The sequence below is a fragment of the Bos grunniens genome, chromosome 15 (genome assembly GCF_055505025.1).
Source record: "Bos grunniens cultivar Pamir isolate PY7600 chromosome 15, Bosgru_T2T1.0, whole genome shotgun sequence".
NCBI classification, from domain to species: domain Eukaryota; kingdom Metazoa; phylum Chordata; class Mammalia; order Artiodactyla; family Bovidae; genus Bos; species Bos grunniens.
The window spans coordinates 82,005,873-82,066,820 of NC_141179.1; the positions used below are offsets into that span (position 1 = coordinate 82,005,873).

At 46.8% G+C, this 60,948-nt stretch overlaps 1 long non-coding RNA gene and 4 pseudogenes across 1 annotated transcript; 1 reads left to right on the forward strand and 4 right to left on the reverse strand.

The window, feature by feature from the left end:
* Positions 1–3,387: 3,387 nt before the first annotated feature.
* Positions 3,388–6,305, reverse strand: LOC147358789 (olfactory receptor 8G17-like; annotated as a pseudogene).
* Positions 6,306–20,016: 13,711 nt separating this feature from the next.
* Positions 20,017–20,992, reverse strand: LOC147358790 (olfactory receptor 5AP2-like; annotated as a pseudogene).
* An 18,757-nt stretch (positions 20,993–39,749) lies between these two features.
* On the reverse strand, positions 39,750–41,336 carry LOC147358791 (olfactory receptor 5AP2-like; annotated as a pseudogene).
* Positions 41,337–47,671: 6,335 nt separating this feature from the next.
* LOC147358792 (olfactory receptor 5J3-like) lies at positions 47,672–50,282 on the reverse strand (annotated as a pseudogene).
* An 86-nt stretch (positions 50,283–50,368) lies between these two features.
* LOC147358793 (uncharacterized) lies at positions 50,369–58,752 on the forward strand. The gene is made up of 2 exons (XR_015141710.1): positions 50,369–50,642; positions 55,464–58,752. It is a non-coding gene; the product is annotated as an uncharacterized LOC147358793 (long non-coding RNA).
* The last annotated feature ends 2,196 nt before the right edge of the window (positions 58,753–60,948 follow it).

A 60,948-nucleotide genomic window follows, 5' to 3' on the forward strand; every position in this document is an offset into this window, starting at 1 on the left:
GCTGCCCCCACAGTGACCCTCGCTCCGCTCCCTGCCACGTTTTTGTTATATTCACTAGTCTGTAGTAGTTTTTAGATTCCACATATAAATGATGTCATGCATTATTTGTATTTCTCTGTTTGACTTTTATCACTTAGCATAATGTCCTCCAAGGCCATCTGTCTTGCTGCAAGTGGCAAAACTTGCTTTTCTGTTATGGCTGAGTGTGATTCCAGTGTGTGTGTGTGTGTCCGTTGTGACTCCAGTGTGTGTGTGCGTGCGTGTGTCCGTTGTGATTCCATTGTGTGTGTGTGTGTGTGTGTGTGTCCGTTGTGATTCCAGTGTGTGCGTGTGTGTGTGCGTGTCCGTTGTGATTCCAGTGTGTGTGTGTGTCCGTTGTGATTCCAGTGTGTGTGTGTGTGTGTGTGTGTCTGTTGTGATTCCATTGTGTGTGTGTGTGTGTGTGTCCGTACCACCTCATTTTTATCCACTGATAAATGGATAAACTTTTATATAAATAAGATGCATTTTTATATAATAAATTCTTATCTATTTTTATCCGTTGATGGGCATTTAGTTTGTTCCATACCTTGGCAATTGTAGATAATGCTGCTGTGAGCGTTGGGGTGTGTGCCTGTTTTCAAATTAGTGTTTTTGTTTCTTTTGGAGAGATATATTTACATATATGTGTATGTACACACCCAGGAATGATTGCTGGGTCATTATCCATTTTTGAACTCTATAGATGGAGAAACACTGAGTGCATCCTTCCGTTACTTCCTCATTTCATTCAGTCTTATGTTTTAGAGACATTTATTTTGATAATAACCTGTATTCTTTTCTTTTTGCTGCTGTTTAGTTTTTGGTGTCTGAACATGCGCTGTTTCATTCATCTGTTCCTACAGCTGCGTTCACATTTTTTTTGCTGTGAGAAATAGTGTTGCTTTAAGCATTCCTGGTATATATTTCAAAATGCGAATCTGCAAGAATTTCTCTTGATTGTATGCCTGCTCACTGAATTGCTGAATCATAGTGTGTGTACATATTATATTTTGAAATATATTGCATTTTGCAATAGATTTAGAATTCCAGGGAACTGCGACCTGCAACTTGAGGCGACTGTGAACTAGCAGGTCTCAGAGTTCATTTTGCTCTTGTGGTGGCACCACGATCTGAGCGTGTAGCTCAAAAAACGACAGAGGTAGCTCAGCACAGGCAAAGGCTGTTCAAACATTTCCACCCTAGGAAACGGTTCACCTCAGTTATGTAGAAGCATGAGTTAACCTGGAGAAGGGTGCGGCAACCCCCTCCAGTATTCTTGCCTGGAGAATCCCTGGGACAGAGAAGCCTGGCGGGCTACAGTCCAAAGAGTCAGACACTGAAGCGACTTCGCACGCACGCACATGAGTTGACCAGAGGCTTATTTCAGATTTAATCTGGTGGTGTTTTAGAACTCCGTACAGAAGATGGTGTAATCAACTGCCCAATGGCCAGTAACAGAGACAAAGCTATGTGTTTATGAAATCTCATTTACTTTTTCTGTGTCTGGACTAAGAAGGCTGTATTTCCCAGTCTCTTCTGCAGTTATGTTAAAGCTGTAAGAGGGTGAGGTGATGTGAGCCAACCTCAGGCCAGACAGTTAAGAGCTCTCTCCATGACGTTCTTGATTATTTCCCCTGACAGTCTTGGAGGGCTCTTCGAGTTTGAGATGATGGCATTGTCGGAGGAAAGGGGTCCAGATATTGACAGATGGATAAAGTCTGCCCTGGCGAGTCACCTGGTGTGTCTCCAGTTTAGCATGGGTAAAAGCCTTTGTGGTGTTAACTGGTGGACATTGTGGGGTTGTCACTGTAGCATAAAGCTACCTAATGCATGTTCTGGATATTAACCTAGTCAGGTCCCACCACCCGGTGGTGACCTGATGACCTCATACGTATTTTTACAGGTGAGTGAATTAGGTTAATTTTTATCAAGTCTCTTTACCATAATGTTCTAGTCCTGACCTTAATTGTAGGTGTGTACTAAAAACTTGGTTTATTAGTTAAAGGAATGTGATGCATAGGAATAATTTAGTAAATATTTACTTTCTAGAAAGAGACACAAAAAGTAAAATATTTTCATGCTTAGTTTACTGGAAAGGATTTTTAAATTATCCATTTTTAGAATAAAATATCAAAATTGAACATGCTTATTAAAAAGTTTTGTAAAATTTTTGAGAAAAATAGAAAAACGTCTTCTCACAGGCCACTATTCTAGTAAGACCATCATTTACCATCATTTGAATCACTGTGTGTACCTCGGGGTTTTTCCTACTCCTTTTTATCACATTGTTGCAATCACACTGTTCTGACCTCCTGTTTTCCATGTTATTATGTCTCTCCATCAACATGACATTTAGGGGTTTAGTTTTTTCCTTCTTTGAATATTTAGATTTCTCTCAAGTTTTTGTTTTCAAACATGATGCTGTGATAACCCTCTTTGTATAGTAAGATTGTCTGTATCTAGAATCACATCCTTAAGAGAGATCTGAAAAAAGTCTTTTGATGATCCCAAAAGCTCAGAGTGAGGCCAGCACGGTCCGGGTTCAGACTCTGTCTTGACGTCCCTGGTGGTACAGTGGGCCGGAGTCGGCCTGCTAATGGGGAGGACACAGGTTCGATTCCTGGTGTGGGAGGACTTCACAAGCCACGAAACAGCTGGGCTGGTGTGCCAAACTCCTGAGCCTGCTCTAGAGTCTTCGAGCTGCGGCTCCTGAGTGTCTGCTCCGCAGCAAGGGACGCGGCCACAGTGAGCAGCCTCTGCACTGCAGCAGAGTAGCCCCGCGCTCTGCAACCAGAGAGAGCCCTGCGCACAGCAACGAAGACCCAGGAGAACAAACAAAAAATTGCCAAGAGGGAAGCATTAAAAAAATGTTGCCTTAGTTTGAGAGCGTGCCTTCCAGTCCCGCGTCCAACCTCGAAGGATGTCAAGTTCACGTTCCTCATTTGTGTGAGTCTCTAAAACACATATACTCACCATATAGCATGTGCATTTATTGGTTTATTTTAAATATTTATTTTTATTTATTTGACCGTGCTAGGTCTTAGAGGATGAGGTGGTTGGATGGCATCACTGATTCCATGGACATGAGTTTGCGCAAACTCGGACAGATGGTGAAGGACAGGGAAGCCTGGCGTGCTGTAGTCCATGAGGTCGCAGAGTCGGGCACGACTGAGCGACTGAACAACAAGGTCTTAGTTGGCATGTGGGATCTAGTTCCCTGACCAGGGATCAAACCCAGGCCCCCTGCATTGAGAGCACGGACTCTTAGCCACAGGACTACCAGAGAAGCCCCTATATGCATATTCAAAGATGTCCAGGCTAAATATAATTCTTTATAATTCTAAATACAATACTTACTCTGTCACGAATTGCTTCAGGTTATTAACTTGTGTTTACTGAGTGAAATCTCCTTCAATTGTAAAGTGAGATCATCCTTAGGATGGCTGCTCCACTGTGCAATGGCAAAGACTGAATATGATAATGGATGCAAAGCTGCTTTAGCAACACTCTGTATAAAGTATGGTATTTGCTGTTTCTTTCTTACTTCCTCCCCCTCCTTCCAAACCAGGCTGCTCCTGGCTGGGACGGTTCACAGTCTGATTGGGAAGACGCTATGCCTTCGTCTTGCCAACAAACAACCTCGCAGGGTTTAGCAGGAGCTTCCTCTGCAGGGCCTCCTTCACCTCCTTGTTGCGGAGGCTCTAGATGACGGGGGTGAGCATGGGGGTTATGAAGGTGCAGCAGACAAACACGACCTGGCCACTGGTATCGTCGGTGGATCCATGAGGCTGGACGTAGGTGAAATCACGGTGCTGTGGAAGGTGGCAATGGCCAGGAAGTGGGAGGCACACATGGAGAGGGCCTTCTCCTTCCCAGCTGCCAAGCGCATCCTCCCAATGGCCACCAAGGCCAGGCCGTAGGAGGTGAGGACGAGGGCAGCAGGTAGATAGGTAGCCAGGGCAGAGAAGATATAGAGGACCACTCCTGCCATGGCTGTGTTGGCACAGGCCCGGCAGAGAAGGGGTTGGATGTCACAGAAGTAGTGCAGTACCTGGTTGGGCCCACAGAAAGGCAGGGCAAAGACATTCCCAGCCTCGATAGCAGAATTAGCGCCACTGAAAGTGAGGAAGCAGCCACCAGCTGGAGACAGGTGCCCCTGGTTATGACGGAGCCGTAGTGGAGAGGTCGGCAGGTGGCCGTGCAGCGGTCGCAGGCCATGGAAGCCAGCAGGAAGCTGTCAGCTGCGGCGTGTATCACAAAGAAGGTCATCTGGACCACGCAGCCCTTGAAGGGGATGGACCTGTCAGAGGCCAGAAAGTCGACCAGCAGCCTGGGTGTGACCACAGAGGAGTAGCAGATATCAAGGAAAGAGAGGACGCTGAGAAAGAAGTCCACGGGACTGCGGAGGCAGGACTCCATGAGGCTGAGCGCCACCATCCCCAGGTTTCCCACCACGGTCATGACATAGATGAGCAGCAAGCCTCCAGAGAGAAGCTTCTGGAGGTCTGGGTCATTGGAGAATCCCCGCAAGATGAGCCGGGTGACGGGGGTGTAGTTTCCAGCGGCAGGGCTAGTTCTCCAGGCGTCACCTGCAGAGGTGGCAACTGATCATCACTCAGACACTTACTACTTCCATAAGTTTGAGCAGCTCACTTAACCATTCTGAGACTCAGTTTCCCTAACTGTAGAACAGGTGATTTATTCTAACCTGTTTCACGAGGTTTCTTGTAAGGATTCAGTTGGATCCTGCTTGTAAATTATATAGCAGAACTAAATTTGTGTTGATAAGAATAATATTGCTGTTCCTTCTTCCTCCCCTCAATGTAATTACTGGCTCTACAAATAATTAATCTTCATTTTCTGTTTGCTTTCATGAGGAGAATTATAACTACCTTTGTGGGGAAAAGACTAGTTTTCTATCCCTAGACTACTTAAGGATAGTAGTAGTCTTCTTTTTTTTTTTAACAGATATTTTTGCTGAGTGTGTCCGCTTGTGCAAGGTACAGCGAGGAGGAACGCCAGGCGCGTGTAAGTTCTCTTCTGCAAGATGCGTGGGAGAGTCACGCTCTAGTGGACAGGACATGAGCTGTGAAGGCAGACAGACCCGCGTCTTCATTTCAGCTCGCCTCTCACTGGCTGTGTCTCCTTGGATAATCTGTCTTTGAGTCTTGTTTTTCTTACCTGTGAAATAGAGATCATGTATCTACTCAGGACTGCTCTGTGGCTTGGGTGAAAATGAATGAATGGAAAAGCTCTGACTGTCCGGAGCACAGTGAGTCATCAGGGAAGGTGAGGTGCCGTCCCCACTCTCTCGTGCCTGCTTCTACACAGGCAGGTCACAGGATGCAGCACTGAAAGGCAGGGTCCTGGCGGCGTGGCAGGATCCGGGCACACGGCTCAGCCTGGACGCTTCCGGCCCCGCATCCCTGCTTCTTCACCAGGGCCCTCGGCATTTTTCATATTCACTCTTCCCTTTCTACTTCTTGGTTGAAGGACTTAATTTTGCACAAATGAAGGGTCTCTGGTCCAGAATGAATATTAATGGTTTTCTTTTTCTCTCATAAGATGACAGCCAGATTCCTTTGATGCACACACACTCACACACACATACACCCACACACTCACACACACACTCACACACACGCACCCCCACACACACTCTCTCACACTCATACACAGACTCACATACACTCACACTCACACACATACACACACACACACACTCACACACACGCACCCACACATACACACTCTCACAGTCATACACAGACTCACATACACTCACATTCACACATACACTCACACAGACACACACACCCACACACTCACACACACTCTTACACACACTGACACACACACACACTCATACACAGACTCACATACACTCACACTCACACACACATATACTCACACAAACACACACACACACATACTCACACACACACTCTTACATTGACACACACACACACACACACTCTTACACACACTGACACACACACACACGGAGTCGTTCAGCTCTGGGTTTAGGCTGAGCGCCTCCATCCTGCTTCCCAGTAAGTGAGGGCTCTGGTCCTCCTCTCCTGCTCCCCCTTTCTTACCATCTTCCCTGGTGCAGACAGACTAGGTTCCCTCCTCACCTACTCCTCCCGCCCAACTCCCAGAGGAACACGTGAGTCCTTCAGAGGCCCATCTACGATAATCCTCACTGACAACGGCCTTGACTGACAGCCTTGCAGACGGACCCGAGGCTCCCAGCTAGCGAAGAGCCTCCAGATGTCTTCCATAACGCCTGTGAAGTCCTGCCTCAACCCTGCCAGGGGCCTCCCCTCACCCAGCAGAATTCCCTCATGTGTGCTGCTGCAAGCTGGAGGCTGAGTGTGACTCACACAGATGCATTTAGACTCGCTTATCCAGGCTTGGTCAACGTTTCCGAGACTTTCTTTCCCCCCTCCTGGGTTGTTTTGTTTCTCTATCACACTGTAACTTCTGAAAGCAGAGACTGTTCTAGGTTTTGTATCAAGAGAATAGCAAATATTTGAACAGTTACAGTTATGCAAGAATATTTGAACAATTGAGGTCGTTCAGCAGTATTTAAACAATTAATTTTCAGAATAGCATAAAGCATGACTTTGACCATTTAGGATCTTGAAATAATGTTGAAAGCAAACTGACTCCTGTGACTCAGGAATGAAGGAACCTGCGAGGACCCTTTCTAGTGACCAGCGAGGGCTTCAGAAAGAGAAGGGACGGGGCTGGACCTTGACAAATCAGGAAGGGGGAGCCTTGTGGAAGAGATGAGGGTGTGCAGCAGCCTGGAAGTGGGAATTAATCTCCTCTGTAAACGTTTACTGGGCAAAAAATGCATGGCAAGGACAGTTTGAGCCTGTTTCCTCAGTTTCCACGAGGTAGAGAGATAGCATGTGTCACTATACTTAGCACGGTTCCGGAAACAGGGTAACACATTAACTTTCATGCCACTCCAAGTTAGATTAGCAACAAGTAGTGGGTTGGACCCCTGAAGGCAGTGGGGTCTCAGGAAATGCTTACAGGCTGGCAGAGTAGGGGGTGGGGTGCGTCCAGATTTGGGGGAGAGGAAGGAGGAGAGAACAGACAACCTCAGCTCTCTGAACCAGCTCTGGTGGGGGAACTCAGTAGGACGTCCGATGGACAATCACCCACCTCAGCGGGCAGTGCCCCCACCTGGCACAGCTCCAGTGGGAACTCAGGATCCTCCCCACCAGGCACGCGGGGGATTCCAGGACTCACGTCCACTCCAGCCCGTGTCTTTGGGGTTCTCTCTAGAGCTGTTCCTGGACTCAGAGCTGATGGCAGGCACCCGGCTCAGGGGAACAGGGAGCGGCCCTCAGGACTGAAGCCGAGGCCGCCTCCGCTCCTGCCAGTTCATCAGCTGGCTCTGCCCCTCAGGACCCCAGGTGCTGTGGCGGCTCAGAGCTCAGGGAGGCCCTGAAACACACCGGGCCCACCTCCTGTCCTGGGACTGCGGGAGGGTCAGTCTCAGGGCAGAAGGGATGATGCCCTGCAGAATCTGGTCACTTGGTTTGGCCTTGAGGCAGAGGAAGTTAGGGTCTCCTTGAGGAGCTGGTGCTGGTGGTTCCACCTTGGCTGCAGGGAGACTCAGAAGGAGAGGTGGGAGCCGTCCAGCTTCCTCCCTGGACTCTGAATTCTGGGTGAAGAGACATTATCTTGCCCCCTGTGGGGGCTTTCTGGAATCTGGAGGCCAGTTTTCCCAGCTAGTCTACTAAAGAGCCCAGGGGACCTTGGCTGGACACTGAGGACCTGCCCTGGGCTCCAACCCTGGAGGAAGAGTCGGTGACGCTGAGCCCCACGGAGAGTGAGTCTAGGGCGGGTCAGGCCGTGCTGAGCCCCTTTCCTTGCTGTTCTGTGTCCCAGCCGTGGTGGAGCCCTGAGGGGGTGGGCACCCTGGGGCAGGCATCCTGGGGCCTGACCCTCTCTGGGAAGCTCTCCTGGCATCAGCCACCAGGGACTCATCCAAGGAGGCGCTGGGAGCCTTGTCAACAGAATGGGTGGTTTATTTATATTAGCAATTTAGAAAATTGTATTTTCAGAAACAAAGCTAGCATTTAAGCACAGGAAATGCCAATGGGTGTAAGGAGGAGCCAAGGGAATGGTTAACCAGGAGCAAAAATGCATTTGGATCATCTCCCAGCTGTGGCTTTCCCCCTCTTTTCCTCTCTCTGACTCTGCTTTGTGGGTGGTGGGGAGAGGGCCTCCTCTCTATTTGTCAGCTGACACTGCTCCCCTGAGCCTGTCCCTTGATGGCTCAGCTGAGGCTCCTGGAGTAGGGGTGGTGGAGGTTCTGGAATCATGAGTGTTTGAACTGAAGAGAAGTACAGAGCATCTGGCCCTGTGAACTCCTGGCTGAGATGCGATGGTCCCACTCTGCTCTGAGTCAGGCCTGGATTTCCCAGTGGGAAGACCAGGAGCAAAGTCTAGGCATCAACATGAAATAAAAAATATATATGGTCATTAAAATAAAGTAGCAGGACATGGAGATTTTCTTTAAAATAATCTGGATGGGTCCATGGTGAAAAATGTAAACAACATTTTGAAGATAATTGACAAGATCTTAATATGAACTGTGAATTGGATAACAGTACTGTATCACTCTAAAATGTCCCAATTTTGATAACTCTACTGTCTGTTCTTGGGAACTGCTCATTAAAGTGTTTAGTGACAAATGGTTTTGAATAAATTATATGTGAATATTTAAAGTGTTTTATATTAAATAAGTGGAGCAAATTAGAAACAGTAACTCCAAAGGACACAGTGTTCTTATATTATTCTTGCAAGTTTAAAAATTGTGTTAAAATACATTATAAATGTAAAATATTAAACTATATTGAAAGAGTGAAAAAAAATCTGGGTGGGAGAAGTTGTAATAGTAGTGAAGCTATAAATTGTTCATAGTTGAAGCTGGAGGATAAGGACGTAGGCACTTTGGGGTTATTTTTTTCTGCAACACAGGTATTACTTGCATTTCTGTGGGGCAAAAATCTGTAAGTTAATATCTATAGTAACTTCACTGAATCTGGAACTTTTAATAAATAGTAAACAGTGAATGAAAGTAGATTTATTTTCCTAAATTAATCTTCAGGAGGTCTTGTTAGGTAATGTCTTAGAATGACCCTGAAAAGACATGCTATTCACTTTTTCCCATTATTTACAAGTTTTGGACAGTTTTTATTAGCAAGTTTATATTTCTACATTTTAATACAGTTATGAATTAATAAATAATATTGATGATCAGTTCAGTTCAGTTCAGTCGCTCAGTCGTGTCCAACTCTTTGTGACCCCATGAATTGCAGCACGCCAGGCCTCCCTGTCCATCACCAACTCCTGGAGTTTACTCAAACTCATATCCATCAAGTTGGTGATGCCATCCAGCCATCTCATCCTCTGTCATCCCCTTCTCCTTCCGCCTTCAATCTTTCCTAGCATCAGGGTCTTTTCAGATGAGTCAGCTCTTCACATGAGGTGGCCAAAGTACTGGAGTTTCAGCTTCAACATTAGCCCTTCCAGTGAACACCCAGGACTGATCTCCTTTAGGATGGACTGGTTGGATCTCCTTGTAGCCCAAGGGACTCAAAAGAGTCTTCTCCAACACCACAGTTCAAAAGACTCAATTCTTCTATGATAGTAGCTACTATTTGTTGACCATTTATCTATGCCAAGCAGTCTCTTAAGGGTTTTACATGTATTAAGTGCGTTTTAGTTCCTCAATACTAATATTAGGTACTATTTTTATTCTCATTTAATAGTTGAAAAAAACTGAGGCACAAATCCCTAAGATCATACAGATAGAAAGTGGCAGAACTATGATCAATCCCAGACTGTCTGGTATCAGATTGTACATATTATTTGCTGTTTCATTCAGGTGCAAAATCAAATTAAGTGTTTGTATCATATTTGAGACTTCACAATTTTTTTTTTTTGGATTCTGAATTGTATTGCTTCTCTCTTTCCTTTCCTTCTAAACATAAAACATTTAAGTACAAAGTTCAGATTTCTAGGATTCCACTTTCTGAAACATTTTTCAGGAAAATATTTCCAAGAGAGGCAGGGATTACCTGAATAGGCAAATAACTTTCCTAGGTCACCCCAGAATATCTAAGTAAGAATGATCAAATCACCAAAGCATCCATTAGTTTTCTATTTTTCTTGTGGCCTTTGGCCCATGCAGTTGCAGGAAGAATTGGAAAAGGATCAATTCCTGGGAGTCTGTTCATTTAATGCCTTGGGGCAAAGGCACAGAAGGGTGGAGAGAGCACTGGATTTTGAGTATAACTATCTGGGTTTGGTTTCAGTTCTTTGTCATCTTTGTGGTCTTCCCTTATATATATACATGGTCTTTGTTTTTATGCTTATTCTGAAAAATATTTTAAAACTACTTGAACTATGCATTTAAAAATGTTCTCAATTGTAAAATATACTTGCAAAAGTGTATAAAATCAACCCCATTTGAAGAACATTGTTAAACACCCATGTATGCTCTATTTGGGGCTTCCCAGGTGGCTCCGCAGTAAAGAATCTGCCTGCTAATGCAGGAGATGCAGGAGACCTGGGTTTGATCCCTGGGTCAGGCAGATCCCCTGGAGGAGGGCATGGCAACCCACTCCAGTATTCTTGCCTGGAGAATCCCATGGGCAGAGGAGCCTGGCGGGCTGCAGTCCATAGTGGGCAAAGAGTCAGACACGACTGAAGTGCTTTAGCAGGCACGCACTTGCACTGTCTACCTTAAAAATACGTTGCCAGCATCTTTTATGTGGTTATGAGTCACCTGGGGATCATGGTAAAATGCAGAGGCTGACTCAGTAGGTTTGGGAGGATCCCGGGGTTCTGTGTTTCTAACCAGCTCCCTCATGGCAGAGATGGTGGTGGTCCGCAGATCACACGCTGGGCATCCTGCTCTGAGAACGCTCCTGTGAGCCTCTCCCTAATTTCACCCCCCCTTTTCTTCGCAACCAGAGAAATCCCAAATTTTGTGTAACCACTTCTTGCTTTATTTTAAATAGCTTTACCATCTGTGAATACATTTCTAAATATGACAGTTGTTTAGTTTTACTTTTCTTTTTAAATTTTAAGCCTGATGATTTTTAAATGCAAGTTTAAAGGGTTATGTTCCATTTCGAGTTGTTACAAAGGGTGGCTGTAGCTCTCGGCTTGTACAGCGCATCCTCGAGCCTGCCTTCCGCCCAGTGCTTGTCCCTCGCACTCCCCCACCCCTGCAGCGCTCCTGGCCCTCCCCAGCCCGGCTAAGTCACTTTAGTCGTGTTGGACTCTTTGTGACCTACGTGGACTGTAGCCTGCCAGGCTTCTCTGTCCATGGGGATTTCCAGGCAAGAGTACTGGAGTGGGATGCCATTTCCTCCGCCAGGGGATCTTCCCAACCCAGGGATCAAACCAGCGTCTGTTAGTTCTCCTGCATTGGCAGGCAGGTTCTTTACCGCCAGCGCCAGCTCTATGAGCCTGCTACTTTTCTGGAACAGTCACTATTTGCTGTATTTTTATTAATAATGCGTTTTAAATTTTATTTATTTATTTTATATTCTGGCTTCCCTGGGTCTTCCTTGCCGCACGGGGGCTTTCTCTAGCTGCGGCGCGTGGGGGCTCCTCCCTGGCTGTGGTGGGCGGGCTTCTCATTGCGGCGGCTTCTCCTGTTGCCAGGCGTGGCTGTGGGCACGCGGGCATCGGGAATCTGCGCGTGGGGTTCGGTAGTTGCGGCTTCCGGGCTCCGGAGCATAGGGTCAGTACTCGCGGTGCAGTTTTAGTTGCTCCGCGGCGGGTGGGATCTTCCTGGCCCAGGGACGGAACCCGTGTCTCCGACACTGGCCGGCAGTCTTCACCACTGAGCCACCAGGGAAGCCCTGCCGTATTTTTTTAAATCACGCAGTATTTGTGTTTGTCTGACTTATTTCACTTAGCATAATCCCCTCCGAGTCCGTCTATGTTGCTGCAAATGGCAAATATTCATTCCTTTTTTGGAACCAAGTAGTATTCCACTGTACACACACGCACCCACACACACACACACACCCGCATCTTCTTTATCCATTCATCTGTTGATGGGTACCTAGATTGCTTCCATGTCTTGGGAACTGTAAATAATGCTGCTGTGAACACTGGGGTGTGCATATCTTTTCAAATTAGTGTTTTTATTTCTTTTGGATACATATAGCCAGGAGTAATTGCTGGGTCATTTCCTGTTTTCTAACTCTATAAATGAAATAATACTGTATGCATTCCTCTGTTACTTTCTTATTTCACTTAACCTTATATGTTTTAGAGACACTCATTTTGATACGGAATGGTATGTAATGAATGGCATGTTATTTTGATATAAATGGACCTGCAGTTCATTTATTTTTGCTGCTGTTTAGCTTCTGTTATGAATAAGCTCCATTTTATTCATCCGTTCCTACTGTTGACAGACATTTGTGCTGCTTTGACTCTTTTGCCGAGAGAAGTGCTGCCATGACTGTTTCAGGTACCTGGTTCGTAATGCAAATGTGCAAGGATTTCTGTTTTATGGAAATTCTGCTCAGGCTGGATCCTAGAGTATGTATGTGTTCAACTTCTTAATTTGTTGCCACTTATTCTCAGAAGTAGAATAGCTCAGCTGGGAGGGTGTTAGACCGAAGACCTAAAGATCCCGGTTCGATCCCAGTTCCGGCAGTGGCTTCAGGTGTCCCACCAACGGTAGCTCCGTGGTGACCGCCTTCTCAGCTGCCCGTGCGCCTGTCTCCACCTCTGTAACGAGGGAACGCCCGGCTGCCAGAGTTCTCACTCACACATGGGCGGTGACCTGCTTCCGTGGACGCGGAAACACTGGCTGATTTTCCTTGGACAGCAAGGAGCTCGGACCAGTCCATCCTAAAGGAAATCAACCCTGAATATTCATTGGAAGGACTGATGCTGAAGCTCCAATACTTGGGCCTCCTGATGCGAAAAGCTAGCTCACTGGAAAAGACCCTGATGCTGGGAAAGACTGAGGGGAAGGGGGGAAGGGAGCGGCAGAGGATGAGATGGTTGGATGGCATCACCGAGTCCGTGGATGCGAGTCTGAGCAGGCTGAGGAGACCTGGCGTGCCGCGGTCCCTGGGGTCACAAAGAATCCACACAAGTTCGTGACCAAACAGCCACAACAATTCTCAGCAGTGGTCAGTCCAGTTTGCACAGAGCCACCCTGACACTGGGATTGTCTGCTGTTTAATGTCACTACTTCGGAGGGTACAGAGCTGTATCTTGGGACTTTGATTTTTCTCTCCCTCATTGCTAGGGAGGTTTTCGGATGTTCATCGGCCAGCCAGATCCTGCACGTCTTCTCACAGACTGTGAGACGTTGGGAGAGTTGCCTCACTTAGATCCTCTTTCCTTCAGCAGTAAGAGGAAGACAACAACATTCACCTCACAGCATATCTAGGGAAAGAGTTGCCGCTGTCAAAATGACATTGACCTAGCTTACTTTAGGTTTCACTTTGACCGGTGCTCTTCCTGGGTGTAGGAAGCTGGAATAATACAGAGATGATGGAAGCACCCAGAAAGGCTCCTGGGTGTAAGGAGAGGACTCTACCAGCTTGTGAAAAGTCCCAAATACCCAGAAGTTGCTTGTTTCAGTTATGGAAACTCTAACAGCTTTAGTTAACAACCCCTAAATTTCAGTGACTTAACAAAATAAGAGTTTATTTTTTGTTGCTGGTTACAAGGCAGCATTTCTCCACCGACTTAGGAAACCAGGTTCCTTCCCTGTGTCTCTGCGATGCCCTTTAGAAGTTCCCTGTTCCACCTGTCAGCAGAGGAAAGAGAGCCAAGAAGTCGTAACACCCACTGACTTCTTAAAAATCCATCCTTGGAAAAAAAAAAAAAAATCCATCCTTGGGATGGCATGTCTCCTCCAGTAGCATTCCTTTGGTGAGACCTGCTCACACGGCGGTGTCTGTATGCAAGGGGGCCTCAGAAAGGTAGCCCCGAGTTGCGACTGTCCACTTACCAGGAGGACACTATGGAAAGGAAGCCACAGTCATACACAGTGTTAACCCGTGATGGCAACTCTTCCCACCAAGGTTAACACAATGGTAGTGACATTTCTGTCCTATCAGCCCACCCTTAGGCAACACGATGCCCTTATTCACACTGAATCTCCTCTTAATGCTCGTTTTAAGGTACATCAGGGGTCCCCCACCTCAGGATCTAATGCCTGATGGTCTGAGGCAAAGCTAATATAATGATAATAGAAATGAGTGAAAGTCACTCAGTCGTGTCTGACTCTGCGACCCTACAGACTATACAGTCCATGGAATTCTCCAGGCCAGAACACTGGAGTGGGTAGCCTTTCCCTTCTTCAGGGGATCTTCCCAACCCAAGGATTGCAGCCAGGTCTCCCACATGCAGGCAGATTCTTTACCAGCTGAGCCACCAGGGAAGCCTGAGAATACTGGAGTGGGTAGCCTATCCCTTCTCCAGCGGATCTTCCTGACAGAGGAATCAAACCGGGGTCTCCTGCATTGCAGGCGGATTCTTTACCACTGAGCTATCAGGGAAACCCCAGTAGAAATAAAGCGCACAACAAATATAATGCACTTGAACCATCCTGCAACAATCCTTCCACCGCAGTTGGTGGAAAAATTATCTTCCACGAAGTCGATTCCTGGGGACAAAAAGATTAGGGACCGCTGATGTAGGTTTCACTTACATCTTGATGAAAGTGAAAGAGGAGAGTGAAAAAGTTGGCTTAAAGCTCAACATTCAGAAAACGAAGATCATGGCATCTGGTCCCATCACTTCATGGCAAATAGATGGGGAAACAGTGGCTGACTTTATTTTTTTGGGCTCCAAAATCACTGCAGATGGTGACTGCAGCCATGAAATTAAAAGATGCTTACTCCTTGGAAGGAAAGTTATGACCAACCTAGACAGCATATTAAAAAGTAGAGATATTACTTTGCCAACAAAGGTCTGTCTAGTCAAGGCTATGGTTTTTCCAGTAGTCATGTATGGATGTGAGAGTTGGACTATAAAGAAAGCTGAGCGCTGAAGAATTGATGCTTTTGAACTGTGTTGGTGGAGAAGACTCTTGAGAGGCCCTTGGACTGCAAGGAGATCCAACCAGTCCATCCTAAAGGAGATCAGTCCTGAGTGTTTATTGGAAGGACTGATGTTGAAGCTGAAACGCCAATACTTTGGCCACCTGATGCGGAGAGCTGACTCATTTGAAAAGACCCTGATGCTGAGAAAGATTGAGGGCGGGAGGAGAAGGGGATGACAGAGGATGAGATGGCTGGATGGCATCACCGGCTCAATGGACATGAGTCTGAGTGAACTCCGGGAGTTGGTGATGGACAGGGAGGCCTGGCGTGCTGCAGTCCATGGGGTTGCAGAGTCGGACATGAGTGAACTGAACTGATGTGGGTTACAGATGGTGGTGAAGGGGTCAAGGAAGAGGACAGAGTTCTGTCATATCTTGGTTTTGTCCTGCTTTGGCTCTGCTGGGAATGTGCTCCCAGGTACACTGTGAGCCCTGGGAGGAGCATTGCATACCATGTTTATTCTTGAGTTTAGAGCTCAATTGTGGCACTTGTATCGGTGCTTCTCAGAATTTAATGTGTACCCCAGTCACCTGGGGGTCTTGTTAAAATGCAGATTCTGATTTGGTAGGTCTGGGTGGGGTCCCAGATTCTCCATTTCTCAAACGCTCTCAGGGAGTGACCATGCCTCAGGTCCAAGGGGAAAAGCTGGTAGAGGCCCATCCACTCATTGATGGAGCATATTTTAACAAGTGGCTATAATCAATCAGGCATTGTCCTGGATGTTGAGGAGAGAACAGGGAACGGGACAGGATACTAATTTGCCGCTCTTCAGATTGAAAGTATAAATATGTGTCCAGCAGCGGTGTAGTGGAGTAGAGACATATCACATACACATTTATCTTGCACTTTTTGTTTCCTGACTTTCGTGTTTTCAAAACGCTTTCCTTTTTGTGATTTCTTATTCTCCCTTGAGGAATATAGGTGTTTGCATGTACCCACTCTTGGGTGGGGCCTCCCTGGTGGCTCAGATGGTAAAGCGTCTGCCTGCAATGAGGGGGACACGTCCCCTGGAGAAGGAAATGGCAACCCACTCCAGTACTCTTGCCTGGAAAATCCCATGGATGGAGCCTGGTAGGCTACAGTCCATGGGGTCGAAAAGAGTCGGACACGACTGAGCCATTTCACTTCACTCTTGGGTGATATATTACAGGGTTTAAACTTAGATAAGATTCCTCTTAGTAAATACTACCAGATTGTGCCTTATTTTTTTGAGAAAATGAGTTTTTTTTTTAAAAAAATATTTATTTGTTTTATTATTATTATTGGCTGTGGTGGGTCTTTGTCGCTACATGTGGGCTTTCTCTAGTTGCTCTGAGCGGGGGCTTTTCTTCCTTCAGTGCTCGGTCTACTCATTGAGCTGGCTTGTCTTATTACTGAAGCACAGGCTCTAGGCGAGTGGGCTTCAGTAGTTGAGGCTCACTGGCCCTAGAATGCGGGCTCAGCAGTTGTGGCCCACGGGCTGGGTTGCCCACAGCATGTAGGGCTTCCCAGGTGGTGCTAGTGGTAAAGAACCCACCCGCCAATGCAAGAGACTTAAGAGACGCAGGTTTGATTTCTGGATCGGGAAGAACCCCTGGAGGAGGGCATGGTAATCCACTCCAGTATTCTTGCCTGGAGAATCCCATGGACAGGGTGGCCTGGTGGGCCATAGGGTCACAGAGAGTTGGACACGACTGAGGAGATTTAGCACGCATGCACATGTGGGATCTTCCCAGACCAGGGATCGAACCGTCTTTGCATTTCAAGGCGGAGGCTTAACCACTGGACTACCAGGGAAGCCCCATCATTTAGTTTTAGAATTCAAGGGAAGTGCGACCTCCAACCTCAGGCAGCTGTCAACTAGCAATTTTACTGCTTGTAGGAAACCATGAACTTAGTCTGTGATTCAAAAAATACTCAACAGAAGTAGCTCAGCACAGGCAAAGGACGCTTAAACGTTCCCACCCAAAGAAACGGTCCACCTCAATTACGTAGAAGTGTGAGTTAACCAGCAGTTTATTTCAACGTTAATCTGGTGGTGTTTTAGAACTTCATACAGATGATGGTGTAATCAGCTGCCCAGTTGGCCAGTGACAGAGGCAAAGCTATGTATCTATTAAATATCACTTAGTTTTTCTATGTCTGGATTAAAAAGAAGGCTATATTCCCCAGTCTCCATTACAGTTATGTTGAAGTCATGTGATTGGGTTTCAGGTGAATGGCATGTGGGTTGAAGTGCTATGATCCAACCTCAGGCCAGGTAATTTAAAGCACTCTATACAACTTTAAAAAAATTTTTTATTTGAAGTCTAGTTGATGGACATATAGTTGATTTACAATACTGTATTAATTTCCGGTCCACAGTAAAGTGATTCTGTTATATATACACTTTCCTGCCGGGGTCCAGCCCCGGCTGATCCAGGGTATTCGAAGCGGGGACGGTGTCGGCGACCTATTTATTTAAATATTTTATCAAAGATATAAAGAGTAATAGGATGAGGATAGCTCAGTAGGAAAATTCAGTGGAGAAAAGAGGCTGAGTAGCTTGGTTTACGCGGGAGACCAATAAAACTTCAAGACAAGAAGCTTGCACCACTTACGTAGGCCGCAGGCGTCCTTCCGTTCTCCCGAAGGAGAGGAGACACTGAGGCCTCCCTGGTCGGATCTTAGAAGCCCAGGCATAATTAGTAAGCATGGTGGGTTCCGCGCTCCAGATGGAGATTCAGCCAGAGTGAGAGAGAGAGCGACATGGGGAGACCAGTATTTCGAGAAACTGATCCCAATTCTTTATTTTCCATGGTCTACTTTTATACACTGAGATGTTATGCAAAAGTCACGTGGGGTCAGCAGTCCTGACTTTTATCAAAGTCAGGTGCTTCATACAAATGTATACAGAGGTCTTAGGGGTGTTACATCATCTTTTGGCCAGGGGGGCCTGCTGACAATTTATGACCCTCTCCTTGTGACAGCGGTCAGTCAACCAGGACACTTATTTCTCCAGGGGTGATTATTCTTAAAACAGACACCACCCAAATAAAGTTACATTCCTGTAGGGTGAGGGTATAGTGGGTTTTAGTTAAGGAAAGAATTTACTTAGCCTAAGGTCTAACGTGATTAATATCAAAGGTTAATACTTATTTCTTCTGTATATTCATTAATGTGTGTAAGGGCAGGGGATGTGGAGTCTTAGCAACAAACATTGGCTCAACAAATGAAAAACCCTTCACCAATACAATTTCTAATCAGCCCATTATACTTATACTAATAGTTTTCTAACTTTTCTAAGGAACCTGTTTTTAGAAGGTTTAAAGCATCTCGTTCCTCTCACAGTTGGGATGCTGTGAGCAATCACATGTGGCCAGACAAGCCTGTCAGGCAGGCTAGAGAACCTTCAGAGGAGTTTGTAGGTTAAAACACTCTTGTCACGCCCAGGAGTTTTTATTAACTGGAGCTCTAAGTTAACTCCTTCTCTGAAAGAGGTGGTGGGGGACAGCCCCCCGTAGTCAGAGGTGTAGGTGAGAGCACAAAGTAGTAAAGTAGGCAGGCTCTGGTTATGGGGGGTAGATGCTCGAGGAGTTCCAGGGGGACTCCTGAGGCTCGATCCCGCCTTTGCGTATGTCGAGCCTCCTTCCTCATAACCTTTGCCACGGGCGGAGTACCTCACTCTGGCCCCCAACACTTTCCCAGGCTTTTTGTTACTCATTTTTATCACACTCTAGATGTTCTGACCTGCTGTTTTCCCTGGATTATGTAGTCTTCATAACATTTAGGGGTTCTATCATAATCCATGCAGGGAGTGATTCTTTAAATAGTATTCCTTCTTTAAGCATTTACATTTCTGCTCATTTTTTTGTTTTAAAAAAATGATACTGTGATAAACCTATTTGTATAGTAAGACTTTCAAATTTAGAATAACATCCCTAGGAAAGATATGAAAAAAGGCTTTTTAGTGATTCCGATTACCAGGGTGAATCCGACTCAGTGCAGATGAAGACTTTGTGTTAACTTAGGAGCAGGCCTTCTAGTCCAGCATTCAACCCTGAATTACGTCAGGTTCCGCTTTTTCATTTGTATGATTCTCTAAAACATATATATTCATATTACACATATAGTTAAAACTATTCAGGCCAGATAGACAGTTTTTTTGGGGGGAGTTGCCTTGAGCAGCTTGCAGGATCTTAATTCACTAGGGTTGGAAGGCATGCCCCCTGTGGTGGGAGCACCCAGGGCTAACTGCTGGACAGCCAGGGAATTCCTAAGATAGAATTTTTTCGGATCAGCCTCCTAAAGCACCGTATCTTAGACCATGCTGTAGCTGCCTAAATGTCTTTCTCTCTCTCTCACACACACACATACACACACATACACTCTGGAGAATTAAAAGATGTACAAATGTCTGTCTAGAAAAACATGTATTGGGAAAGTTCTGTTTTGATCCTGAGGTTTTATTTAACAGGACAGCTCATGAAAACATAGCAGCAGTGAGAAATAAGGACCCTTCTACCCAGGTCATCTTCTGTTTGGAACAGGAAGGAGGAACTGAGCCCCTGGAGCCTACCCCCATGCCACTAAGTCAGTGGGAAAACCAGAATAATTGTGTTGCCCCTGGTGTGATGTTTCCTGGGAGTTATGATGAGCTGCTAATAAACGGCGTGTGGCTGTGGGATAATTGAAATAGCTCTGATTTTTGTGTGGAAGCTCTGATTGTGAATACTCACTCTCTCACCAACTGTATGATTTTAAATAGTTTGTTTTTACAGGATGAATATCCTTCATTGGAAAATAAGACCATCACAGACTATGATACTGCTGTTTCTTTCTAACTTCCTCCCTCTCCTTCCAAACCAGGCTGCTCCTGGCTGGGATGGTTCACAGTCTGACTGGGAAGACGCTATGCCTTAGTCTTGCCAACAAACAACCTCGCAGGGTTTAGCAGGAGCTTCCTCTGCAGGGCCTCCTTCACCTCCTTGTTGCGGAGGCTCTAGATGACGGGGGTGAGCATGGGGGTTATGAAGGTGCAGCAGACAGACACGACCTGGCCACTGGTATCGTCGGTGGATCCATGAGGCTGGACGTAGGTGAAATCACGGTGCTGTGGAAGGTGGCAATGGCCAGGAAGTGGGAGGCACACGTGGAGAGGGCCTTCTCCTTCCCAGCTGCCGAGCGCATCCTCCCAATGGCCACCAAGGCCAGGCCGTAGGAGGTGAGGACGAGGGCAGCAGGTAGATAGGTAGCCAGGGCAGAGAAGATATAGAGGACCACTCCTGCCATGGCTGTGTTGGCACAGGCCCAGCGGAGAAGGGGTTGGATGTCACAGAAGTAGTGCAGTACCTGGTTGGGCCCGCAGAAAGGCAGGGCAAAGACATTCCCAGTCTCGACAGCAAGATTAGCGCCACTGAAAGCGAGGAAGCAGCCACCAGCTGGAGACAGGTGCCCCTGGTCATGACGGAGCCGTAGTGGAGAGGTCGGCAGGTGGCCGTGCAGCGGTCGCAGGCCATGGAAGCCAGCAGGAAGCTCTCAGCTGTGGCGTGTATCACAAAGAAGGTCATCTGGACCAAGCAGCCGTTGAAGGGGATGGACCTGTCAGAGGCCAGAAAGTCGACCAGCAGCCTGGGTGTGACCACAGAGGAGTAGCAGATATCAAGGAAAGAGAGGACGCTGAGAAAGAATCCACGGGACTGCGGAGGCAGGACTCCATGAGGCTGAGCGCCACCATCCCCAGGTTTCCCACCACGGTCATGACATAGATGAGCAGCAAGCCTCCAGAGAGAAGCTTCTGGAGGTCTGGGTCATTGGAGAATCCAGCAAGATGAGCTGGGTGTCGGGGGTGTAGTTTCCAGCGGCAGGGCTAGTTCTCCAGGCGTCATCTGCAGAGATGGCAACTGATCATCACTCAGACAGTACTACTGAGCGTGCCCACCTGTGCAAGGTACAATACAGGAGAACACCAAGCAGGTATAAGTCTTCTTCGAAAGGAAGTAATGGGGCCTTCGTTGGTGATCCAGCGGCTAAGACACTGCGCTTCCAGTGCAGGGGGCCTGGGTTCGAATCCTGGTCAGGGAACTAGATCCCACATGTGGCAACGAAGACCTGGCACAGTCAGACAAGTACATATTTAAAAAGTAAACAAGGAGCGTCCTGCCACAGTGGACGGGGCGTGGGCTGTAACGAGAAGCGTCCTGCCATAGTGGACGGGACGTGGGCTGCGAGGCCAGGCGGACCTGAGTCTCCATAGTGGACAGGACGTGGGCTGTGAGGCCAGGCGGACCTGAGTCTCCATAGTGGACGGGACTCGGGCTGCGAGGCCAGGCGGACCTGAGTCTCCATAGTGGACAGGACGTGGGCTTCGAGGCCAGGCGGACCTGAGTCTCCATAGTGGACGGGACGTGGGCTGCGAGGCCAGGCGGACCTGAGTCTCCATAGTGGACGGGACGTGGGCTGTGAGGCCAGGCGGACCTGAGTCTTAGTTCTGACAGTGGCAGTGTTTGTGTCAGCGGCTGAGACACGGGTTGTGTCTCCTTGGATAGGCTTAATCCATGGCCTTATTTGTGTCACTATGGAAGAGGGAAAATATATCTATTTAGGGTTGCTCTGTGCCCTAGGTGAAAAAAAACAAATTGTGAACACCTCTGCATATCTGGAACATAGTGCTGCTAAGTCACTTCAGTCGTGTCCGACTCTGTGCGACCCCATAGACGGCAGCCCACCAGGCTCCCCCGTCCCTGGGATTCTCCAGGCAAGAACACTGGAGTGGGTTGCCATTTCCTTATTCAATGCATGAAAGGGAAAAGGGAAAGTGAAGTCGATCAGTCGTGCTGACTCTTAGCAACCCCATGGACTGCAGCCCACCAGGCTCCTCCGTCCATGGGATTTTCCAGGCAAGAGGACTGGAGTGGGTGCCATTGCCTTCTCCAGGAACATAGTGAATCATCAGTAAATGTAAGGTCATCCCCATTCTCTTGTGCCTGTACCCCTAAATACAGGTCACAGTATGCAGCGCTGAAAGTCAGGGTCCCGCTGGTGTGGTGGAATCCTCTCATATGATTCAGCCTTGAAATGTAACCGGCAAAATCAGCTTCCTGCCCTGGACTTCTGTTTCCCCACCTAGGTGACTAGTGTAATTTTCATATTCGCTCCTCCTTTTGTAACTTTCTTGGTTTAGGGCTTAATTTTGCCCAAATGAAAATGTCCATGAGTCTCCGGTCCACAATGAATGTTGATGTTTATCTTTTTCTCTCATAGGATGACAGCCAGATTACACACACACACACACACACACACACTCACATACACACACTCACACACTTAGACACACACACTTTTACACTCACACACTCTTACACTCATACACACTCATACACACACTCGCACACACTCACTCACACACACAACTCACACTCACACAAACACACTCACACACCCACACATCACACACACTCACTCACACACTCTCACAGACACTCTCACGATACTCATACTCACACACACACCCTCACACACACACTCACACACACGCTCAGACACACATCCACTCACACACACACACCCACATACTCACACACACTTTCACACACACTCACACACACTTACACACATACACACAGAGTCATTCAGCTCTGGGTTTAGGCTGAGTGCCTCCATCCTGCTTCCCAGTAAGTGAGGGCTCTGGTCCTCCTCTCCCGCTCCCCCTTTCTCACCATCTTCCCTGGTCCAGACAGACTAGGTTCCCTCCTCACCTACTCCTCCCGCCCGACTCCCAGAGGAACACGTGAGTCCTTCAGAGGCCCATCTATGATAATCCTCACTGACGACGGCCTTGACTGACAGCCTTGCAGACGGACCCAAGGCTCCCAGATAGCGAAGAGCCTGCGGATGTCCTCCATGACGCCCGAGAAGTCCTGCCTCAGCCCTGCCAGGGGCCTCCCCTCACCCAGCGGAATTCCCTCGTGTGTGCTGCTGCAAGCTGGAGGCTGAATGTGACTCACACAGATGCATTTACACTCACTTATCCGGGCTTGGTCAACCTTTCTGAGTCTTCCTTCCCCACCCACCTCCAACTGCATTGTTTTGTTTCTTTATTACATTAGAACTTCTCAAGCAGAGGCTATTCTCGGTTTTGTATCCAGCAAAGAGCAAATTCTTGAATAGTCTCTGTTATGCAAAAAATATTCGAACAATTGCAGTTGTTCAAAAGTATTTAAACAACAATTGTCAAAATAGCATAAAGCAGGGCTTTGGTCATTTAGGACCTTGAAATATTGTTGAGACACAGACCCGCTCCTGGGACATGGGGTGAATTGCGTGGTGCCCACTCTGTGGTAGGAGCCGTTGCAGTGAACAGTGAGGGCTTCAGAGAGGGAGAGGAGCTGGGGCCTGAACAGCGACTACGGGGCAGCTTGACGGTGCAGAGGAGGGTGTGTGACAGCCTGGAGTGGGAATTAGCCTCCTCGGTAAACAGAACATTTCCACCGGGCAAAAAGTGCAGAGGAAGAGTCAGGAGACTCGGCAGAGCAACTCAACCTCCTTGAGCCTCAGCTTGCTCAGTTCTCCTCAGATTCTGTGCGATAGGGACGGAACGAGTGTTAATGCACTTAGCACGCTTCTGGAGACAGGGTCGACCTGCAAGTTATGTTAGCTTTCACGCCCAGGTTAGATTAGGAACACGTAGTGGGCAGGACCCCTGAAGGCAGTGGGGTCTCAGGAAATGCTTACAGGCTGGCAGAGTAGGGGGTGGGGTGCGTCCAGATTTGGGGGAGAGGAAGGAGGAGAGAACAGGCGACCTCAGCTCTCTGAACCAGCTCTGGTGGGGGAACTCAGCAGGACTTCCGATGGACAATCACCCACCTCAGCGGGCAGTGCTCCCACCTGGCACAGCTCCAGTGGGAACTCAGGATCCTCCCCACCAGGCACGCGGGGGATTCCAGGACTCACGTCCACTCCAGCCCGTGTCTTTGGGCTTCTCTCTAGAGCTGTTTCTGGACTCAGAGCTGATGGCAGGCACCCGGCTCAGGGGAACAGGGAGCGGCCCTCAGGACTGAAGCCGAGGCCACCTCTGCTCCTGCCAGTTCATCAGCTGGCTCTGCCCCTCATGACCCCAGGTGCTGTGGCGGCTCAGAGCTCCGGGAGGCCCTGAAACACACCGGGCCCACATCCTCTCCTGGGACTGCGGGAGGGTCAGTCTCAGGGCAGAAGGGATGATGCCCTGCAGAATCTGGTTACTTAGTTTGGTCTTGAGGAAAAGGAAGTTAGGGTCTCCTTGAGGAGCTGGCGCTGGTGGTTCCACCTTGGCTGTAGGGAGACTCAGAAGGAGAGGTGGGAGCCATCCAGCCTCCTCCCTGGACTCTGAATTATGGGTGAAGGGATGTTGTCTTGCCCCCTGTGGGGGCTTTCTGGAATCTGGAGGCCAGTTTTCCCAACTAGTCTACTAAAGAGCCCAGGGGACCTTGGCTGGACACTGAGGACCTGCCCTGGGCTCCAACCCTGGAGGACGAGTTGGTGATGCTGAGCCCCACGGAGAGTGAGTCTAGGGCGGGTCAGGCCGGGCTAAGCCCCTTTCCTTGCTGTTCTGTGTCCCAGCCGTGCTGGAGCCCTGAGGGGGTGGGCACCCTGGGGCAGGCATCCTGGGGCCTGACCCTCTCTGGGAAGCTCTCCTGGCATCAGCCACCAGGGACTCATCCAAGGAGGTGCTGGGAATCTTGTCAACAGAATGGGTGGTTTATTTATATTAGCAATTAAAAAAATTTTATTTTCAGAAGTGAAGCTAGCATTTAAGCACAGGAAATGCCAATGGGTGTAAGGAGGAGCCAAGGGAATGGTTAACCAGGAGCAAAAATGCATTTGGATCATCTCCCAGCTGTGGCTTTCCCCCTCTTTTCCTCTCTCTGACTCTGCTTTGTGGGTGGTGGGGAGAGGGCCTCCTCTCTATTTGTCAGCTGACACTGCTCCCCTGAGCCTGTCCCTTGATGGCTCAGCTGAGGCTCCTGGAGTAGGGGTGGTGGAGGTTCTGGAATCATGAGTGTTTGAGCTGAAGAGAAGTACAGGGTACATGACCCAGCGGCTCTCAGCTGAGGTGCGATGGTTCCACTCTGCTCTGAGTCAGGCCTGGATTACCCAATGGGAAGACCAGGCGCTAGGGCAACGACATCGAGAAATGGTCACATATGGTCATTAAAGAGGAGGAGATGGCTGGATGGCATCACTGACTCAGTGGACATGAGTTTGGGTAAACTCTGGGAGGTGGTGAAGGACAGGGAGGCCTGGCGTGCTGTAGTCCACGGCGTTTCAAAGAGTCAGACACAACTGAGTGACTGAAAAACAACAAGTGTTCATTAAAATAAAGTCCAGGAAAAGATACACTTAGAGATTCTGGAAATTTCTTTAAGATTATCAGGTGGACGCATAGGGAAAAATAAAGAATATATTTTGGAGAGAATTGACAAGTCTAACGGAGAAGGCAATGGCACCCCACTCCAGTGCTCTTGCCTGGAGAATCCCATGGACGGAGGAGCCTGGTGGGCTGCAGTCCATGGGGTTGCTAAGAGTCAGACACGACTGAGCGACTTCACTTTGACTTTTCACTTCCATGCATTGGAGAAGGAAATGGCAACCCACTCCAGTGTTCTTGCCTGGAGAATCCCAGGGACGGGGGAGCCCGGTGGGCTGTCGTCTTTGGGGTCGTACAGAGTCGGACACGACTGAAGTGACTTAGCAGCAGCAGACAAGTCTAAATATGAACCTTGGATTAGATGACAAAACTATATGACGGCAAGGTGTCCCAGTTTTGGTAACTCTATGGGGTTTTCCTAGGAACTGCTCACTAAAGTGTCTAGTGATAATGGTTCTGAATGTTACATACATGAATAGTTTATGTGGAGTAGGAAATGGCAACCAACTCCAGTACTCTTACCTGGAAAATCCCACGACAGAGGAGCCTGGCAAGCTACAGTCCAGAGGATTGCAAAGAGTTGGACAAGACTGAGCAAACACATGCATGCATTAATATTTTATGTGTTTATTATGTACATATGTTTATATGCTGCTGCTGCTGCTGCTAAGTCGCTTCAGTTGTGTCCGACTCTGTGCGACCCCATAGACGGCAGCCCACCAGGCTCCCCCGTCCCTGGGACTCTCCAGGCAAGAACACTGGAGTGGGTTGCCATTTCCTTCTCCAATGCACGAAAGTGAAAAGTGAAAGTGAGGTCGCTCAGTCGTGTCCGACTCTTAGTGACCCCATGGACTGCAGCCCACCAGGCTCCTCCGTCCATGGGATTTTCCAGTCAAGAGTACTGGAGTGAGGTGCCATCGCCTTGTGTATATAAATGGGGCAAAAATAAAGAATTGGTGAGGCTAAAGGGTGTATGTGGTGTGGTTTAGTCTCTAAGTCATGTCCGACTCTTGTGCACCACCAGTCTTCTCTGTCCATGGGATTTCCCAGGCAAAAATACTAGAGTGGGTTACCATTTCTTTCTCCAGGGGATCTTCCCTGACCAGAAATCAAACCTGGGTCTCCTGCATTGCAGGCAGATTCATTACCGACTGCGCTAGGAGGGAAGCCTGTATTATTTTTGCAACTTAAAAAGTTATGTTAAAATACATTACAATTATCAAATAAGTTATATTAAAAGTTAAAATCTGAGTGGGAGAAGAGCTGATGGTAAAAATGCTAAAATTGTTAACTGTTCAAGTTGGATAAGAAGTAAATCTGAATTAATTTATCATACTATCTGCCTTGTATATGTTTGAACCTTTGAATCCTAATTTTATTTTTCAAATTGAAATCCACCTGACATATCATATTTCTTGTGCCAATTTAAGGTGTTTAACATGCTAATTTGATAGTTTTATGTATAGTTGCCCTTGTAATGATAAGTAGCACCTCTAATTGTCATATAAGTATTGTTTCTTTTTGGTGGTTGGATTAATGAAGATCTAGTCTCTTAGGCTTCCCTGGTGGCTCAGACGGTAAAGAATTTGCCTGGCAATGCAGGAGACCGGGGTTCCATCCCTGGGTCAGCCCACTCCAGTGTTCTTGCCTGGAGAATCCTGTGGACAGGGGAGCCTGGGGAGCTACAGCCCACAGTGTTGCAAGCAGCTGGACATGACTGAGCGATTAAGACAAACACACCCAGAGTCTCTTAGAAGGTTCGACGACCATAAGAAGTATTGTCTGTGTTCACTGTTTCTGCACTAGGTCTCTGGGATTTACCGTTTGGTGCAAGTTTGTGCCTCTAACAGCATCAGACCTGGCTCACTTCCCAGTGCCTGGCAACCACCATTTTCCTCTGTTTGTAGAGTTCAGATGTTTTTTAGATTCTTCATGTAAGTGGTGTCATGTGGTATTTGTGTGCCTCTGTCTGACTTCTCTCCCTTAGCTTCCTGCTCTCAGAGTCCATTCTCTGTTGCTGCAAATGGCACGATGGCCTTTCTCACGGCTGGAGAACATCCCGTTGAATATTCACACCACACGTTCTGTATCCATTCATCCGGTGATGGACATTCGGGTTGTCTCCATATATGGCTATTCTGAGAGATGTTTCCATAAACATGGGAGTGCATATTAATACTAATTTTAAAGAGCTCTGAAGCACCACAGAAAAAAACTTTCTTGCAATTCTTTTCACGCCATTTACAGTTCAAAATTCATAAGTAGGGTGAAGTAAAGAAAATAATTTTTCAGTATTTATCTTACAGACAACAAAACTGATATTCAAAGAAAGGAAGTTTCCTACCCAAGGTCACGCAGCTAATTAGTTTTGGACTCAGAGCTTTAACTCATGTCTCCTGGGCCCCCAGTGTACAATCTTTAGACAAAGCCTCCATCCTCTTAAATGCTGTGGGATCAATAATTTGGGATTAATGAGTGCATAGTACTTTCTATCTTGCCCTAAAAGTTGCTTAGGTACTTTACCGCTTCACTTTTGGGGAAACTTAAAAACACCCAGAGATGAATATGATATCGTATGTCCACTATTTTGGCTTAGTAACTGTAGATGTTTGTACTATCTATGCTTCAGATCTTTTCATAAAAATTTTATGTATTTTGTAATTTTCTTTCTTTCTTTACTGTTGGCGGTGTCGGGTCTTCCTTGCTGCTGGGGCCTTCCCCTCGATACAGCGAGCAGGCACGAGTCCCCCCTGCAGCACGCGGGCTTCTTACTGCAGCGGCTTCTCTTCTGGGGAGCACTGGCCATAGGCATACGGACTTCAGCAGGTGCAGCTCCCGGCTCCAGCGAGCGAGCTCAGGCGTTGTGGGGACAGGCTCAATTGCTCCACGGCCCACGGGAACCTCCTGGACCAGGGATCAGACCTGTGTCTCCTGCGTTGGCAGGTGGATTCTTTACCACTGAGCCACCAAGGAAGCCCCTTCAGATTTTTTTTTTTAATTTTTAACTGGATGATAATTGCTTTATAATGTGTTGGCTTCTGCCACATATCACAGGTCTCTCTTTTATTTTTAAATCAGAGAAATAATACATTAAAGGTCACTGAAATCCCCATGTGATCTATCCTAGTTCCAAGCCTCTCTTTCTTTAGAGACAACCGTTATCATAGACTTGGCTTGTATCCTTTAGTCTATGAAAACCCAGTTTTCAAAACTGAAAACTGTGACTTCTACAAATGTAAGAGAAACACATCAAAGAGGTTACGCAATTTATCAAGGAAGAAAAGAGTAAGCTATTAAGGCTAATTCAAGGAGCATTTGAAAGATCACTATAGGCAGTAAACTTGATAAAATTAACAAAAGAAACTCCATCAACTTAATGAAAGAAAGTTTAGAATGCAGGGAAGATTGTTGGGTTAGATATCCAACGGTTCCTGTGCTATACGGCAGTAAAATGTAAACTCTGGGGTGATAGTTTCTATAAGACAGATACCGTTTGCATTTCTACCGGACAAAACTCTGAGTAATACACAACTTCACTAAGTCTGGAACTTTAATCAATAGTGAACAATCAAACCAGGTTCATTTTCCTAAATAAATCCTTGGCTGCCCAAGGAGTTAGAGAAAGCCTTAGAATGACCCTGAAAAGACATGCTGCTCACCTTTTTCCAGTATTTCCAAGTTTTGGATAATTTTTCTGAGCAAATCTGTATTGCTCTATTATAGTGCAGCTATGAATCCATAGATAATAATAGTAGGTAGTAATTATTGAACATTTATGTGTGCCAAGCAGTGTCTTAAGTGTTTCATTAATACATGTATTAAGTCTGTTTAGCGCCTCAATGCCAATATTAGGTTCTATTACTATTCTTATTTTACAGATGAAAAATCTGAGGCACAAATCCCTAAGATCATTCAGCTAGAAAGAGGCAGAACTGTGATCAATCCCAAGCTGCCTGGTGTCATACCCTACATATTATTGTGCAAGTCGCTTTTGAGTTCCTTGTCTGCTAGATGGCAAAAGACTCTCTGTCAATTCTGAGCAGTCATAGTTTAACAGTACCCGCCCCCCACCCTGCCTCAACATCCACGCATGCAAATCTACACCATTTAAAGAATATTGCTAAAGCAAACACGTATTTATGCACTATCTATCTTAAAATAGAAACTTACAAGTATCTTTAATGTGCTTGTGAATCATCTGATCATCATGTTAAAATACAAATTCTGATTCGGTAGATTTGGGGAACAGCCTGAGACTCTGTGCTTCTAACTAGCTCCCAGGGGACACAGACACTGGTGTTCCACAGATTACGCACGGAGAGTTGCGACCTAAGAATATTCCTGTGTTCCTCTCTCTAATTTCACCCATGTTTTCACCCCAACAAGAGGTAAGCACTATCCCAAATTTTGTGTAATCACTCCTTGCTTTATTTTAAATAGCTTTACCATCAGTGCATACAGTTCTAAATATTATAATGGTTTAACAGTCATTACAGAATATTGGCTGTGTTCCTTATGTTGTTCAATGCATCCTTGAGTATTTTACACTCAAACGTTTGTACCATCCACTCTCCTACCCCCATGGTAACCCTCTCCGCCCTGTCCCAGTGGTAACCACCAGCTTGTTCTCTGTCTGTATCTGTGAGTCTGCTACTTTTTTGTTATATTCAGTAGTTTGTTGTATTTTTTAGAATCCACATAAAAGTGATATCATACAGTATTTGTCTTTCTCTGTCTGACTTATTTCACTTAGCATCAGTTCAGTTCAGTCGCTCAGTCGTGTCCGACTCTTTGCGACTCTTTGGTGATGCCATTCAACCATCTCATCCTCTATCGTCCCCTTCTCTTCCTGCCCTCAATCTTTCCCAACATCAGGGTCTTTTCAAATGAGTCAGCTCTTCATATCAGGTGGCCAGAGTATTGGAGTTTCAGCTTCAACATCAGTCCCTCCAATAAACACCCAGGACTGATCTCCTTTAGGATGGACTGGTTGGATCTCCTTGCAGTCCAAGGGACTCTCGAGAGTCTTCTCCAACACCACAGTTCAAAAGCATCAATTCTTCCGCACTCAGCTTTCTTCACAGTCCAACTCTCACATATATCCATGACCACTGGAAAAAACATAGCTTTGACTACATGGACCTTTGTTGACAAAGTAATCTCTCTGCTTTTTAATATGCTGTCTAGGTTGGTTATTGCTTTTCTTTGAAGGAGCAAGCATCTTTTAATTTCATGGCTTTAATCACTGTCTGCAGTGATTTTGGAGCCCAGAAAAATAAAGTCAGCCACTGTTTCCACTGTTTCTCCATCTATTTGCCGTGAAGTGATGGGACCAAATGCCGTGATCTTTGTTTTCTGAATGTTGAGCTTTAAGCCAACTTTTTCACTCTCCTCTTTCACTTTCATCAAGAGGCTCTTTAGTTCTTCTTCACTTTCTGCCATAAGGGTGGTGTCATCTGCATATCATATCTGAGGTTATTGATATTTCTCCTGGCAATCTTGATTCCAGCTTGTGCTTCATCCAGCCCAGCGTTTCTCATGATGTACTCTGCATATAAATTAAATAAGCAGGGTGACAATATACAGCCTTGACGTACTCCTTTTCCTATCTGGAACCAGTCTGTTCTATTTGGAACCATGTCCAGTTTTAACTGTTGCTTCCTGATCTCAATATAGGTGTCTCAAAAGGCAGGTCAGGTGGTCTGGTAATCCTATCACTTAGCATAATACTCTCCAAATCCATACATGTAGCTGCAAGTGGCAAAATTTCCTTCTTTTTCCCTATATAGACTATATATATTTATAAGCCCTATATATGTAATAAGCCATATCTATATATAAGCATTATATGCAAGGCTATAGCCCTGTAGCCACCAGGGAAGCCCTATACATAGGCTCAGTGATAAAGAATCCTCCTGCCAAGGCATGACATGAAGGTTCAATCCCTGGATTGGGAAGATCCCCTGGAGAGGGAAATGTCAACCCAATCCAATATTCTTGCCTGGGAAATCCAAAGGACAGAGGAGCCTGGAGGGCCACAGTCCATGGAGTCACAAAAGAGTTGAAACAGAACTTAGTGACTGAACAAAAGAGCAACATATATATACATACGCACACATACCATGCACACACGCCACCTTCTTCTTTATCCACTCATCTGTTGGTGGGCACTGCGGTTGCTCCCATGCCTCGGCAGCTGTAAATAACACTGCTGTGAACAATGAACACAGGTATCTTTTCAAAACAGTGTTTTTGTTTCTTTTAGCTTTGTACCTGGGAGTGGAATTGCTAGACCCTTACCTGTCCTTAAGCTTTACAATGATGCAATAATAATATGAGCAGTCTTCCGCTACTTCCTCATTTCCTTCAACTTTATGTTTTAGAGACATGTTTATCTTGAAGTACAGACCTGCAGCTCCTTTGTTTTTGCTGCTGTTGGGTTTCTGTTCTGCTCATCCGTTCCCACAGATGACAGATGTTTGTCTTGCTTGCACATTTTGTGCTCTGAGAAGCGGTACTGCTTTCAGCATTTCTGGTATATGTTTTATAATGAAAATGTACAAGAATTTCTCCTGATTATATGCCTACTCATAGAACTGCTGAATCATAGTGGATGAACATGTTCAACTTTTTAGTTCAGTTCAGTCGCTCAGTTGTCTCTGACTCTGCAACCCCATGAACCGCAGCACGCCAGACCTCCCCGTCCGTCACCAATGCCCGGAGTTTACACAAACTCATGTCCATCAAGTCGGTGATGCCATCCAGCCATGTCATCCTCTGTCGCCCCCTTCTCCTCCTGCCCTCAATCTTTCCCAGCATCAGGGTCTTTTCCAAAGAGTCAGCTCTTCGCATCAGGTGGCCCAAGGATTGGAGTTTCAGCTTCAGCATTACTCCTTCCAATGAACACTCAGGACTGACTTCCTTTAAGATAGATTGGTTGGATCTCCTTGCAGTCCAAGGCACTCTCAGGAGTCTTCTCCAACATCATAGTTCAAAAGCATCAATAATTTGGCGCTCAGCTTTCTTTATAGCCCAACTCTCACATCCTACATGACTGCTATGGAAAAACCATAGCCTTGACGAGATGGGTCTTTATTGGCAAAGTAATGTCTCTGCTTTTTAATATGCTGTCTAGGTTTGTCATAACTTTTCTTTCAAGGAGTAAGCGTCTTTTAATTTCATGGCTGCAATCGCCGTCTGCAGTGATTTTGGAGCCCAGAAAATAGTCTCTCACTGTTTCCATTGTTTCCCCATCTATTTGCCAGGAAGTGACAGGACCAGATGCCATGATCTTAGTTTTCTGAATGTTGAGTTTTAAGCCAACTTCTTCACTCTCCTCTTTCACTTTCATCACAAGGCTCTTTAATTCTTTACTTTCTGCCATAAGGGTGGTGTCATCTGCATATCTGAGGTTATTGATATTTCTCCCAGAAATCTTGATTCCAGCTTGTGCTTCACCTAGCCCAGCATTTCTCATGATGTACTTTGCATATGAATTAAATAAGCAGGGTGACAATATACAGCCTTGACATACTCCTTTTCTGATTTGGAACCAGTCTGTTGTTCCATGTCCAGTTCTAACTGTTGCTTCCTGACCTGCATACAAGTTTCTCAGGAGGCAGGTCATGTGGTCTGGTATTCCCATCTCTTTTAAAATTTTCAACAGTTTGTTGTGATCCACACAATCAAAGGTTTTGTCATAGTCAATAAAGCAGAAGTAGATGTTTTTCTGGAACTTTCTTGCTTTTTTGATGATTCAACGAATGTTGACAATTTGATCTCTGGTTCCTCTGCCTCTTCTAAATCCAGCTTGAACATCTGGAAGTTCACAGTTCATGTACTGTTGAAGCCTGGCTTGGAGAATTTTGAGCATTACTTAACTAGCATGTGAGATGAGTGCAATTGTGTTCTAGTCTGAACATTCTTTGGCATTGCCTTTCTTTGGGAATGGAATGAAAATTGACCTTTTCCAGTCCTGTGGCCACTGCTGAGTTTTCCAGATTTGCTGACATATTGAGTGCAGCACTTTCACAGCATCATCTTTCAGGATTTGAAATAGCTCAACTGTAATTCCATCACTTCTACTAGCTCTGTTTGTAGTGCTGCTTCCTAAGGCTCACTTGACTTCACATTCCAGGATGTCTGGCTCTAGGTGAGTGATCACACCATTGTGATTATCTGGGTCATGAAGATCTTTTCTGTATAATTCTTCTGTGTATTCTTTCTACCTCTTAACATCTTCTGCTTCTATTAGGTCCATATCATTTCTGTCCTTTATTGTGCCCATCTTTGCATGAAATGTTCCCTTGGTATCTCCAATTTTCTTGAAGAGATCTCTAGTCTTTCCCATTCTATTGTTTTTCTCTATTTCGTTGCACTGATCACTGAGGAAGGCTTTCTTATCTCTCTTTGCTATTCTTTGGAACTCTGCATTCAAATGGGTTTATCTTTCCTTTTCTTCTTTGCCTTTTGCTTCTCTTCTTTTCACAACTATTTTTAAGGCCTCCTCAGGCAGCCATTTTGCTTTTTTTGCATTTCTTTTTCTTGGGGATGGTCTTGATCCCTGCCTCCTGGACAATGTCATGAATCTGTGTCCATAGTTCATCAAGCACTCTGTCCATCAGATCTAATCCCTTGAATCTATTTCTCACTTCCTCTGTATAATCATAAGGGATTTGATTTAGGTCATACCTGGTCTAGTGGTTTCCCCTATTTTCTTTAATTTAAGTCTGAATTTGGCAATAAGGAGTTCATGATCTGAGCCACAGTCAGGTCCCGGTCTTGTTTCTGCTGACTCTTAGAGTTTCTCCATCTTTGACTGCAAAGAATATAATCAATCTGATCTCAGTATTGACCATCTGGTGATGTCCATGTGTAGAGTCGTCTCTTGTGTTGTTGGAAGAGGGTGTTTGCTATGACCAGTGCGTTCTCTTGGCAGACTCTATTAGCCTTTGCCCTGCTTCATTCTGTATTCCAAGGCCAAATTTGCATCTTACTCCAGGTGTTTCTTAACTTCTTACTTTTGCATTCTAGTCCCCTATAATGAAAAGGACATCTTTTTTCACTGTTAGTTCCAGAAGGTCTTGTAGGTCTCCACAGAACCATTCAACTTCAACTTCTTCAACATTACTGGTTGGGGCATAGACTTGGATTACTGTGATATTGAATGGTTTGCCTTGGAAACGAACAGAGATCATTCTGTCATTTTTGAGACTGCATCCAAGTACTGCATTTCAGACTCTTTGGTTGACCATGATGGTTACTCCATTTCTTCTAAGGGATTCTTGCCCACAGTAGTAGATATAATGGTCATCTGAGTTAAATTCACCCATTCCAGTCCATTTTAGTTTGGTGATTTCCAAAATGTCGATATTCACTCTTGCCATCTCTTGTTTGACCATTTCCAATTTGCCTTGATTCATGGACCTAACATTCCAGGTTCCTATGTATTATTGCTCTTCACAGCATTGGACTTTACTTCCATCACCAGTCAAATCCACAACTGGATGTTGTTTTTGCTTTGTCTTTGTCTCTTCATTCTTTCTGGAGTTATTTCTCCACTGATCTCCAGTAGCATATTGGGCACCTACTGACCTGAGGAGTTCATCTTTCAGTTTCCTATCTTTTTGCCTTTTCACACTGTTCATTGGGTTCTCAAGGCAAGAATGCTGAAGTGGTTTGCCATTCCCTTCTCCAGTAGACCACATTTTGTCAGAACTCTCCACCACGACCTGTCCGTCTTGGGTGGCCCTACACGGCATGGCTCATAGTTTCATTGCACTCAAGCTTTTGTTTATGCCCTCCAAGAGGCTATTTCCCAGTCCTGTGTAAGTTCTGGCGGCTCTGCGGTGGGGTTAATGGTGACCTGCCCCAAGAGGGCTCCTGGCACACCCAGGTGTGCTGCCCCCAGAGCCCCCGCCTGTGCAGCAGGCCACTGCTGACCTGGACCTCCGCAGGAGACGCTCAAACACAGTTCTGGCTTGGTGTCTGGTGGGTATGGGGTTTGATTCCAAACGCGATTTCGCCTCTCCTACTGTCTTGCTGGGGCTTCTCCTTTGCCCTTGGATGTGGGGTGTCTTTTTCTGGTGGGATCCAACCTTCTCCTGTGGACGGCTGTTCAGCAGAGAGCTGTAATCTTGGAGTTCTCGCAGGAGACGGTGAGCACACGTCCTTCTACTCCGCCATCTTGGAGTCTCCCATGCAGGTCAGGAAGACTGGGACAATTTTTTAATTCGATGCCAAATTGTTCCCCAACGTAGTCAGTCCAATTTACAGAAAACCATCACAGATTCGGATCTGGTAGTTCTGGGGTGGGGTCACAGATTCTCCATTTCTCAAAAGCTTGCAGGTGATGATGAGGCCACTGGTCCAAGGAAAACGAGCATGTAGAGGCCCGTCCACTCATTGATGGGGAAAACCTGTCAAGTGTCTACAACGTGCCAGGCAGTGTACTAGACTTGAAGACACAATGGTGAATGGGACAGGACACCGCTTTGCCACTCCTCAGGTTGAAAGTATAAATATTTGTTCAACATTTGTATTGTTGAAGTGGATAGCAACGGATCGTCTATTATTTTAAAATTGTACCCTAGAGTCATATTACATGCCCACTTAACTTGTACTTTCTGTTTTCTGACTTTCATGTTTTCAAAATGCTTTTCTTTTTTGTGATTTCTCATTCTCTCTTGAGGAATGCAGGTGTTTGTACGAACCCAATCCTGGGTGATACATTACACGGTTTAAACTTGGATAAAGTTCTTCTTAGTAAATATTGCTGAATTGTGCCTTAATTTTGTTTTTTTATTTATATATTTTCCTTTATCACCGAGTCGTCATTTATTTTTTCTAATGCATTTTCTCTTTTTTTGTTAAATTGGAGTATAATTGCTTTACAGCCTGGTATTATTTTCTGCTGAACAGCGAAGTATAGCTCTTGGTATACATATACTCCCTCTTTCCTGAGCCCCCCACCTCCACCATCCCTCCCCTCCAGGTCATCACAGAGCTTGAGCTGAGCTCTGTCTGATACACAGCACCTTCCCACCAGCTATCTGTTTTACATATGGTAATGTGTGCTTCAGAGTAGAATGCACAGGGCTATTAACTAAGGCTTGGACTTCTTTATGTTTAAAAGCCTCAGAACAAAAGAGTAGTCATTAAAGCCTTCATTGGTATTCATCTGTATTCTTGGCCTTTGGTGTGTATTTATTATGTAATTTTAAGGAAATTTGCCCCACAGATAATATTTTATTTTTAGTTAAATTTAAATTTTGCATATATATTGTCACATTTAAGCCTTGTCTAAGAAGCATGTGCTTCCCAGGTGGCTCAGTGGTAGAGAATCTGCCTGCCAATGCAGGAAACGCAAGTTCGATCCCTGGGTGGGGAAGATCCCCTGGAGGAGGAAATGGCAACCCACTCCAGTATTCTTGCCTGGAAAATCCCATGGACAGAGGAGCCTGGCGGGTTGCAGTCCATGGGGTCACAAAAGAGTCAGATGCGACTTAGTGACTAAGCAACAGCAGTGTATACATGTCCTGTGCTATAGTTTTAGAGTTCAAGAGGACTGTGACCTCCAAATTCAGGCAACAGTCAGCTAGCTGGTCTCAGAGTTAGTTTTACTGCTTGTCAGTTGCACTATCATGAACTTAGTGTGATTCAAAAAAGATTCAGCAGAGGTAGTTCAGCACAGTCAAAGGATGTTCAAACATTTCCACCCTAAGAAACAGGCTTCCCTGGTGGCTCAGCTGGTAAAGAATCTGCCTGGAATGCAGGAGACTCTGGTTTGATTCCTGGGTCAGGAAGATCCCCTGGAGAAGGGAGAGGCTACCCACTCTAGTATCCTTGGGCTTCCCTGGTGGCTCAGAGGTAATGAATCCTCCTGCAACGTGGGAAACCTGGGCTCGATCCCTGGGTTGGGAAGGTCCCCCTGGAGGAGGGCATGGCAACCCACTCCAGTATTCTTCCCTGGAGAATCTCCATGGACAGAGGAGCCTGGTGGGCTACAGTCCATGGGGTCGCAAAGAGTTGGACACGACTGAGCAACTAAGCACACACCGTAAGTCCACCTCAACTGTGTAGACGCACGAGTTAGCCGGCAGTTTATTTCAGATTTAATCTGGTGATGTTTTAGAACTCTGTATGGATGATGGTGTAATCAACTGCATGGTTGGCCAGTGAGAGGCAAAGCTAGGTGCTCATAAAATCTCATTTAGTTTTCCTATGTCTGGACTAGGAAGGTTGTATTTCCCAGTCTCTTTTGCAGTTATCTTAAGGCCATAAGTGGTTGAATTGATGTGAGCCAACCTCGGGCCAGGTTACTGAAAGCACTCTTCATGACCTTCTTGATCGTTTCCCTCAGTATTAAAATCTTGGCAGACACTTTGAGATTGAGATGATGGCGCTGTCGAATGAAAGAGGCTCGAATACTGATGGGTGGACAAAGGTTGCCCTGGAGAGTCCCTGGTCTGTCTCCAGTCTAGTGCAGGAAGAAGCCTTTGTGGTGTTGAGTTGCCTTGTGGGGCTTCTTTGTTACTGTAGCGTAAACTATCTGACTACTACATGCTCTGACTTTTCATCTAGGTAGGGCCTACCACACTTGTTGTGCCTAATTGCCTCCTGTATATTTTTACAGCTGAGTGAATTAAAGTAAGTTTTAACAAGTCTTTTCACCCTAATGTTCTAGTCCTGACCTTAGTTGGTGTCCTGTACTGAAAATGTGCTTTATTAGTTAAAGGAATGTAGAACATAGGAGGAATTTAGTAAATACTTATTTTCTGGAGGGAGACAAAAGTAAGAAATCTTCATACTTAGCTTGCCTGAAAGGAATTTTTAATGAGTCATTTTTAGAATAAAATGTCAAAATTGAACACGTTCATTAAGTAAGTTTTGTAAAATTTTTTTTTTTTGTAAAATTTTTGAGAAAGATAGAAAAAGGTTTTCCCGTTGTGCTATGACTCTAATACACTCACCATTTACACTTCTGTGCGCTCCTCCCAGGGTTTTTCTACTCATTTTTATCTCATAGTCACCATTACACAGATGTTCTGACCTGCTGCTTTCCGTGTATTCTGTCATCTTCACAAGCGTAACACTGGCTACATCGTAATCCATCGGGGGTGGGGAAATCTCTTAATTGGTTTTCTCCTTTGGACATTTGTTGCTGTTGTTGCTAACAAGTCCGACTCTTTGTGTTTGTGACCCCGAGGACTGCAGCATGCCAGGCTCCCTGTCCTTCACTATCTCCTGGAGTTTGCTCAAACCCATGTCCATTGAGTCGGTGATACCATCCAACCATCTCATCCTCTGTCGTCCCCTTCTCCTCCTGCCCTCAATCTTTCCCAGCATCAGGGTCTTTTCCAATGAATCGGCTCTTTGCATCAGGTGGCCAAAGGACTGAAGTATTTGAACATTCAGGTTTCTTCTAGTTTCTCGCTTTGAAAAGTGATGCTGTGATAAATCTATTTGCATAGTAAGATTTGGGCTTCCCAGATGGCACCCCCTGCCAAGGCAGGAGACTTAAGAGACGCTGCTTCAGTTCCTGGGTTGGGAAGATCCCCTGGAGGAAGGCATGGCAACCCACTCCAGTATTATTGCCTGGAGAATCCCAAGGACAGAGGAGCCTGGTGGGCTGTGGTCTATAGGGTTGCAAAGAGTCAGACACAACTGAAGCATCTTAGCATGCACGCATAGTAAGATTTCCTGTATTTAGAATTACATCCTTAAGATAAACCTGAAAAAAGGTTACTGATGATCCCCAAATCTAGAGTGAGGCCCACACAGGCCAGATGACGTCTTGGCCTTAGTTTAAGAGATTAGCTTCAAGTCAACTGTTCAGCCTTGAATTGAGTCAGGTTCGGCTTCTTCATTTGTGTGTTCTCTGGAACACATGCACTCACCATATTACAGGTATACTTAAAGATATTTAGGTCAAATATATGTATGTGTATATATATTTGTATGTATATGGCAGGAGTCGTCCTCTATATCTTCTCTGCCCTGGCTGCCTATCTACCTGCTGCCCTCGTCCTCACCTCCTACGGCCTGATCTTGCTGGCCATTGGGAGGATGCGCTCAGCAGCTGGGAAGGAGTATATGTGTATATATATACATATATATATGTATACATATATATACTTGAGTCCCTCTCCTAAAGCACAGCATCTTATATAATACTATGATTGCATTGATCTCCCTCTCTCTCTCTCACTCACACACACAGACCCCTGAGAATTCTGAGACATAGACTTTCCGCTAGAAAACAGATGTATGAGGAAAGTGAGGAGAGTTCTCTCCTCATACTGAGGTTTTATTTAATGGGACAGCTTATAAATGCAGCAGCAGTAAGATGCAAAGACACTTCTGACCTGGTTCTCTTTCCTTTAGGAGCAGGAGGAAAGCATGAGTCACTGGAGCCTACCCCACGTCACTAAACCTGGGGAAAACCAGAAGATTGTGCTGCCCCTGGTCTGAGGTTCCCTGGGAGTCATGATGAGCCACCAATAAGAGACTTGACTTGTGACCGTGGTGTAATTGAAATATCTGGTTTTGATGCGGACATCCTGACGCCGAAGTCTCCCTCTCTCATCAGCTGTGTGGCTTCAGGAAGCTAATTCACTTTTACTGAGTCACATACCCTTCATTTGTAAAGTGAGGTCATCTCCACACGGCTCCCTCACAAATGGTGGCAAAGATTCAATATGTGAATGGGTACTGAGTTACTTTAAAGCTGAAGTGCTCTGCACCAAGTATGGTATCTGTGTTTCTCTCTTACTTCTACCACCTCCTTCAAAGTCAGGCTTCTCTTGGTCAGATCAATTCTTCGTGTGATTTGGAAGATGCTATGCCTTCCTCATTCCAGCAGCCTTGCAGGGCTCAGCAGGGAAAGATATTGACCTGGAGCTTCCTCTGCAGGGCCTTCTTCACCTCCTTGTTGCGGAGGCTCTAGATGACGGGGGTGAGCATGGGGGTTATGATGGTGCAGCAGACAGACACGACCTGGCCACTGGTGTCATCGGTGGATCCATGAGGCTGGACGTAGGTGAAATCACGGTGCTGTGGAAGGTGGCAATGGCCAGGAAGTGGGAGGCACACGTGGAGAGGGCCTTCTCCTTCCCAGCTGCTGAGCGCATCCTCCCAATGGCCAGCAAGATCAGGCCGTAGGAGGTGAGGACGAGGGCAGCAGGTAGATAGGTAGCCAGGGCAGAGAAGATATAGAGGACCACTCCTGCCGTGGCTGTGTTGGCACAGGCCCGGCAGAGAAGGGGTTGGATGTCACAGAAGTAGTGCAGTACCTGGTTGGGCCCACAGAAAGGCAGGGCAAAGACATCCCCAGTCTCGATAGCAGAATTAGTGCCACCGAAAGCGAGGAAGCAGCCACCAGCTGGAGACAGGTGCCCCGGTCATGACGGAGCCGTAGTGGAGAGGTGGGCAGGTGGCCGTGCAGCGGTCGCAGGCCATGGAAGCCAGCAGGAAGCTCTCAGCTGTGGCGTGCATCACAAAGAAGGTCATCTGGACCACACAGCCCTTGAAGGGGATGGACCTGTCAGAGGCCAGAAAGTCGACCAGCAGCCTGGGTGTGACCACAGAGGAGTAGCAGATATCAAGGAAAGAGGACGCTGAGAAAGAATCCACGGGACTGTGGAGGCGGGAGTCCATGAGGATGAGCGCCACCATCCCCAGGTTGCCCACCACGGTCATGACATAGATGAGCAGGAAGCCTCCAGAGAGAAGCTTCTGGAGGTCTGGGTCACTAGAGAATCCCCACAAGATGAGCCGGGTGACAGGGGTGTAGTTTCCAGCGGCAGGGCTAGTTCTCCAGGCGTCATCTGCAGAGGTGGCAACCAACCATCACTTAGACAGTATTACTGAGCGTGCCCATCCGTGCAAGGTACAGTGAGGACGAATACCAAGTGGGTATAATCTGCTTCAAGAAGAAATGGAGGGACTTCCCTGGTGGCCCAGTGGCTAAGACTTCACGTTTCCAAGGCCGGGGGTCTGGTTTTGCATCCTGGTCAGGGAACTAGATCCCACAGGCTGCAAGGAACATAGAGTACAGTCAGACAAGTAGATAAATATTATAAAAAGGAAGAGCAGGAAGTATCATGCATAGTGGACAGGAGCTGGGCTGTGAAGCCAGACAGACCCGAGTCTTGATTCTGACAATGGCACTGACCAGCTGTGTCTGCTTGGATAAGCTGCATCCATGAGCCTGATTTTTCTCCCCTATGAAATAGAGAAGGTACATCTATTCAGGATTTCTCTGTGGCCTTGATAAAAAAAAAATGAATTGTGAAGTCCTCTGAATATCTGGAGTGAAGTAAACAATGAATCTGAGGTCACGTCGCAGTTCTCCGGTGATGCGTCTACACGTACAGGTCGCAATACGGAGCACTGAGAGTCAGGGTCCCGGGGGCAGAATCCTGTCCCAGGGCTCAACCTTGATGCTTCCTTCCCTGTATCCCAGTTTCTTTACCAGTTGAAAAATACCAGGTATTTTTCATATTCTCTCTCCCTTTTCTAACTCTCTTGGTTGAAGGCCGTACTTTTGCCCAAATGAAAATGTCCATGAGTCTCTGGTCCAGTGAATATTATTGGTTTTCCTTTTCTCTCCTGGGATGACAGCTGGATTCCCTGGACCCTCAAACACAGGCACACGGTCGCATCTAGTATTAGGTTTCAGCTGAGTTCCTTGATCCTGCTTTCCAATAAATGAAACTTCTTGGTCCTCATCCCCAGCTCCTCACCTCTTATCATCATCCCCCGGCCCAGACAGGCTAGGTTCCCTCCTAACTTACTACGCCCATCCCCAGCTCCGAGATGAGCACTTGATTCCTTCAGAGGCTCTTCTATAATAACTCTCAGTCACGATGACCTTGACTAACAGCCTTGCAGACGAGTTCTGAGGTTCTCCAGATTTCCTCTGTGAGCGTGAGGCATCATCTCTCAGCCCTGTGAGCCAGCCTCCCTCGCCCTGGTCGTTCCTGTTCTGTGTGCTGTTGCAAGCTGGAGGTTGAACTTGACTCACACGGATGTACTTAGACTCTATTAACAGGGCTTGGTCAACGTTTCCAAGTCTTCCTCCTGCCCCTTACTGTTTTGTTTTTTTTTTTGCCCTCTATCACATTGTGGCTTCTGAGAGCAGAGGCTGCTCTAAGTTTTGTATTTATCAAGTGAATAGCAAATATTTGAACAATTACTGTTACCCATATTTGAACAATTGATGTTGTTCAATAGTATTCAAACAACTACTCTTCGAAAGAGCATCAAACGTGGCTTGGGTCATTTAGGATCTTGAAATATTGTTGAGAGACAAACTGACTCTCATGACACAGAAGTGAGTTTGCCTGGTGACCGCTCCGCAGTAGGAATCCTTGTAAGTGGCCCGCAAGGTATTCAGGAAGGGGAGGGACAGGGCTGGACACTGAACAGCGCTGAACCTGGGGTCGATGGAGGAGATGAGGCTGTGCGACAGCCTGGAAGTGGGAGTTACCCTCCTCGGTAAACATTTACTGGGCAAAGTGCATTGCCAAGAGGGACTCTGAGCTGCAGTTTTCTAAGTTTCTATTTGGACGGGAAGACAATATGTGTCAGTATATTTAGCACACTTCTGGAAACAGGGTAGACACATTAACTTTCTTTTTTTTTTTTTTGACACATTAACTTTCATCCCACCCTAAGTTAGATTATGAACATGTAGTGAGTTGGGGGCTGGAAGGGATGGTCTCAGACCCCTGAAGGCAGTGGGGTCTCAGGAAATGCTTACAGGCTGGCAGAGTAGGGGGTGGGGTGCGTCCAGATTTGGGGGAGAGGAAGGAGGAGAGAACAGGCGACCTCAGCTCTCTGAACCAGCTCTGGTGGGGGAACTCAGTAGGACTTCCGATGGACAATCACCCACCTCAGCGGGTGGTGCCCCCACCTGGCACAGCTCCAGTGGGAACTCAGGATCCTCCCCACCAGGCACGCGGGGGATTCCAGGACTCACGTCCACTCCAGCCCGTGTCTTTGGGGTTCTCTCTAGAGCTGTTCCTGGACTCAGAGCTGATGGCAGGCACCCGGCTCAGGGGAACAGGGAGCGGCCCTCAGGACTGAAGCCGAGGCCGCCTCCACTCCTGCCAGTTCATCAGCTGGCTCTGCCCCTCAGGACCCCAGGTGCTGTGGCGGCTCAGAGCTCAGGGAGGCCCTGAAACACACCGGGCCCACCTCCTGTCCTGGGACTGTGGGAGGGTCAGTCTAGGGCAGAAGGGATGATGCCCTGCAGAATCTGGTCACTTGGTTTGGTCTTGAGGCAGAGGAAGTTAGGGTCTCCTTGAGGAGCTGGTGCTGGTGGTTCCACCTTGGCTGCAGGGAGACTCAGAAGGAGAGGTGGGAGCCATCCAGCCTCCTCCCTGGACTCTGAATTCTGGGTGAAGGGATTGTTGTCTTGCCCCTGTGGGGGCTTTCTGGAATCTGGAGGCCAGTTTTCCCAGCTATTGTACTGAAGGGCCCAGGGGGCCTTGGCTGGACACTGAGGACCTGCCCTGGGCTCCAACCCTGGAGGACGAGTTGGTGACCCTGAACCCCACGGAGAGTGAGTCTAGGGCGGGTCAGGCCTTGCTGAGCCCCTTTCCTTGCTGTTCTGTGTCCCAGCCGTGGTGGAGCCCTGAGGGGGTGGGCACCCTGGGGCAGGCATCCTGGGGCCTGACCCTCTCTGGGAAGTTCTCCTGGCATCAGCCACCAGGAACTCATCTAAGGAGGCGCTGGGAGCCTTGTCAACAGAATGGGTGGTTTATTTATATTAGCAATTTAGAAAATTGTATTTTCAGAAGTGAAGCTAGCATTTAAGCACAGGAAATGCCAATGGGTGTAAGGAGGAGCCAAGGGAATGGTTAACCAGGAGCAAAAATGCATTCGGATCATCTCCCAGCTGTGGTTTTCCCCCTCTTTTCCTCTCTCTGACTCTGCTTTGTGGGTGGTGGGGAGAGGGCCTCCTCTCTATTTGTCAGCTGACACTGCTCCCCTGAGCCTGTCCCTTGATGGCTCAGCTGAGGCTCCTGGAGTAGGGGTGGTGGAGGTTCTGGAATCATGAGTGTTTGAACTGAAGAGAAGTACAGAGCATCTGGCCCTGTGAACTCCTGGCTGAGATGTGATGGTGCAGCGGAGCTCTGAGTCAGGCCTGGATTTCCCAGTGGGAAGACCAGGAGCAAAGTCTAGGCATCAACGTGAAAAAGAGGACACGTGCGGTCATAAGATGAAGTAGCAGGAAATGATAAAACATAGGGATTTTCTTTAAAATTATCTGAGTGTATGCATAGGGAAAAATATAGAGGACATTTTGGACAGAATTGACAAATCAAAATCTGAACTGTGGATTAGATAGCAGTACTGTATCACTGCACAGTGTCCCAGTTTTGATAACTGTATGGGCTATTCCCAGGAACTTCTCACTGAAGTATTGAGTGATAACGGTTTTGAGTGAATTATATTCGTTAATATTTTATGTGGAGTAGGAAATGGCAACTGACTCCAGGATTCTTGCCTGGAAAATTCCATGGACAGTGGAGCCTGGCAGGTTACAGTCCATGGGGTTGCAGAGTCGGACATGACTGAGCACACACATGCACACATTAATATTTTATATAGGTATTATGTACATGTATGTATATATGTACAAATATGTATATGTGATGGTGCAAAATATAAACAGTTGGTGAGTCTAAAGGGTACATAGATTTCCTGTATGATTCTTGCAACTTTAAAAATTATGTTAAAATACATTATAATTATAACAGATTATATTAAAAGTTCAGAGAAGGCAATGGCACCCCACTCCAGTACTCTTGCCCGGAAAATCCCATGGGCGGAGGAACCTGGTAGGCTGCAGTCCATGGGGTTGCTAAGAGTCAGACATGACCGAGAGAGACTTCACTTTCACTTTTCACTTTCATGCATTGGAGAAGGCAATGGCACCCCACTCCAGTGTTCTTGCCTGGAGAATCCCAGGGACGGGGGAGCCTGTTGGGCTGCCGTCTATGGGGTCGCACAGAGTCGGACATGACTGAAGCGACTTAGCAGCAGCAGCAGCATATTAAAAGTTAAAATGTGAGTGGGAAGAGTGCTGATGGTGGAGATACTATAAATTGTTAATTGTTGAAGCTGGATGAGAGGTAAATCTCAGTTAATTTATCATACTGTCTGATTTGCACATGTTTGAACCTTGGAATCCTAATTTTGTTTTTCAAATTGAAATATATTTGACCTATCGCATTGTGTCAATTTAAGGTGTTGTTACTGTTGAGTCTCTAAGTCGTGTCTGACTCCTTGCGACCCCATGGACTGCCGCACACTGGGCTTCTCTGTCCTTCATTATCTCCCCAAATTTTCTCAAATTCATGACCATTGAGTCAGTGCCATGTCATCCCCTTTTGCCTTCTTATCCTCCTGCCCTCAATCTTTCCCAGCATCACGTGGCCGAAGTATTGGAGCATTAGAACATTTAGATTTCTTCTAATTTTTTGTTTTCAAAGATGATGCTGTGATAAGCCTATTTATATAGTAAGATTTTCTAAAGTTAGAGTAACATCCTTGAGATAGATGTGAAAAAAATCCTTTGCATGATCCAAACATCTCAGAATGAAGCCAACTCTCTCCAGGTTAAGAATTTGCATTAGTTTAAGAGCATGCCATCCAGTCCAGCATTCAACCTTAAATTAGGTCAAGTTCAGCGTCTTCATTTCTGTGATTCTCTAAAACACATATACTCATCATAATACATGCACATTTAAAGATGCTTAGGCCAAATATAACTTTTTGGAGTCAGTATCCTAAGGCACAGTCTCTTATATAATGCTGTAACTGCTTAGATCTCCTCCCTCACATTCACACATACATACTTCTGGCTAGGAAGCAGGGGTGTGAGGAGAGTTCTCTCTTGACCCTGAGGTTTATTTAATGGGACAGCTTATCAAATGCAGCAGCAGGAAAATGCAAAGGACACTTCTGACCTGGTCTTCTTTCCTTTAGGAGCAGAAGGAAAGCATGAGTCACTGGAGCCTACCCCACGTCACTAAACCTGGGGAAAACCAGAAGATTGTGCTGCCCCTGGTCTGAGGTTCCCTGGGAGTCATGATGAGCCACCAATAAGAGACTTGACTTGTGATCGTGGTGTAATTGAAATATCTGGTTTTGATGCGGACATCCTGACGCTGAAGTCTCCCTCTCTCATCAGCTGTGTGGCTTCAGGAAGCTAATTCACTTTTACTGAGTCACATACCCTTCATTTGTAAAATGAGGTCATCTCCACACGGCTCCCTCACAAATGGTGGCAAAGATTCAATATGGGAATGGGTACTGAGTTACTCTAAAGCTGCAGTGCTCTGCACCAAGTACGGTATTTGTGTTTCTCTCTTACTTCTACCACCTCCTCCAAAACCAGGCTGTTCTTGGTCAGATCAATTCTTCATGTGATTTGGAAGATGCTATGCTTTCCTGGTCCCATCACTTCATGGCAAATAGATGGGGAAACAGTGGAAACAGAGACAGAGTTATTTTTGGGGGGCTCCAAAATCACTGCAGATGGTGACTGCAGCCATGAAATTAAAAGACGCTTGCTCCTTGGAAGAAAAGCTATGACCAACCTAGACAGCTTATTAAAAAGCAGAGACATTACTTTGTCAACAAAGGTCCATGTAGTCAAAGCTATGGTTTTTCTAGTAGTCATGTATGGATGTGAGAGTTGGACTATAAAGAAAGCTAAGCACCAAATTATTGATGCTTTTGAACTGTGGTGTTGGGGAAGACTCTTGAGAGTCCCTTGGGCTGCAAGGAGATCCAACCAGTCCATCCTGAAGGAAATCAGTCTTGAATATTCATTGGAAGGACTGATGCTGAAGCTGAAACTCCAATCCTTTGGCCACATGAGGCGAAGAACTGACTCATTAGAAAAGACCCTGATGCTGGGAAAGACTGAAGGCGGGAGGAGAAGGGGACGCAGGATGAGATAGTTGGATAGCATCACCAACTCAATGGGCATGAGTTTAAGCAAGCTCCGGGAGTTGGTGATGGACAGGGAGGCCTGGCGTGCTGCAGTCCATGAGGTTGCAAATAGTTGAACATGACCGAGCGACTGAACTGACTGATGACTGAACTGACTGATGCCTTCTTCATTCCAATAGCCTTGCAGGGCTCAGCAGGGAAAGATATTGACCTGGAGCTTCCTCTGCAGGGCCTCCTTCACCTCCTTGTTGCGGAGGCTCTAGATGACGGGGGTGAGCATGGGGGTTATGAAGGTGCAGCAGACAGACACGACCTGGTCACTGGTGTCATCAGTGGATCCATGAGGCTGGACGTAGGTGAAATCACGGTGCTGTGGAAGGTGGCAATGGCCAGGAAGTGGGAGGCACACATGGAGAGGGCCTTCTCCTTCCCAGCTGCCAAGCGCATCCTCCCAATGGCCACCAAGACCAGGCTGTAGGAGGTGAGGATGAGGGCAGTAGGTAGATAGGTAGCCAGGGCAGAGAAGATATAGAGGACCACTCCTGCCATGGCTGTGTCGGCACAGGCCTGGTGGAGAAGGGGTTGGATGTCACAGAAGTAGTGCAGTACCTGGTTGGGCCCACAGAAAGGCAGGGCAAAGACATCCCCAGTCTCGATAGCAGAATTAGCACCACTGAAAGTGAGGAAGCAGCCACCAGCTGGAGACAGGTGCCCCTGGTCATGACGGAGCCGTAGTGGAGAGGTCAGCAGGTGGCCGTGCAGCGGTCGCAGGCCATGGAAGCCAGCAGGAAGCTCTCAGCTGTGGCGTGCATCACAAAGAAGGTCATCTGGACCACGCAGCCCTTGAAGGGGATGGACCTGTCAGAGGCCAGAAAGTCAACCAGCAGCCTGGGTGTGACCACAGAGGAGTAGCAGATATCAAGGAAAGAGAGGACGCTGAGAAAGAATCCACGGGACTGCAGAGGCGGGAGTCCATGAGGCTGAGCGCCACCATCCCCAGGTTTCCCACCACGCTCATGACATAGATGAGCAGCAAGCCTCCAGAGAGAAGCTTCTGGAGGTCTGGGTCATTGGAGAATCCCCGCAAGATGAGCTGGGTGACGGGGGTGTAGTTTCCAGTGGCAGGGCTAGTTCTCCAGGCGTCACCTGCAGAGATGGCAACTGAGCACCGTTCAGACAGTATTACTGAGCGTGCCCACCCGTGCACGTGCAAGGTGTGTTGAGGGGGAACGTCAAGTGAGTGTCTTCGTTTAGAAGAAGAAATGGGGGGCTTCCCTGGTGGTCCAGTGGCTAAGGCTTCATGTTTCCAAGGCAGGGGTTCCGGTTTGGGATCCTGGTCTGGGAACTAGATCCCACAGGCTGCCCCTAAGTGTGTGCTGCTGCAACTAAAGATCAGATACTCCTCACCGAAGACCTGGCACAGCCAGACAAATGAACAAATATTAAGAAAAAGAAATAATGGAAAATATCACATCACAGTGGATAGGACACGGGCGCTGCGGCCAGACAGACCTGTCTTAGTTCTGACTGTGCCGCTGACTCGTACTGTCTCTTTGGATAAGCTGTATTCGTGAGCCTTGTTTTTCTCATCTTTAAAGTAGGGAAAAGATGTCTACTTCTCAGGTGGCTTTTTGGTGGAAATGAAAATAAAATCTAAAACCTTTGAATGTGTGGGACACAGTAGGTTATCAATAAACATGAGGTCACTCCCCCCCTCTGTTGTGCGTATATCCACAAATAATGCTCATGAGTCTATTTGACGATGATTTCATTCTATTCTTTTTAAAAAAGTTATTTGGTGTTTATTTGGCTGCGCTGGGTCGTCGCGGTGCTCGGGTTTTGCTGGCTGTGATGAGTTGGGCGCTCCTCTCTCCTTGCGGGGTGTGGGCTTCTTAGGGCAGTGGCTTTGCTTCTTGCAGAGCTGGGCCCTAGGCACTGGGCTTCGTGGTTGTGGTGCATGGGCTTAGGTGCCCTGTGGCATGTGGAATCTTCCTGAAGCAGGGGCTGAACCTGTGTCCCCTGCCTGCATGGGCAGGCGGATTCTTAACCTCTGGACCCCCAGTGAAGTCCTCATTCCGACGTTTAAAATCACGATGTCATTCACATATCGTAAACTTCACTGTTTAAAGGCGTACAAACCAGTGGTTGTTTGTCTATTTATAACATTTCATAACCACCCCTAATGTTTAATTGCAGAGCACTTTCATCACCAAAGAAAGAAAACTCTGTTAACTATTACCAGTCACCTCTTGTTTTCCTCTTCCCCCAGCCCTTGGCAACGATTAATCCACTTTCTGGCTCTATGAATTCGCCTATTCTAGATGTTCCATGTCATAGGGTTCACACAATCTGTGGTCTTTGGGGCCTGCCTGCTTTCACTTCATCTTTGCAGGGCTCACCCGTGTGACGGCACGTATGACTATTCATCCTATGTGGTTCTTAAGCATCCTCCGGGCACCCCCCATCTATACCATAACCGTTTCATCCTCTGAGAATCTACTGAGTTAAATGTCACCTCAGAGACCAGTCAGACTGTACATGGTGTGCTGGGGCTTCCTGGACGGTCCTCCAGGACGTTTCTCCCTAGGAGGACTGGAGAGGCCCAGGGTCCTCTCTTTCTTCCCCACACTTTCTTCTCTCTTCTGTTCCTCAAATCCTTCTTCGTTGAGAGTTTGGGCTAAAGTTCTGCAAACCAAGCCCAGGGGCACCTCACCAACCTCTTCATCCAAGCCTGGTGGCCTGTATCGAGGACACGGAGGGAAAAGCATTGAAGTTGACAGAAGAACATGCCACAGCCTCATCTTCGTCCCGCCTCCTGTGACGGGACGGGGGAGGAAGGAGGAGCCGTGGACAGGACCAAGGAGACCTGCTTCCTGGGTCTGGCTCTGTTGCCTCTGGCTCGACTCTCTCTAGTCCTCTGATCCCTCGATAGCAAAATCAAGGTTGTGCATGAAAGATACCTGAAGTCAGGCCTGGTGCTGACAACCTGACTGCGACTCAGGGCTCCTTCCCGGAACTTCTTGCCTGGGTACAGATCTTGGCGCCAGCGCAGCCCCCACAGCACACAAAGAACCCACCCAGACGTGTCCAGGAAAAGGAGTCTCCATAGCTGACTGCAGGAGGCAACTTCAGGAGCGTCTGACCAGCTCACAAGGATCTATGTAAGTACCTTGTCCACTCACGGCGGTAATCCCTGGTAGACACGCTATACGTGAAGCGGCAGCTTCTGTGAAACCTCGTTAACATAAATGAATAAATGGGACAGAAGGCGTCTTGTTATGGTGATGTCATTTAATCCCCTGAGCTCCTTCTCAGTGCCGAGAATCACACAGCGATGTGTTTGCTTTTTAAAATTCATTTTTAACTGGAGGATCCTTGCTCTGCCACGTTGTTGTTTCTGCCGTACAACACGAGTCAGGCACAGGTTCACACGCGCTGCCTCCGTCCTGAGCCTGCCCCTCCCCCCGCCCCATCCCAAGCTTCTAGGGGGTCGCAGAGCAGCAGTCAGCTGCTGCTTTTGAAAGACGCTCTCTCCATTTTGCGGAAAGATTCCCACCTGAGTTAAATATTTTTCTAGGCTTATATTCATGCATTTTATAAAATCAGTTTGTTTAAATAAAGTCATGAAAGTCATTTACGTTTTCAGCAGCTGTTTATGACTTTATTTTTCTGCCTGCGGTATCCTGGCTGTTCTGTGTGCTGGTGGAATGCCTTCTACTGGTAGGCGGGATATCTCCTCTTAGAAGTGGGATAAGGCAACTGTGGAAATGAACGTGAGAAAGCAGCACAGCGCTTGACTACAGGTGCGCGTTCAGGGACGCAGTTTTCACAAAAGCGTGAATTGCGGTTCTGGAAACTTGTTCCTTTTGGCCCACGAGCTCTTCGGAAAGTCTTCCCTTATCCCCAAAGGGACACCACCCCGGCCTGAAGACGGGAAGGGCTATCAGTTCCAGGAATCTTGTCTCTTGCCCTGCGGCCTCTCTTTCCTCCCCCAGCTGGTCTCCTGATTCTGGGATGTCAATTCCTCACATGTGAGGAATTCACTGGAACACCCTATGCCCTTCACAGAGCAACCTTCTGTTTATTGCAAAGGTTATGCTATGCATCGCTGGAAGTCAGGGTCCTGGCGGTGTGGCAGAATCCTATTGCATGGCTGAGCCTTGAAGTCTAACCTGGGAAGTCGGCTTCCTGCCTGGGATCCTGTTTCTCCACCTGATGCCCCACGTATTTGTCATATGCACTCCTCCCTTTCTAACTTTCTTACTTTGGGGGTTTACTTTTGTCCAGATCCAAACGTCCATGAGCCTCTGATCCACAAAGAAAAGTAGCATTTTCCTTTTTCTCTCCTAGGAGGACAGCCTGATTCCCGGCCCACCCCACCCACCACAAACCATCACATCCAGCCCTGTGCTTGGGCTGAACTTCATCCTGCTTCCCAGTAAAGGAGGTTTCCAGTGCTCTTCCCCAGCTCCCCACGTCTTACCATCTTCCCCAGTCCAGACAGACTATGCTCCCTACTAATTGGCTACTCCTGTCCCAAGTCCTAGATGAACGCTTGATTCCTTCCGAGGCACCTCTATCAATAATTCTCAAGGATGATCACCTTGACTGACAGCCTCAGAGATGCACCCCAAGCTCCCAGTTAGTGAAGGGCCTCCAGATGTCCTCCACGAAGCCTGCAGAGTCCTCCCACAGCCCTGCTAGCCGCCCTCCCCTCCCCCAGCTGAACTCCCTTGCTGTGTGCAGCTGTAATCTGCGGCTGAGTCTGACTCACACAGATGCATGAAGTATTGTTGAACAGGGCTTGGTCAATGTTTCCATGGTTTTCTTTCCCCCCTGCTAGGTTGCTTTTTTTCCCCTATCACACTAACTTCTGAAAGCAGAGGCTGTTCTGAGTTTTGTATCAAGTGAACAGCAAATATTTGAACAATGACTGATACCAAAAGCTATTTGAACCATTCCCTTTGTTTAAAAGTATTTAAACAACTGTTCAAAATAGCATAAAGCCAGGCCTTGGTCATTTAGGATCTTCAAATATTGCTGAGAGAGAAACTGACCCTGTGACCCTGGAGTGAAGTTGGGGGGTGCCCACTCGGCAGTAGGAAGCATTGGAGAGGCCGTGAGGGCTTCAGAAAGTTGAGGAGGGGGACGGGGCTGGACCCTGAAAACTGAGGGAGGTGGAGCTCGATGGAGGAGATGGTAACAGGTGACAGCCTGGGGAGGGAGCTCACCGCTTCGGCAAGCGTTCACGTGGCCAAAAGCATGTGAGGAGAGTCGGGGGACCTGGCGTTGGGGAGCCTCAGTCTCCTCAGTTCCTGCGAGGGAGCAAGACAGCGTGTGTCGGTGACTCAGCACACGTCTGGAAGCAGGGTAGACACTCGATGCGCGATAACTTTCACCTAGCCCCAAGTTACATTCTGAACATGGGGCACTGGGCGAGCTTTCTGGGGATCCCTGAATGCAGTGGGGTCTCAGGAAATGCTTACAGCCTGGCAGAGTAGGGGGTGGGGTGCGTCCAGATTTGGGGGAGAGAACAGGCGACCTCAGCTCTCTGAACCAACTCTGGTGGGGGAACTCAGTAGGGCTTCCAATGGACAATCACCCACCTCAGCGGGCAGTGCTCCCACCTGGCACAGCTCCAGTGGGAACTCAGGATCCTCCCCACCAGGCACGCGGGGGATTCCAGGACTCACGTCCACTCCAGCCTGTGTCTTTGGGGTTCTCTCTAGAGCTGTTCCTGGACTCAGAGCTGATGGCAGGCACCCGGCTCAGGGGAACAGGGAGCGGCCCTCAGGACTGAAGCCGAGGCCGCCTCCGCTCCTGCCAGTTCATCAGCTGGCTCTGCCCCTCAGGACCCCAGGTGCTGTGGCGGCTCAGAGCTCAGGGAGGCCCTGAAACACACCGGGCCCACCTCCTGTCCTGGGACTGCGGGAGGGTCAGTCTCAGGGCAGAAGGGATGATGCCCTGCAGAATCTGGTCACTTGGTCTGGTCTTGAGGCAGAGGAAGTTAGGGTCTCCTTGAGGAGCTGGTGCTGGTGGTTCCACCTTGGCTGCAGGGAGACTCAGAAGGAGAGGTGGGAGCCGTCCAGCCTCCTCCCTGGACTCTGAATTCTGGGTGAAGGGATTGTTGTCTTGCCCCTGTGGGGGCTTTCTGGAATCTGGAGGCCAGTTTTCCCAGCTATTGTACTGAAGGGCCCAGGGGGCCTTGGCTGGACACTGAGGACCTGCCCTGGGCTCCAACCCTGCAGGACGAGTCGGTGATGCTGAGCTCCACGGAGAGTGAGTCTAGGGCAGGTCAGGCCGGGCTAAGCCCCTTTCCTAGATGGACCTTTGTTGGCAAAGTAATGTCTCTGCTTTTTAATATGCTGTTTAGGCTGGTCATAACTTTTCTTCCAAGGAGCAAGTATCTTTTAATTTCATGGCTGTAGTCACCAACTGCAGTGATTTTGGGGCCCCCAAAATGAAATCTGTCACTGTTTCCACTGTTTCCCCATCTACTTGCCATGAAGTGACGTGGCCAGATGTCATGATCTTTGTTTTCTGAATGTTGAGTTTCAAACCAACTTTTTCACTCTCGTCTTTCACTGTTATGTGTAATTTACTATAATAATAATAAGAAAATGAATGGAAGGGTAATGGAATCTCACTTCCAAGCTTGTCCTGAGAATAAACAGCGTTACTTATGAAAGCCCTGCCTCGGGCACAGCAGACACTCAGTAAAGTACAGCTACTGCTTGTTTCTTCCTCTGCTTCACCCTCATTTCGTTCATTATCTTCTTCATCTTCTGTTGACTTGTGTTAATTTCCAAGTTCAGGGTCTCTGTTGTTCAGGGTGCCCCCCAAATCATATACCAAAGCCTCAATCTTCTATAAGGAGATAGTGTCATTAGGGAGATAGGCAAGGATCCAGGTTAAAAGAATTCATAAGGATAGCACCCTAATCTGATTGGAATGATGTTTCTTATTTATTTGTTATTTTTTGGCCACTCTGTGCAATATGCTGGATCTTAGTTCCCTGACCGGAGATCGAACCTGTTCCCCCCTGCAGTGGAAGTGCAGAGTCCTAACCACTGGGGCTCCAGGCAATTCCCAGGAATAGTTTTTTTGCAGAAAGAGGAAGAGGCAGCAAGCCTGTCTTTCTCTCCCTGTGTGTCTGCAGACACAGCAGAGGCCATGGGAAGATGTGGCAGGAAGTTGACTGTCTACAGGCCAGGAAGAGAGAGGCTTCCCCAGAAACTGACGGACGGCACCTGGGTTTGGCATCCAGCCTCCAAAACCATGAGGGAGTACATTCCTGTTGTTTCAGTGCCTGACTCTGTGGTGCTTTTCACAGCAGCCCTGGCAGGCTGACACTCTGCCTGTGGGCACGGTGGTGCGGCCAGCTCTCCCCACGGGCACTGCTTCCCAAGCCCCACCAGGGATTTGCCTTCCTCAGCTCAGCCACTTTTATCCTGCCGTTGCTGGGCACTTAGAAAGTTCAAATTTATCTTAGTGTTAGCTTGAGGAAAACATGATTGGGGGAAAATCTGCTATAAAAACAAATTACCTTGTGGGTTCCTGAGACAAACATGATATGTTTGGAAAGTCGGTATAATTGCTCTCTCCCCACAGATGCTGATAACCACGTGTTGCCTGTAAATTACACAAGTGTACATGGGGCAATGGAGGCACGCCTGTGGGTGGTGTGGATTGTCCAGACTGCCTGAGCCCAAAGGAGCCAATTTACATGCAAGTGTGGAGAGAATGAGATAGAAAGAGCATGACTTCTGCAATTATTAAATAGGTTAAGACAACCTAGATTCATCACTTTTACAAGTTGTATAACCTTGAGTCAGTTGCCTTTGCAAAACAGGGATAAAGTACTTACCCCAAAGGGTGATGGTGAAGATTGACATGAGACAATGTTTGCCAAATGTGGATAAACTCATTGTCTTCCTTCTCTGTTTTGAAATGGAATCAATCAAGCAGATGTTTTCTTACAGACCTTGTGCTCGGAGGCATGGACTGCAGCCCAGCAGCCTCCTCTGTCGATGGACTTCTCTCACCAGGACGACTGGAGTGCGTTGCCCTGTCTTCCTCCCGGGGATTGAACCTACGTCTCTTCCATCTCCCGCATTGGCAGGCGTGCTCTTCACCCCGAGCGCCACCTGGGAAGCCCTTTTATAGACCTACAGAGTGTAAAGCAGAGGAGAGGAATGACCAACTGTCTCCCAGGAAGTAAATATACAAAGAAGAGTAAGCTCATGTCAGAGGATGGCAAATTTAGGGGAAAAGATTGAAGGGAAGAGGGCTTAGTTCTTAGGAAGGGCTTAGAAACACAATCTACTGAATTAAATGGAATTATTAAATGAGTGAACGGTTTACTTTTGAGCAACACAGGGGTTTGGAGTGCCTGCTGTCTGCACAGCTGAAAATTCGAGTGTAACTTTACAGTCAGCTTTCTGTACCTGTGGTTCTGCATCTGTGGATTCATCTGTGACCTGGATGGATTTTGTGTCTATATTTGAACTGTTTTCTCTATGGAGGAAAAATGAAAGCTTTCTCTTATCCCACTTTGAGTATTTTCTCTCTTTCCATATTCAAATCCATTTTTATAAATGTGGATTTATCCAATTTTATAAATTCCTACATGTGTGTAGGAATTTATTTTTTAATTCATTTGATATCTGTCAGTTAAATATCTATCATTTACAAAAAACTGCATGTGGTTTCTTTGTCTTAGATAAGTCCTTGTTGATATCTGAAGGAAGCAGGAATGGGTACCTGTTAGGAACTGTACAAAGGACTCTAGGAACTCATCAAATTAACATAGGCAAAACATTTTTTTTTTTATTGGCCATGCCATGCAGCTTGTGGATCTTAGTTCCCCGACCAGGGGATCCATGGCTTCCTCCGCGTAAGCACAGAGTCTTAACCACTGGACCACCACATTGCACTCCTAATGTGCAAATATAACATGTGCAAATTAAAAATATCACTATGAAGATAAATTTGTTATCTTTGTTTCACCTAAAATTCTGTGGTCCACACTAATGTGGCCTTGGAAATAACTTAAACCAGGCTTAAATCCGGGCTCTGATATGTATTAATTGTGTAGCCTTGGAAAAATTACCTTGTGTCTTTGACTTCCAGGTTCCTCATTTGTAAAGGAGGGTTGAAGAGTCTTGCTTGCAAGAAATGTCAAAGAACCAATTGAAATACAGCACATGAAGTGTGAAGACTGGTTTGGTGCCTGGCACAAAGTGTGCCTCAGTTAGTGAGAACTTAATTGATTAGAGATGGCAATTTAGATTCACTAATTTCCAAATATGGTTTGGTTTGAATGGAAACAAAGACAAAAAGGGTAACCCATCTGATTCCGTTGTAGTGGACTAGATTTTCCTTGGGATAGTAAGAGCTGGTATCTCCAAGGTGGTGTCAGAAATCATGAGAGTAGCCGGCCGAAGATTGGTGAACGGCTGTGACTGGTACATTATGATTGGAATGAAGGAGAGAAAGGCGAATATGAGGCAGAACTGGAACCAGATACTGCATCCAGCTTCTGAGTGGCCTGGAGGGAGCGCTGTCCAGTCACAGGGTGCTGAAATGACCCCGAGCTGCATACAGCATGTGGCAAGGAGTTTTGTCTGAACCTATCTCTGCTTCCTAAAGATCACCTCTCAGGCACCCCTCCTCCCCTCCCCCTTTTTCACAGTCTGTAACCCCAGCCTCCTACCTCCAGCTCCCTTTCTCACTCACACCACCTCTCACCCCTCACCGCTTCTCTTCTAGCCAGCGGATCGCTAACCTTCCTGCAAATAAAGCTCACTGAAGCTGACGTGCTTCATTCCAGGATGGAGCTGCGTGTGGGAAGTAGATGCAGTGAGCCTTTGAGAGCTGATGACTACAAAACACTCTCTCCCCCAGTCACAAATAGCCGCCGGTGTTAATGTGGCTTGATTACAACCTCAAGGACTGAAGACGCTGAGGATGACGTTTTTCCGAAACATGGTTGTAGCTGCCTGTTCCTCTGGCTGACCTTTCAGCTCCGTCTCCCATGGTTCTCAGCGTGGATGCTCGGGTCTCCATCCGTTCAGCTGTTGCATGTGACGTTCTGCTCTGCTTCCTGTCTTGTTCTTGTTCCTTAAGCTTAGGATAGCTTTCTTTCTTCTCCAATTAAGATGTATCTTTCCTATATTTAAATGTCCAATTTAAGATTCTCTCCCTCCATGGGGAATATAGCCAATATATTATAATACCTACAAATGGAAAGTAATCTTTAACATTTATATAAAAAATAAGCTGAAAAATCCCCCTCCTCTAGATCACCTGAACTGAAAGCCATATTCCTTTCTTCTGAAATCCTACAGCATTTTCACCATGGACATGCACTTAGCCCTTGGTTTATAAACTACCTTAAGCTCATTTTGAAAATCACTAAACATGTGGCAGTATTGCCTCTTCAGCCAAACTCTAGGCACCTTGAAGGGCAGGGAGCAAGGTGTCTGCATGTTCTGTGTTTTATATATTTTGTTCCAAACACTGACGCAGGATATGCTGTAAAAGTGAAGTTGCTCAGTCGTGTCCAACTCTTGTGACTGCATGGACTGCAGCCCGCCAGGCTCCTCTGTCCATGAGATTCACCGGGCAAGGACACTGGAGTGGGTTTTCATCCTCTTCTTCAGGGGATCTTCCTGACCCAGGGATTGAACCCATGTCTCCCGCATCTCCTCCACTGGCACTAAACCACCTGGGAAGCCCACCATGTACCTAGCATCCTGGCCAATGCTCCTGCTGGGAGGGAACAGATGACCCATGGCTCCACATTTCTGTGGATCCTAGGAAGCTGTGGGGAAATTTTCTACGACCTTTTTATCAGGGTCATCTCTATGCTTGTATCTTCTCTTACGCTTCCTTTTGTTGTTGGCCCCTCCCACGGCTCTCTTTTCCTGTCCTCTGTTTATCTTCTGCCTATTCACCATGATGTGATCTTTCAAGAAATGTTAAGATCCTGGGGTAGTTTCTTTGGAAATACTGAGGGCAAAGAAAATGATGACTCTCTGTTTGGAGACCATATATAAACACAGAAGAAACCTCGAAGATTACACATCTAACTCGGTCGTGCAAAAAGAGATGCTAAGGGCCAGATGGGGAAGAAGTGTTTCAACTCAATCACCTGATTACATAGCTACTGAGGGTGAGGTTAACAGTCAATAATTTTGCACCATAAGTCCCAGGAGAACATTTCCAGGGACCAACACTCAACTATGCAAAATAAAAGGACTGTAACAATTTGAGCTGGTGTGGATGTCATATTTACATATCATTTGCATACACCTACATCAACCCTGCCCTGCAATCTCTTCTTGGTTATTTCTGAAGTGAGAATGTATCATTGCTTCCCTTGTTTGTCATTTTTAGTGTTTCATTTCTCTATTCCTTTTCACCCACTCACAGTCTTTGGCCCAGATCCCCTGCAGCGTTCAAGGGGAAAAAGTATTCACAGAACATTAAAATTAAACTTCAGACAAGTGTGTTTCTCTGACCATCTGGCCCCCTCTAGAGCAGCCACTTCTCGAAGACAGGGGCTCTTGGCCTCAATATTCCACCCAGAACCCAGAAAATGGGGATGCTCAGTGAGGCCCAAGCTGAAGAGGTGGATGGTTGCAGGCAGAGCCAGTCAGGGGTGGTTGGGACACAGCGTGACAAGGATTTGAATGCAAGACTATATATTCCGTGAGGACAGGAAGTTTCTTCCTTATCACATTACCTCCAAGACTTAGTTGAGCTTCAGATACAGAGTAGACCATAAACATGTGGGGAATACATGAATGTATGAAGTTACATAAAAAGTTTTATATACTTCAGATCAGATCAGATCAGTCGCTCAGTAATGTCCGACTCTTTGCCACCCCATGAATCACAGCACGCCAGGCCTCCCTGTCCATCACCAACTCCCAGAGTTCACCCAGACTCCGTCCATCGAGTCAGTGATGCCATCCAGCCATCTCATCCTCTGTCGTCCCCTTCTCCTCTTGCCCCCAATCCCTCCCAGCATCAGAGTCTTTTCCAATGAGTCAACTCTTCGCATGAGGTGGCCAAAGTACTGGAGTTTCAGCTTTAGCATCATTCCTTCCAAAGAAATCCCAGGGCTGATCTCCTTCAGAATGGACTGGTTGGATCTCCTTGCAGTCCAACAGACTCTCAAGAGTCTTCTCCAACACCACAGTTCAAAAGCATCCATTCTTTGGCGCTCAGCCTTCTTCACAGTCCAACTCTCACATCCATACATGACCACTGGAAAAACCATAGCCTTGACTAGACGAACCTTTGTTGGCAAAGTAATGTCTCTGCCTTTGAATATGCTATTTGGTTGGTCTTAACTTTCCTTCCAAGGAGTAAGCATCTTTTAATTTCACGGCTGCAGTCACCATCTGCAGTGATTTTGGAGCCCCGAAAAATAAAGTCTGACGCTGTTTCCACTGTTTTCCCATCTATTTCCCATGAAGTGATGGGACCAGATGCCATGATCTTCATTTTCTGAATGTTGAGCTTTAAGCCAACTTTTTCACTCTCCACTTTCACTTTCATCAAGAGGCTTTTTAGTTCCTCTTCACTTTCTGCCATAAGGGTGGTGTCATCTGCATATCATATCTGAGGTTATTGATATTTCTCCCAGCAGTCCTGATTCCAGCTTGTGTTTCTTCCAGTCCAGCATTTCTCATGATGTACTCAGGTAAGGGTAAAAAGCCAGGTATCAATTAGTTGTCTACTGAATATGTATTTAGTAGTGAAATCATAACTTTTCATTCTTTCAGAAGCTTCACAGTCTTCCTGTCGCTTGCTCTCTCACAGGTTTCAGGGAAAGTGCCATGTGAAGTCTTAAGTGCTACACAAGTGAGGTACGTTGTTATTTCAGCACAATTAATTGATTTTTAGAACAAATATTCTCAGCCCTAGATTATATTTCTGGGAGTCAGAGTTACAAAATTTAACCTTAAGAACTTATTAGAAAGGAGTGACAGATAAAGAACTTAATAAAGACATTTAAGTGCATGTACACACTGCTATATATAAAATAGATAGCTAATAAGGTCCTGCTGTACAGCACAGAGAACTCTACCTTGTACTCTGTGATGACCTATATGGGAAAAGAATTTAAAAAAGAGTGGATATATATATATATATATATATATATATATCTCCTGGAGGAGGGCATGGCAGCCCACTCCAATATTCTTTCCTGGAGAATCCAGAGGAGCCTGGTGGGCTACAGTCCATGGGGTCGAAAGCAGCTGGACACAACTGAAGTGACTTAGCATGCACACACGTGTATGTATACATATGCACGCATATATAGAATTCATTCACTTTGCCGTACAGCAGAAACAACGTTGTAAATCAAGTATATTCCAAAAAAAATTAATAAAAATATACATTTAAGTGCAGGCCTAGAGAATCCAATCTGAGCCATCTTAAACTAAAGAG